The sequence below is a fragment of the Nuphar pumila genome, chromosome 2 (genome assembly GCF_984573655.1).
Source record: "Nuphar pumila chromosome 2, dmNupPumi1.hap1.1, whole genome shotgun sequence".
NCBI lineage: Eukaryota > Viridiplantae > Streptophyta > Magnoliopsida > Nymphaeales > Nymphaeaceae > Nuphar > Nuphar pumila.
This window is the reverse complement of record NC_143250.1, coordinates 107,263,609-107,335,697: the sequence shown is the minus strand read 5'-3', so window position 1 is coordinate 107,335,697 and position 72,089 is coordinate 107,263,609. Positions and strand designations below refer to the sequence as shown.

Below are 72,089 nucleotides of genomic sequence, written 5' to 3'. Positions count from 1 at the left end.
CCAATATATTGGTGAAGAAGAACCTTAAATCTCTTTCCATAAAAAGAAAATGATTTCAATTTACTGTCTTCCCAAATACATGGTGATATAAAATTTTCATTCAATTTATAAAAAAATAACCATCATTGGCAGCAGCATTTAGCAGCAATGGTGACCACATTACTGGATATTGACAGCAGAATTTAGCAGCAATGTAACCACATATTTGGACATAAGTTAAAATGGCTATAATGGTTATGATAGTGAAAGAGAGCAATACTTTGCTAGAGATCCATATAGAGATGAGTGCAAAAAGCTGCAAATTGCCCTCATCCAGGGGCCGCAGAAGCCAGCTTGCTGTCTCATTCTCTTGAATTAACCTGAGATTCCCATAGCACAAAAGAACTAAAAATAAAGCCAAAACATATAAAGACAAGCAGCAATTCTTTGCAAGTTCAAAAAATTAAGCAACCATAACTTGAAAAGCTATCATGGAACTTGCACAAAAACAGAATGAGAAGACAAGCAGATCAGAATTAAATCTATATTGTATAAGTAATGAATCAAATCCATCACTCAATCCATACAACATCATGCTAAGAAAACCATGACCTATACCCAACAACATTTCTAAGTAACAACACAATAATACAATAATACTACAGATCTCCAATGGTGAGATCGCAGGATAAAGTAAGCACAAGGGAAAATAATACAATTTGCAGTTTTCTTTCACTCTCTACAAGAACAAAACTAAGTAGTAAACTTGAGAAATCATCCAAAGACAAAAACTAAGAAGGCATATAATCTTTTATTTTCTAGAAATAATCTTTATTTTTTGTTGTTAAAAACCAGTAGCACCTCATGATTAAAATACTGCCCATACCTAGGGACATAAGTGGATTGGATTTGGGTAAAATATCCAACTGAAACCAAGCCTTTTAGTTGGAGTCAGTAGAGCACACAACATTCATTTAACAATTGGATTCTGAATCAGTACACAGTGATACATCTGAATCCAAACCTGAATACATATAAAATGTATCCAATTAGCTAGTTGGAACATTTCACCATCAATCTTCACTGATTAGGAAACACACACTTAGGTCTTCAATAATGACTACATCCAAACCAAATCCAATGCCTTTGCATTGCTACTCACCTATGTCACACGGACTCGGCTAGGAGGTCGATGCACCCGTGTTGACATGCCCCGACACGGGTGCGGCTTCGGACACGGGGCAGACTCGGTCAACAAGTGTCGGACTCGGTCAATGCACCAGGGCCGAGTCCGTCCACTTTATAGACACGGTCAACTTTGACCGAGCCTATTGTTGTCCATATTTAAAATTTATAATCTTATTATTAATTTATATATATATATATCCCCGTGTCCAAATTTTTTGAAATTGTGCCACACCCGTACCCGCACCCGCACCCATGTGACATAGCTACTCACGCTCTTTCTCAACCTTTCATAATTAAGGGATTAATCTGAGTTTGTGAGAACATTCTATAGACAGGTAGTTAGCTGGTTCTTTGAGAAGCCTGAAAGTTGGAGAATCACTACAAATCAAAGGATTTTTTTTTTTGATGAAATATCAAAAGAATATTCTTCAATCAATTCATCATGTCTCCTTTTTAAAGTCTTAAGGTCATGAAAAGAAAGCATTGCTAGGCAGAGTTGTCAAGCTATAATACTTTCTCCCATAAAACTACCACAGTATGACATTCAAATATTATCACACTTTTTATTAGAGATAATTCTGTTCTTTGCAAGGTGCTTAATAAATCAAGTCAATAAATTATGCAATACTAAATATGTCTAAATTGGGGTATGCGAGCTGAGTGCAAAAAAGTCTGTTCAAGACCATTGAGCGACTGCTCATTACATCAGCGATTATATCAGCTAATGTACGAAGCAAGCATGATTGTGACATTAATATCCATATTTAATGAATTTTCATAAATTACAGAGCCAAGTTCAATCGGTGCATATGCATATTACTATCAATGACACTGTTGGTGAAATCCATGCTGCAAGATTACTTCATTATACTTTCTTTTTATTCTACTCATATGCAGCATACCTATTTAAACAATCTCTATGCAATACAAAAGAATTTCATTCATATTTCCCTTTTAAGTCTTCTCTGCAATTGAAATCCCACTACTCACATCCTCAAAGGAAAAAGAATTGTAGTTAAGAAAAATCAAGTCAACAGACAACAAAACAAACTAAGATCTAAGTCACCAATGGAACACACCTCATATACACGATTTTAGGGTTTTAAGAGAGTGATTTTGTAGATATCTCCAGCAGAACTCAGACTTTCAGGGTATTCCTTTTCCAGGTTATGCGTAAAAAGTGGAAAAAAGAACCAGAATCAAAAGAAATCAAGGCGATTTGAAATCTAACGCTCATCTCACCAGAGATTTTTGCAATTAAGCAAAGTAGAAAACTGAAAAAGAAAAAAATGCATCATATAAATCGTCAGACACCTGACAACTCCGTACTTGGTTCTCTAACATGGTGAAATCGGGGGTTTCCCCGGAAAAACCTCCGATCCACTGATTCTTTTGCAAGTCCATGGAAAAAAAGCGGGGAAACACATCAAAATCGAAAGAAAACCGAAAGGAGTCGCGGTGATCGTATATCGTGCTTACCTCTGGGATGATCGGAGGAACCGATCGGCAAACAACGACAGGGCGGTGTACTTCACGATCGGAGAGAGGCGGAGTTGCTTCGCCCGTGGAGAGAGGAATCCCGCATACGAGATCGCATCAGAAAGGAGTTCAGAGAGAGAGAGAGAGAGAGAGAGAGAGAGTTTCGCGTTGACGATTACCGTGGACGAGAGGAGGAGGAACTCCACCTTGCGACGTCGCACGTGTGGCGGGAACGCCATGGCGGTGCTCGCAGAAATGGAGGGAAAGACGCCCGTTGAAGGTTTTTTTATATTCGCTTTGGAGATTTTGCAAGCAGATAATTTCTTGAACGCCCTCATCTTCGGGCTTATTTTTTCTTTTCCTTCTTAACTTCTTGATTTCACCAACGGATGCTCCCCCCCTCTTATCCTACGGACAGTTCACCTCACCATGTGATGTGATGGGCCAATTTACGCACAGTAACAACAGTTTAAACCATAGTTACCAAGAAGCGAAATGGATACGGGGAAGCGATGAGTAAAGCTCAAGCGAGGAAGCGAATATTTAAAAAATAATATGAAGCGTGAAGTGGGATTAGTTTTGGAAGCTATTGAGAAAACTTATGATGATCCAAAAAGAAAATGTATAAAGAATGAGGAAAAATCAAGTAGAAAGCACAAGAGAAGTCGAAAAAATAAATAATAACATGAAAAACACAGTTGAAGTAAAGTAGTTCATCTGTCTCACCATGAAGACTAGACAGTCTCAAAGAAATCGCCAGTTGGAAACATCATTGATTTACTCAAGCCCTTGATCCAGCTGGGCCGTAGCATCACCAATTGAGATGCAAATGCTGTTGTGGACCAGATTATAAATGTCCCCTCTTACCTTCTTGCACAGACTCTGTCCAAACCAAGGTTCAGTACAGAAACGGGGCGTTTTGCCCGCTTCCCACCATCCAGTTCACTCAGGGCACGTTTGTAAGAGAGAGAAGCTCTCATAGGAAGAGAAAGCTTTGCATAAGAGAGTTTATGATATGAGAAGTTTTTCAACAAAAAGTTTTTAGCTTGTTTGTGTAGCATGAGAAAAAGAGAGTAGAAAAATATGAAAAAACGCGGAAGAGGATTATGTGGGTGGTGGGTGATGGTTGTTAAGAATATCAACTTTATCAGAGTCCTAATTAATTATCGGAGTCCTATATTCATGGTATATCAGGTTCGGTTGAGAGTTCTAATATTATCAGTATTGGTTTGTTATTTAGAGTTACCGAGTTTGTTATTCCAAAGGAGACCTCTATTTTATCAAGACATCAAAGTTCTTATCGTGCAGAGTTCATAAAGACATCAAAGTCTCAAAGTCCTTATAGTGAGAGTCATCAAAGGCATCCTTATCATAAAGAGTTATTAGATGCATAGGACTCAAGATTGGCGTGGAGTACTCTATATTTTTTTATTATAAATACTTGTATTCAGAAACCGATTGTATCAAGTTTTTTTAGTTCAATAGCATATACGTTTTCTCTATTCTCTTTTCTTTTGTGAGTCAATCTTCACATGGTATCATAGCGACATCACTAAGGCTGAGATTTTGTCATCGCATCAATAGCGCAAGAAGAAGGAAGTTTGAAGGATATGTCTTTCAAGACAAAATCAGGTCTGAATATTTCTACTACTTTCTTCATTCATCACTTTGATAATCCCGACAACGTATTGGTTTCACAACAGTTGACCGGAGATAACTATGACACTTGGAGTAAAGCCATGATGATGGTCCTTAGTGCGAAAAATAAAATTGATTTTATTGATTATTCTATCACCGAACCTGAAGTAGGAACGATCGATCGATCACCCGTCTTGGTTTCGTTGCAATAACATGATATTATCCTAGATTTTGAATTCGGTAAGTAAGGACATTGCCAACAGTGTTATTTATTCCTCCACCACCCACGAGGTGTGGAGGGATCTACAGGAAAAATATACTCAAAGCCTGGCACCACAAATCTATCAGATCCAAAGTTCTATTTGCCGCTTGCAACAAGAAACAATACCAGTTGCCACTTATTTTACCAAAATAAAATCTATATGGGATGAACTTAGTTTGTATTCTCAAGTACCAACGTTCAAATGAGGCTCAATGAAAATGATTTCTGATCAAATACAAAGGAAATGAGTTATTCAATTTCTGATCAAATACAAAGGAAATGAGTTATTCAATTCCTGATGGGGTTAAACGATTTCTATAATGCTATTAGAGGATAAATCCTCCTACTTGAACCCCTGCCCAATGTGACTAAAGTATATGCATTGGTGCTCCAAGAGGAAAAACAGTGTGAAGCAAGGATCTCAATGTTGATTAATAGTCAGTCGAGTTCGGCTTTAGCTATGCCACATGACAATACCACCAGCCGTGAACCATCAAATGGAGTCAGACGAGACTCGACAACTCGATTCCAGAAATTCAGAAATAACTGTCAAAACTGACCCATGTGTAGCTATTGCAATGGAGTTAGTCACTTCAAAGAAACATGCTTCAAACTGATAGGCTATCCTCTAGGTCACCGGCTCTATGACCCAAATTTACGACATCCTTTTGCAATGATCTTCAGGCCACGTCAACGGATACACAACGGTACTAGTAAGGGTGATGGGTTAAGTAATATTGCTCCTGCATTTACTATAAACGAGTATCATAAACTCCTGTCACTTATAAAAAATTAGCCCACATCGGCCAACTTTGCAGGTATGACTTCTTCATTCATGACTTCTTCTAACCAGGTTTGGGTTATTGACTCTGGTGCCAGTCAACATATGGGAACCAAGTCTCTTGAGTTTCATAATCTCGCTCCATATAATATGCATATTTTGTTACCTAATGGTAAACATATTCTTGTGTCACGTCAAGGTTCAGTTTTCCTTTCTTAGTTTAGCATGGATTATGTTCTTTGTGTTTCTTCATTTAAATTGAACTTACTATCAATAAGTCAATTGACTAAATCTTTGAATTGTTCAATAACCTTCTATCCTAATTCTTATGTTATTCAGAACATGAAGTTGAAGATGATGATTGGACAAGGTGAAGAAAGAAACGGGTTGTACTTCCTACAACCAAACAATAATATTCAAGTCTATCTTACTACTAAAATCAATCATGAACTATGACATAGACGATTCAGACATCCTTCGAAATTAGTAAAGTCACATTTAGATTTAGCTTTTGACTTTGATGATTCACTTTTTTGTGATACTTGTTATAAAGCTAAATAAACCAGATTAAAATTTCCCTTAAGTGAGATTAATACAGAAAATGCTTTTGATATGATTCATTGTGATATATGGGGACCTTACTCGAAGTCCACCTTGTCTGGTGCACACTATTTTTTAAGTATAGTGGATGATTTCACTAGAACAACCTGGGTTTTTCTTATGAGGTACAAGTATGAAACATTTGCTCTTATAAAAGATTTCTTTAGCCATGTCAAGACCCAATTTTGCAAACAAATCAAGGTCCTTCGTTTCAAAAATGGGTCTGAATTTTTTTGAATGAGATTCAACTTTTTTTAAAAAATAATGGTGTAATACACCAACATAGTTGTGTTTACACTCTCCAACAGAATAGGGTAGTTGAACATAAACATCGACACCTTCTTGAAGTGGCCCAAGCTCTCCAATTTCAATCAAACTTGCCTATACAATTTTGGGATGAGTGTGTTCTAGATGCAACCTATCTAATCAATCGAACACTGACACCTAAACTTGAGGAAAAATGTCTTTTAAAAAACTATTTCATAAATGACCAAATTATAAATATCTTTATGTTTTTGGTTCATTATGTTATGCAACTGACACTGGCCAAAATAAAAGTAAAATTGACTCAAGAGCCCGGCGTTGTATATTTCTAGGATATTCAGAAGTGCAAAAGGCATATAAAGTGTATGGTTTAGAAAACCATCAAAGTTTTACAAGTAGAGATATGATTTTTCATGAGAACATATTTTCTTATAAATCTATTAAAGAAAAGGAGGATGGAACCATGTTTCCTAAGCCTATAGATCATGCTGAAAGCCAAGAAACTATTTCCATATCACATTCGGATTCAGTACCTGAAGAGCCTACCCATGAAACTTTAGAATCTTCTATAGAGCCTCAACCTGAAACCGTGAATGAAAGTCCTAATATTATTGAACCCGCGTCTTCCATACCTTCTTTCAAGAGTGGCATTAGAAGATCCTCTCGACCAAGAAAACCCAATACATGGCTAAAGAAATTCTACTGCTCGTCGATTTCTTCACCAAGCCCAAACATGTCTTCAACACAATGGCCCAAGTTAAGTACTCATTTTCCATTATCAATGTTTGTCTCCTTAAAAAAAAATCAATAAAATATTCTTCTTTTCTAGCTTCTCTTGCTTCTACTTATGAACCTTACACCTTTGAGGAAGCAGTTTGGTATAAAGTCTGGCAGGATGTTTTGCACTTAGAAATATGTGCTTTGCAAGATAATAATACTTGGACCATCACCACTTTACTAGACAACGTGAAACCCATCAATTGTAATTGGGTCTATAAAGTAAAATATAAATCTGACGAGTCGATCGAACAATATAAGGCGTGGTTGGTCACCAAAGGGTACTCCCAACAAGAGGGTCTTAACTATAATGAGACTTTCGCACCTATTATGAAAATGGTTACAATAAGAACTTTACTAACGGTTACGACTGCTCACAATTGGGTTGTTTGTTAAATGGATGTTTAGAACGTGTTCTTGCATGGAGATTTACATGAGAATGTATATATGGAAATTCCTCCAGGATATGCTCAACAGGGAGAGAATCTTGTGTGTTAATTACAAAAGTCTATGTATGGCTTGAAACAATCACCGCGAAATTGGTATCACAAACTCTCTAATGCTCTTGAAAGCTTCGGGTTTAAACAGTCTCATGCAGACCATTCACTCTTTACTTATGTTAAACATCATATCTTTGTGACAGTTTTAATCTATGTGGATGATCTAGTCATCACAGGTAATAGTTAGAGAGAAATTGATAAGTTGAAACTACATCTCTCTCGACTATTTCAAATGAAAGATTTAGGAGTTTTAAAGTATTTTTTGGGTATTGAGGTTGCCCGCTTAGACAAGGGAATCTACTTGTCTCAACATAAGTATGCCTTAGACATCATAATCGAGATAAGCCTTCTTGGCACCAAACCCGTCTCCTTTCCTATAGAGCAAAAACACGAACCAAGTCCAAAACAGAGGGACCTTATACATGATCCTCTTCACTATCGACGTCTAGTTGGGCGATTGATATATTTAAGCATCACATGACCGAACATACAATTTGCAGTACATGTTCTAAGTCGGTTCGTGCAACAACCGAGACTCTCATATTTTCAAGTTGCCCTTTGAGTGGTTCAGTATTTGAAGTCACAACTCAAACAAGGTATATTACTGCAAAGCAATAATTCTCATCATCTTACTGCGTTCTGTGACTCAGATTGGGCAGCTTGCCCACAAACGCAGCGCTCTGTAACCGGGTACTGCATATTTTTGGGTCCTACCCCTATGTCTTAGAAAACAAAGAAACAAACCACGATTTCTCATTCATTTGTTGAATCAGAGTACCGTGCTATGGCAAGTGTCGTGTGTGAGGTTGTCTGGATTAAATTATTGTTGAATGACCTATGCGTTGTGCACACACAACCCGTTACTGTATTTTATGATAATCAAGCGGCTCTGCATATTGTCGCAAATCTGGTATATTATGAACGCACCCAACATATTGATAATATTTTGGCAAATATACCTTTTTAAACTTAAAGATTGGAATAACTAACTAAAATTAAGTTTGGTATTTATTTTTTGTATGAGTTTTTATTGAACATAACATTTGAAAGTTCTTCATTGATATTTGTTACTCTGACAAGCAAGTTCTTAGATGAATTTTGTAGTGTAACACAAAATACATTAAGGCCTCGTTTGTTTTATTCCCATGTAAAGGAAGCGCATGCATGGAAATGGGTACAGATTTTTAAAAGATCCTGACACCTCAGCCTTCTCATGTGAAAACTTTTAAAACATGTTTGAAAGTGGGAAAGTAACTGGAAAAGTGAAGGCAGAAAAGAAAAATTTGCAAGTTTTTCATATATCACAAACAAGCAAAAAAAATTCTAAAAAATTGATTTTTTATAAGAAAAATTCCTCCACCTAGAGGGGTGGAGAAAATTTTCATATCAAAACTTTTTTAGTTTGGGGCAAAGCTCTCTATAAAGGTAAAATATGAAAACAAAGGAATGAATTCTCATTAGAATACATGAGGTATTTATAGAGTTTTACAATGGACTAGATAAGAGATACAACGCACATTCAAATGTAACAGAATTTCAAAAATCTGCGTCGTTATCTTCCAGCTCTCTTCATCTACAATTTACCATGTAACCTCCAGGGTAGATATACTTTTACATTTTTATATTTACATTCCCCCTCAAGTTGGGGATTCTATGCTTAGCAGACCCAACTTGCTAACAAGGTACCTGAAGCTTTCTTTACTTAATGCCTTGGTCAGTATGTCTATCCGTTGATCCTTGCTTGGAATATATGTGGCACTTATAATCCCTGCCTCTATTTTTTCTTGAATGAAATAACAATCTATCGATATGTTTCGTTCGTTCGTGAAATACTGGATTGGCTGCTATATGCATTGCGGCTTGATTGTAGCAATATAAGATTGCTGGACTCCCTTGATTGCATCCAAGATCTTCAAGAAGATATGTTAACCATACAACTTCACTTGTTCCTTCTGCCATGCTTTTGAATTCCGCTTTTGCCAAAGATCTAGAAACCATCGCCTATTTTTTTGTTTTCCAAGAAATGATATTGTCGCCTAAGAAGGTGAAATATCCTGATGTTGACCTTCTTAATATCGGACAACTTGCCTAATCTGAGTCCATATAACAACTTAATTTGAGATTATTTTATGCTTTCAGCATGATCCCTTGCCTAGGTGTTCTCTTTAGATATCTCAATAGTTTAGTAGCGACTTTCCAATGTTGTTCTCGCGGCTCATGCATGAATTGACTGAGTATATATATTGAATATGTGATATCATGCCTTGTAACGGTTAGATAAATGAGTCGACCAATCGGTCTCCTGAAATTGGCAGCATTCGTGATTAGATTACCACTATGATCAAACTTTCTTTGAGGTTCTATTGGTATTTCTGATGGTTTTGCTCCTAGAGCTTCTGTTTCTTTTAACAAATCAAGCACATATTTTCTTTGATTGAGAAATATCCCTTGTCTTGAACGTGCCACTTCGATGCCTAGGAAATATCTTAATTTTTTCAGGTTTTTTATGTGAAAGGTTTTGTCAAGGAGCCCCTTCAGATTTTCAATAGCCTTATCATCAGTTCCTGTGATAATCATGTCATCTACATAAATTAAAATGAATATTGCATGTCTTCCATTTTTCTTGAAAAATAATGAATAATCTGCCTGTGATTGTATGAAGCCAATTTGGAGAAGAGTTTTTGAAAATTTGGCAAACCATTGTCTAGATGCTTGTTTCAGCCCGTATAATGATTTGTTTAATCGACATACTCAATTTTCCCCTTGTCGACAGTACCTGAGTGGTAACTGCATATAGATTTTTTTATCAAGATCTCCATGCAAGAAGGCATTGTTTACGTTCAATTGATGAAGGGACCATTGATGTTTGGCAGCAAGGGATAATAAGCATCTCATAGTGACTAACTTAGCAACCGGAGCAAAGGTGTCATGGTAATCCAAACCTTCTTGTTGAGTATAGTCTTGTGCGACGAGCCAGGCTTTATAGCGTTCAATAATTTTGTATACCCATCTGGATCCAATGGCATGTTTCCCAGGTGGTAAATCCATAAGAGTCCACATATTATTGTCTCAAAGGGCCTGAATCTCAGTGTCCATGGTAGATTTTCATTTGTCATCCTTCAGAGCAGTGAAATAGTCCTTAGGTTCTTCATGAGCAGAAATAGCAGTGAGGAAAGCATGGTAGGGGCGGGAAAGTTTAGAAAAATCAAGAAAAGAAGATATGGGATGGGAAGTTGAGTGGTTGGAGGTAGACAATGAATGGCCATAAAGAAGTGCTTGATTATATTCATAATCTGATAAATAAGTGGGTCTGGATTTGTGCCTCGCAGAACGCCTAAGTTCCATGGGAGGACATGAAGGATGATAGTCAATAGGGTTTGGGAATGAATTTTGGTCTTGAAGAGCAAGTTCAAAAAAATGGGTTTTGGGAAAACAGTGTCACCATAAAGGTTGGAATTTTTTTTCAAAAAATGTGGTTCATGGAATGAAAAAAATATGTTCTTGAAAGGCAACATCACAGCTGACAAAAATAGTGTTTGTTTCTAAATCGTACACCTTATACCCTTTTTGCCCAAAAAGATATCTGACAAACACGCATTTCTTGGCACGTGGATCAAATTTATTATGGGAGCTATGATGCTCAAAACAATGACAACCAAAAATTTTGAGGTGATCATACTTTGTTTTGGTCTTATACAATACTTCATAAGGTATATGATTGGTGGAGGAAGTAATGGTGAGAACGCGAATAATCAAATATGCGACAGTGAGGATACATTCACCCCAAAATTGGGTTGGCATATGAGCTTGAAATGTAATGGCTCTGGCAACTTCTAATAAGTGACGGTGTTTCCTTTCAACAATGTCGTTTTGTTGGGGAGTTTCAACACAAGAATGTTGGTGTAAATTTCTATTTTCACGCAAAAAACATTGTATTTTGTGTGAAAAAAAATTCTGCTTCATTGTCGAAGCGAATTTTTTTCACATGTTTATTGAATTGGACCTTGATCATTATAATGAAATTATGCAAAATTTCTCGTGTTTGAGATTTGTGTCGCATCAAATAAACCCATGTTGCTTTGCTAAAATCATCAACAATAGTTAGAAAAAATTGGGCTCCCGTGAAAGATACCATATTATAATCTCCCAAATGTCAAAATGAATAAGTTCGAAAATAACTTGAGAACGGCTTTCACTAATGGAAAAAGGCAGCCGTGTGAATTTAGCAAGAGGGCAAATTTCACAATTGACAGGGTTATTTTGAATCAAATCATAATCTTTAAAGAAATGTCTTAAACGTAAATAAGAAACATGCCCCAACCGCATGTGCCATGTGTTCATATGATCTTTATTTACTAATTTGGTGGCTACCAGACTTTCACCATTATCAAGAATATAAAGTCTCAAACATTCTTTACCCGATCTAATCATCTCCTTTGTCTCCAGGTCCTGAATTTTGCAAAAAGAAGAAGAAAAGGTAACATTATAATTGAAAGATTGGCAAAGTTGAGATATGGATATGAGATTTAATCTAAAAGATGGAACATGTAAGACATTATGAAGGATAAGTTTTGGGGACAAAATGACTTGACCAATGTGAGACACAGGAGTGGTTGATCCATTAGAGAGTTTGATAGGTTTAAGCTCAGTGTATTGTTTGACATTGGTCATCAAGAATAAAGAGCAACATATGTGGTTTGTGGCTCCAGTATCTAAAATCCAACTGAAATAAAACAAAGAACCGTTATTACCTGCCATGTTCATCGGTAGACTATCTTTACCTGCTGCAAGAAGAGATAAAAGTTGGTTATACTGGTCCATGGTCAACTGAGGACCAACAGGGCCTTTTGAAACAAAATCAATGTGTGACGCATTTGCGGTGTTGGGACGTGATGAGAAACTATGCAATTTGTAACATCTCTCTTTTACGTGACCCATTTTTTTATAGAAATCACATTTAGCCATTCTTTTTCCTTGAATTGATTCATATTATTCTTCAGAAATCTAACATTTTTTCTAGCGACTGCGGCCACATTTCCTTCCATGATTAAAGAAGTATGCACATCTCTTTGACATTCTTCTTGAAGGAGGAGTTTATATGCTTTATTAACGATCGACAAATGATCCATCACTAGGATATGTTACGACAATGAAGCCATACATGATACTTCAAGTACAAGGTTTTGATGATGAGCAAGTGGAATCAACTGCATTTCAGCTAAGGCTATGAAGAAATTGAAGAATTCAGTGAAGAATCCTTGAAGACTAGTGTGCAAATGTTTAATTCATTAAAAGTCTTAGATTCTTGTAAGAGCCTTACTTAGAGTGCATATTTAGGTTGCATTTCACCTTAAAAGTCTTTAGAAAAACTTTTCTAAAAGAAACTCTTTTGAAAATCTTTTCAGAAAACTCTTTTCTTAAATTTTCATGTTTATTAGTCGACCAATCGGTTTATCAGTCAACTAATCCTTTTGCGCCATATTTTCTAAAAAGTCATTCTTGTCAAATTAGTCGACCGAAGGTTTTATCAGTCGACTGGATAGAATGTCTGTTTTCTGAAAAATTAGCAGCAGTCGACTAATGGTTTTTCAGTCGACTGAATAGAACATGTGTTTTCTGAAAAATTTAGCAGCAGTCGACTAATGCTTTTTATCAGTCGACCGAACAGAATGTTTGTTTTTCAGAAGATTTTAGCAGCAGTCGACTAAAAGGTTTTTCAGTCTACTGATGATATTATCAGTCGACTAACTTTTCTTAAGTCGACTAAGTTTCAAAAGTTCAGATTTTCAAACGGCTTGATTAACAGATCAGTCGACCGACGATAACTGTCAGTCTACTAATAACTAACTATTAGTCGACTAACTGATGTTTCAGTCGACTAATTTTGTCGTTTTCCTGAAACTTCAAAAAGGTGTGTCTTTTCATTTTTCAAACGTCTTGATCGTTCAAAATGGACCGTTTTGACACCCTTTCATACTCTCAACGTATGGAATCTTTTAACTATAAATATGAGTGCATTTTACACTCAAAAATATCAATTCAATCGATTTGAATCTTGCTTTTCACTCTTATTCATTCAAGTATTGATTTTCTCACTCACGTGATATTTTCACTTCAGTTTTTCACTCAAATCACTTTGAGAGATAGTGAATTTGTGAGTAGAGTGTTTCAACAACCTCAAAATCCAATTGCATCTCATTTGCATTCAAAAGAAAGGCTCATAGGTTGTATTGTAAGTTCTTATTTCTTTTCTGTAAAAAAAGGACTCTTTGGTGTAAAGGAGTTGTTTGCTTTCAGTTGGGTTGTTATTGAAAGTGGGACCGGTTATGGTCTGTGTGATCTTGTAGTTTACAAGGTTGATAGTGGAAAATCTCAAGCGGGTTTTGCTTGGGGACTGGATGTAGGTCGGGTTTGACCGAACCAGGATAAAATCTTGTGTTCTTTGTGTGTTTGCTTTGAGATTTGCAAAATCATTCAATATTTCGCAGAAAAGTTTTAAAAGCACTATTCACCCCCCCTCTAGTGCTCGTTGCCTCGATCCTAGTGCACTTTCATTTGGTATCAGAGCACAGGTTTGCTATTACTTTGATTTGACCATCATCTAGCAAGGCAACTACAACATCTCAGCACAAAGAAGGAAGCTCCTCTGTTCGTCCTCCTCTCTTCGACGGAACAAACTATGGATACTGGAAAGTAAGAATGACAATATTCTTGCAATCCATGGATCTCGATATCTGGAGAGTTGTTTCAGAAAAGTACCAAAATCCATAAACTGATTTCAGTCGATGGACCGATGAAGAAAAGAAGATTGCTTCACTGAATGCCAAAGCCATGAATGCATTATATTGTGGCGTTGATAAGGTAGAGTTCAATCGCATCTCTCAATGCTCTACAGCTAATGAAATCTGGCATACTCTTCTCGTAACACACGAAGGTACGTCAAAGGTAAAGGAATCTAAAATTGCTTCTTTAGTTCATAAATTTGAATTGTTCAAAATGAAGCAAAATGAATCTATATCGAACATGGTAACTAGAATGACCGATATAACTAACACTTTGAAATCCCTTGGAAAAGAATATTCACAAGTGGATTTAGTCAGAAAGATTCTAAGGTGTTTAACTCCTGAATGGGAGAGAAAAACCACTGCTATTGAAGAAGCAAATGATCTCAATACTCTCACTCTTGAAGACTTAGTTGGTAACCTAATGGCATATGAGGTCCAACTTCAAGACAGACAAGAAGAAGAGCCTAAAAAAAAGTCTCTTGCTTTTAAGGCTACTTCTGACTCAGAAGATTCTGAAGAAGATGAAGATGAAGATATTGCCCTCATCACAAGGCAATTCAGAAGATTCATCAAAAAGGGAAGATTTCAAAGAAAGGCAAAGAAAGCAGATTCTTCCATTCCCAATGAAGTAAAGTGCTTTAACTACAAAAAGGCAGGACATATCAAGAAAGATTGTCCTCTTCTCAAATTCAAGCCCAAGGATCAATTCAAGAAGAAAAAGGCATTTCAAGCCTATTGGGATGATAGTGACTCATCTTCCGATGAAGACTCAAATGAAGAAGTCGCCAACATATGTTTTGTAGCACAAGAAGAATCGGTAAGTCAATTTGACTATGATGAGTTATTTGAAGCATTTAATGATTTGTATGTTAAATTTAAGAGTCTTAGTTCTAAAAATAAAGAGTTAAAAACTGAAAATTTAACTCTTGACTCTCAAAATAAAGTGTTACTTCAAGAAATAGAAGATCTCAAGAAGGAAAATTCTTGCCAGGCAATTGAGATAAAAGAAATTGGAGTTAGAACCAATCTCTTACAAAAAGAAATATTTAGTCTTAAAGAAAAGTCAAATGATCTTTTTTCTATAGTGACCAAATTTACAAATGGTCAAGAGAATCTAGAAAAACTTCTTGGTTCTCAAAGATGCTCGGTAAATAAAACCGGATTGGGATATAGCTTCTTTGATACTCAAAATAGACCAAACCTTGTGGTGAAAAATCAAAGACATTATTCTCAATCTTTTGTTCATAGAACTAAACTTTCTAGTTCTAATAGAAATGCATCTAGATATGATTGTTCTAGACATGTTTATAGAAAGAATACTTATTATCAAAGGAAACCAAAATCCAAATGGATATGGGTTCCTAAGACTAACTCTCATGGACCCGAAAATAGAAAGGGGTCAAATGCTCTGTTTTCTGATTTTGTTGTAGGTACACAACATAAGGAGCAAATGGATATTGGACAACGGCTGTTCCAAACATATGACTGGAAGGCCGGAGTTATTTTCCACCCTCCAAAATAAGGATGGAGGAACCATCACCTTTGGTGACAATAACAAGGGAAAAGTGATAGGTATTGGTAATATTGGTAATCCAAAATTTCCCTTGATAGAAAATGTTCTTTTAGTGGATGGTTTAATGCATAATTTAATATCTATTAGTCAATTATGTGATAAAGATTTTCATGTTTCTTTTGAAAATGATTTATGCTTAATTTCTGATTTTCAATCTAAAAAGATCATTTTTAAAGGTAAAAGAAGGAACAATGTGTATGAACTATATCTAGATGAATTACCCTCTTTTAATGAAAAATGTCTTATTGTTTCAAATGAAATTCAATGGTTATGGCACAAGAGACTTGGACATGTTAATTTTAAAATTATTTCAAAATTATCCAAGAATGATCTTGTAAGAGGCCTACCTAGAATACCATATAAAAAGGATCACTTATGTGATGCTTGTCAAATGAGTAAACAAATCAAGAGTTCTTTTAAAGCAAAAGATATAGTTTCAACAAAACGTCCTCTTGAACTTTTACATTTAGATCTATTTGGACCATCTAGAATTCAAAGTTTGAATGATAGCAAGTATGCTTTTGTTATAGTAGATGATTATTCTCGATTTACATGGGTGATTTTTCTAAAAAGCAAAAATGATGCTTTTTCAGAATTTTCTAAACTTTGTAGAAGAATTACAAATGAAAAATCTACATCTATTATTAAAATTCGTAGTGATCATGGTGGTGAATTTGAAAATGAATCTTTTCTAAAGTTTTGTGATTTACATGGTATATCTCACAACTTTGCTTTTCCTAGAGCGGCTCCACAAAATGGAGTTGTTGAAAGAAAGAATAGAACTTTGCAAGAATGTGCTAGAACCATGCTTCAAGATAAAAATTTACCAAAATATTTTTGGGCTGAAGCAATTAATACAGCATGTTATGTCTTAAATCGTGTTCTTATTCGACCAATTTTACATAAAACATGTTTTGAATTGTATTATGATCGTGTACCCAAGATCTCATATTTCAAAATTTTTGGTAGTAAATGTTTCTTGTTAAATACCAAAGATAATCTTGATAAGTTTGATTCAAAATCAGATGAATCAATATTTCTTGGATATTCTTCTAGAAGTAAAGCATATCGTATTTTCAATAAAAGAACATCTTGTATTGAAGAATCTTTACATGTTGCATTTGATGAGAATTGTGAGCAGGTTATTCCTCTAAGCGAAGAAGAAGAAGCAACACTTCAAGAAGAACCCTTGATAGATAGTACTTCTCAAGAAGATATTCCTCTTCAACCGGTTTAGAAAGAAGTTCCTAATCATCCACATAAACAAGTTATTGGTGAAATAAAGAGTGGTGTCCAAACTAGAAGGCAGTTAGAAAAATATATTGCAAATGTTGCTTTCATATCTAAATTAGAACCAAAGAATATCAATGAGGCATATGATGATGAATTTTGGCTTTTAGCCATGTCTAAAGAACTTAACCAATTTACTAAGAATGATGTTTGGGATCTAGTTGATAGACCAAAGGATCATCCAGTAATTGGAACAAGATGGGTCTTCCGAAATAAGCTGGATGAAAATGGTGAAGTCATTCGTAACAAAGCAAGGCTTGTGGCACAAGGCTATAATCAAGAAGAAGGCATAGATTTTGATGAAACCTATGCACCAGTGGCTCGATTAGAGTCAATTCGTATGATGCTTGCTTTTGCTAGTTACATGAACTTCAAGTTATATCAAATTGATGTTAAGAGTGCATTTTTAAATGGACACATCAATGAAGAAGTTTATGTAGAGCAACCTCCAGGCTTTGAAAATGAGAAATATCCAGAAAAGGTCTTCAAATTGAAAAGAGCTTTGTATGGACTCAAACAAGCACCAAGAGCGTGGTATGAAAGACTACGAAATTTTTTAGAACAATCTGGTTTTTCCATTGGTCGGGTAGACTCCACTTTATTTATTAAACATTTTAATTCAGATATTCTTATTGTACAAATTTACGTTGATGACATAATATTTGGTTCTACTAATGATTCTCTTTGTAAAGAATTTGCTAAGGCTATGTAGGAAGAGTTTGAAATGAGCTTGATGGGCGAATTAAACTACTTCCTTGGACTTCAAATAAAGCAAACTGAAGAAGGAATCTTCATCAATCAGGGTAAGTATACAAAAGAACTTCTCAAGAGATTTGGGATGGACTCATCGAAATTAAGAAGGAATCCTATGAGTACAACTACTTCTCTTGATAAAGATGAAAATGGTAAAAGTGTAGATACTAAGCTCTACAGATGTATGATCGGATCTCTATTATACTTAACTGCTAGTCGACCTGATATTATGTTTAGTGTTTGTATGTGTGCAAGATTTCAAGCTAATCCAAAGGAATCTCACTTAACTGCAGTAAAACAAATTCTTCGTTATTTGAAAGATACTTCAGATTTCGGTTTGTTTTACCCAAAATCATCTTCCTTTGATTTAGTTTCATATAGTGATGCAGATTTTGCAGGAAGTAAATCTGATCGCAAGAGTACTAGTGGAACTTGTCATTTCTTGGGAAATTTCTTAGTCTCTTGGTTTAGTAAAAAGCAAAATTCAGTATCACTCTCAACAACTGAAGCTGAATATATAGCGGCTAGTTTAGCATGTTCACAAGTACTTTGGATGAAACAGACCTTAAAAGATTTTGGTTTAAACTACTCCACAACAACTATTTATTGTGATAACACTAGTGCTATAAATCTTTCAAAAAATCCTATTCAGCACTCAAGAACTAAGCATATTGAAGTTAGACATCATTTTTTAAGAGATCATGTGTTAAAAGGAGATATTTCGTTAAATTTTATTTCCACTAAAGAACAACATGCCGATATCTTCACTAAACCTCTTAAAAATGAAGATTTTATGAGAATTAGGAGAGAACTAGGTATTTGCTCATTTTTGGATTTATAAAAATGCTGATTTTTGAACAAAATCTCAAAATCGCACTATATTAGTCGACCGATAAAATTCTAGTCGACTGATGTTTTATATTTTGGAATGTATCGCATCATATTAGTCGACCGATATAGTTCTAGTCGACTGATGATATTTTTAGAATAAGTCGCACTTTTTTAGTCGACCGATAAAGTTTTAGTCGACTAAATTTTTTTTTTAAAACTTAAATGAAGGGACCCGACACTCCTTGGATTTGTTTTTAAAAAAAAAAAAACCCGTTTTTTTTTAAAGAAGGCATCGTTTCATTCTCGCACCTTTTCGTTTTTAACGAAACCCTTAAACCGAAAACCCCTCTTTCTCCTTTGTCTCTCTCTCTCTCTTCCGAAAAAACCCTCGGAGTACCGTTCGACTCCATCATCGCCGGGAGTTTCTTACCGTAACAGGGAGACGCCGGAATCTTCTGGCCGTGATCTTGAAACGCCGGAATCCTCTTGCAGTGACTGGCACATCTTCAAAACACGCCGGAACTCTCTTGCCGTGTTTTAAAATAGAGATACGAGTTAAAACTCTATTTTGCTTATGCTATTTTTGCCCTTACTCTTTTTTATTCTGACAAAGGGGGAGAAAAAGATAAAGATAGCATTACATTGAAATTGCAGGAGATCTTGAGAAAAATATGATAGCAATTACATTACAGGAGATCTTGCATGAGAAATGCAAAATTAAGAGAAAAAGAAAGCTTTGAATGAATGTATTTCTAAATACATGAATACATGATGAATGGAAATGCAAACCAATCAATATGTGATATATGTGCTTTAAATGTGCTAACTTTTAATGTTTTGCAGCATATTGATAGGGGGAGTAAAATCTCCATCTATGCATCTAAATGCTTCATCTTTGATTAAGTTTGTCATCATCAAAAAGGGGGAGATTGTTACGACAATGAAGCCATACATGATACTTCAAGTACAAGGTTTTGATGATGAGCAAGTGGAATCAACTGCATTTCAGCTAAGGCCATGAAGAAATTGAAGAATTCAGTGAAGAATCCTTGAAGACTAGTGTGCAAATGTTTAATTCATTAAAAGTCTTAGATTCTTGTAAGAGCCTTACTTAGAGTGCATATTTAGGTTGCATTTCACCTTAAAAGTCTTTAGAAAAACTTTTCTAAAAGAAACTCTTTTGAAAATCTTTTCAGAAAACTCTTTTCTTAAATTTTCATGTTTATTAGTCGACCAATCGATTTATCAGTCGACTAATCCTTTCGCGCCATATTTTCTAAAAAGTCATTCTTGTCAAATTAGTCGATCGAAGGTTTTATCAGTCGACTGGACAGAATGTCTGTTTTTTGGAAAATTAGCAGCAGTCAACTAATGGTTTTTCAGTCGACTGAACAGAACATGTGTTTTCTGAAAAATTTAGCAGCAGTCGACTAATGCTTTTTATCAGTCGACCAAACAGAATGTTTGTTTTTCAGAAGATTTTAGCAGCAGTCGACTAAAAGGTTTTTCAGTCTACTGATGATATTATCAGTCGACTAACTTTTCTTAAGTCGACTAAGTTTCAAAAGTTCAGATTTTCAAACGGCTCGATTAACAGATCAGTCGACCGACGATAACTGTCAGTCTACTAATAACTAACTATTAGTCGACTAACTGATGTTTCAGTCGACTAATTTTGCCGTTTTCCTGAAACTTCAAAAAGGTGTGTCTTTTCATTTTTCAAACGTTTTGATCGTTCAAAATGGACCGTTTTGACACCCTTTCATACTCTTAACGTATGAAATCTTTTAACTATAAATATGAGTGCATTTTACACTCAAAAATATCAATTCAATCGATTTGAATCTTGCTTTTCACTCTTATTCATTCAAGTATTGATTTTCTCACTCACGTGATATTTTCACTTCAGTTTTTCACTCAAATCACTTTGAGAGATAGTGAATTCGTGAGTAGAGTGTTTCAACAACCTCAAAATCCAATTGCATCTCATTTGCATTCAAAAGGAAGGCTCATAGGTTGTATTGTAAGTTCTTATTTCTTTTCTGTAAAAAGGACTCCTTGGTGTAAAGGAGTTGTTTGCTTTCAGTTGGGTTGTTACTGAAAGTGGGACCGGTTATGGTCTGTGTGATCTTGTAGTTTACAAGGTTGATAGTGGAAAATCTCAAGCGGGTTTTGCTTGGGGACTGGATGTAGGTCGGGTTTGACCGAACCAGGATAAAATCTTGTGTTCTTTGTGTGTTTGCTTTGAGATTTGCAAAATCATTCAATATTCCGCAGAAAAGTTTTAAAAGCACTATTCACCCCCCCTCTAGTGCTCATTGCCTCGATCCTAGTGCACTTTCAGGATATTACTTCAAACTCCAACATATGACTCATCTAGCCCCATAAAAAATTGAATCAATTTATCGTTTTGTCTGTAATCAGATAGGGCTTTGGCTGCTCCACATGAACAAGTCGACAAAGTGAATTGGGTGTCGAGCTCATCCCAAAACATTTTTAGCCTTGTATAATAGGCTGAAATGGACAGATTATCCTGATGGAAGATAACAATGACCTTTGTAATTGAAACATACAAGGTTCATTAACCTGGGCAAAACGTTCATGAAGGTCGCACCATACTTTAGCAGTAGTTTTGGCATACAGTATACTTTATGCAACTTCCTTAGTGAGAGAGTTGAAAATCCAAGAGAGAACCTTGTTGTTACATCTAGTCCATGTCAGAGCACCGGGAGAAGATGAATCTGGTTCAAGGAGACTACCATCAACAAAGCACATTTTATTTTTTTGTTGTCAAAGCGACAGTCATGGCTCGAGTCCAAGATGCATGGTTATCGCCTATGAGCAAGCTAGACACCAATACTTGTCTTGGATTATCAGAATGGTGAAGGCAGTAGGGACTACTCGTATTATCGACCGACATTATATTACCAACTATTTGGGAAGAGGCCGCCAAGTTGCTATTCATGATGACAAAAAAATACAAATTTCGCTGCTATTGAAAATAGATCAGCAGTGTCGATGATAAGAGATAATCGACCACTAATTTTGCAACCTGTAATGCAAAACAGAAGTCATGACCCAAGAGACAGACCAAAATTGTCTCTGGTATAACGAGAGAGATCAGTGAACAATTTCTGCGATAACCAAGAATGAATCGTAGATGGAATGCTCAGTGATCAGAAAACAGAATAGAGAATACCAAACAGAGAGGTATAGACCTGCTCTGATACCATGTAAAGGTAAAATATGAGAACAAAGGAATGAATTCTCATTAAAATATGTGAGGTATTTATAGAGTTTTATAATGAGCTAGATAAGAGATATAGCACAAATTCAAATGTAATAGAATTTCAAAAATCTACGTTGTTATCTTTCAGCTCTCTTTCCTGCAATTTATCGTGTAACCTCCAGGGTAGATGTACTATTCAAATTCAAATATCAGATCACAAAATCAAGAGAAAATACCAAAGCTCAAGGAAGAAATATCGATGCATAATCAGATATAAGAATATTCTATTTTTTTATATTTTGTGCATTATCTCTTGTATAGTTATTGTTTATTATCATGTAAAAAGCTTCTGTATATAATCGGCCTATTAATAAGGTCAAATAATAACATAATAACACACTGCGAGCTTAGCAGCACTATATACGCCATTATCTTCTCATCGTTTACATGGTATCAGAGCATACTAGTATCTGAGTATCATCAATGGCATCAAACTCAACTTCTGCCTCCAGCAATTCAACTTTGGCCACTTCTTCGATGAGTGAAAATACGTCCAATCCATTTTATCTTCATCATTCTGATAGTCCTGGAACCAGTCTGGTTTCTTAGACTTTAGTTGGAGACAACTATTCCATGTGGCATCGTGCCATGTGTATGGAACTTAGCGCCAAAAATAAACTCAACTTCGTTGATGGATCAATTCTGAAGCCCAAATCATCCTCACCTGATGCAGCTGCTTGGAAAAGGTGCAACAACATGGTATTGTCATGGATCTTTAATGCACTTTATAAAGATCTTGCGGCAAACATTATATACGCCGAAACTGCAGCGAAAGTCTGGACTGAACTCAGAGACTGTTCTCACAGTCAAACGGCCCTCACATATATCAAATTCAACATGAGATCATCAACCATAAGCAAATGCAAGGTTCGGTGGCCACTTATTTCAACAAACTCAAAGGTATGTGGGACGAATTATCCACATATGTCCTTGTTCCTACATGTTCGTGTGGAGCTATAAAAACCTTAAATGGCATGCAACAACAAGGACATCTCATTCAGTTTCTTATGGGACTCAACGATAGCTTCAATGTCATCCGCAACCAACTTCTCCTCATGGAGCCTATGCCTTCCATTGCCAAGGCATATGCACTTGTTATTCAAGAGGAGCGACAACAGGATGTGAGAAACATATCAATGTCTAAGTCCGTTGGTGCATCGTCTGAAATTGCAGTTGCTATTAAAACATTTTTCAGTCGAGAAATCAACACCAAAGGGCGACCAAATCACGCCTGGCCGAAGTGCGAGCATTGTTGAAAGCTCGGCCATATTAAAGCTAAGTGTTTTTATATTCATGGCTTCCCACCACGACAAGGAGAGTCTTCTTCAACGCATACCAATGCCAATGTTGTCAATGCCAATGTTGCCCATGCAACCACCGTGCCTGAGACAAGTCCAACCTCTAAAACACAATTCACTCTAGAACAATATGAGAAAATCATGGCCCTCATAAGCCAAGGTAACCCAAATCCAGTGGCAAATCTTGCAGGTATACTTCATTCTCAACCTAAGTATGCACTTGTTTCTACAAATCAAAGGTTGGTCATAGATACGGGCGCAACCAGCCATATGACCAACAATGTCCATAACTTAATTTCTCTTGTACCATCTAAATGTCCACTTGTAGGGCTGCCTAATGGATCGACCAGTCAAGTTTCACATTTTGGCGATGTCAAGTTGTCGCCCAATATCACCTTGTCCAAAGTCTTATGCATTCCAAATTTTCAGTTCAACCTAATATATGTTAGCAAACTTATTCGAGATAACAATTGTGAAATCATATTCAAGGGAGATCATTGTATTTTGCAGGACCCTCACTTGAAGACAAAGATTGGAGCAGGTAGAATGTATAATGTGTAAAACCCAAAAAATGTATAAAATTATGCAAATTGGGCCTAGATCCAAATTGCAGATCCAGGACCCATAATGGGGGTTTTCTGCATACATTTACCTCGTAAATTTGATAAGTACGTATAAGTACAATAATTTTTAATTAATTAAATAATTTGAAGAATAATCATTCAATAGGGGTGCGTAGATGGGTATGGGATCCATATACCGGATCCATATACATATGTATATATATTTTTATATATCTATATATATGTATAATCATAAATAAATAATATTAATATTATTAATAAAATAGAAATATACATATATATATATATATGTATATATATTAAGCGGATTCGAGGATCCACAGTTGGATCCACTTGGATCCAACTTGCGGATCCATTTTCATGGGGGTAAAAATTTTACGTATAATGTGAAATTAAAATTTAATAAAATTTTATTTTTAAAACTTATCCGAGGATCCACAGTTGGATCCATTCGGATCCAACTTGTGGATCCATGTTGACTTGGGGCCGGGTTGCGGGTCTCGGGTTCGGACCCGAGCCCCACCCCATAAATTTTTCTGCCCTGTTAAATAAAAAGGGCAACCCGATAAGGGTTGCCCGATAAAACCTTATACAAAACAGAAAGGGAGGCGCAGGGGCAGGGGGGGTTACGCAGAGCGTAACGACCCCGCGCCCATCTCGGCAGAGAAGGGGGAGGCCTGGGGCCGATAAAGGAGGGGAGTGGAGAGGGGCTCTTGCCCTCTTCACTCAGCCTCATCTCTCTCCCTCGTCTCTCTCGTTCTCTCTGTCTGTGTGCGTGCGCCGGAGGAGAGGAGGTCGCCGGTGAGATTCGGCCACCAACAACCACGACAACAGCCGTGAGTGGAGCCTTGGCCACCAGCCACCACCAAAGGCCACGGCAGCCTCCGATTGCCGGAAGGATCGTTGGAAAAGCTCCAAACAGGTACGAGTCTTCTTGGAAATAGGGTGAGGGATCGAATAGGGATTTGATTCCGTGCGTGTGTTTTTGAGAAAAGAAAAAAAAAATCAGGGGTTTTGAGTAGTAACGACAACCGATTTGGGGGTTTAGCTGACAACCCCATTTCGAAACCCTAGCTATGGTTGGGGTTTCTGTGCCTAACCCTAAACCGAAAACATTTTTTTTCAACCCAACTGGATTTGGGTATTTTTCTTGCCTAATCCCACCCTGCAGAATCCCTAAATCACAACGATTTGGGATTCAACTGGGGTATAGGATAACCCCAGTCGTGGGATTCCCGATTTTCCCGAAATGGACAACCCCAGGTTTGGGGGTTTCCTCTTTGGGGACTCGATGAACCTGATTGCGGAAGCCTGGGGTCGATTTGTGATAAAAAGAAGATTATGGTGCATGTAAATGAATTTACAAAAGAGGGAATCTGATTGTTTTCTGGTTGTGGTTCTGGTTTCTATTTAAATAAAATTTTATTTCCCTAATTGATTCTTGATTTAGTGTAATTTCTGAAATTTTAGTACTTAGCATGTATTAATGTGGTGATTTGTTGGATTATCCTGGATTTTTGGCTGTATTAGATAATGTCTTGGAGCCAACTATATGAAAATTTAATGCATCGGTTGTCCTATTAATTAAAGTGTGTCCATAGGGCACTGTGCACTTTACTTGTTCTTTCAGGCATGAACTGCTCTAACAATCATCATGAGGAAAACTGTACATAGCTGTAATCTTGAGTTGGATATTCTTTTTAGTTAATCAATGATTTCAGACTTTAGATGGTTGCTTGTGTACAAAGTACTTTTTGTGATTTCTTATCCACATCAGCTACATTCAGGGTTTACCTTTACATGAAGTTAAACTATCATCTGTTATATTAAGCTTGAATCTCGGGTTAAGAGCATACAAAACTGATAATTATAGTCTGTGTCTCTGCTGGAATGAAGTTCTAGATGAGTGAAGCTTGATTAGGGTGGAACAACAACCCTGATTTTAATAAGAGTGCTTTATACTTCACCTATGTGGAACAGCGTCCTTGCATACATTTCAGAGATTTTGATCCATTATCTTTTAGGTGGGTTTGTTTTCCTGTTAAGGGTTTATCTATATGTAAGGAATCCTGAAGGAGTGGTCTTATAGTTACTGTTTTTGAACTAAAATTTCTGAGCCTAATATTAGCATCCAATACTTCTGTCAACTTAGACAGAATAATCGATATGAATGAGTAGTCTCAAAGCTTTTAAATATCATCCAACTTGACTGATTTTAAAGTTAATAGTAATTGACATTAAGGCTGGGATTGAACTTGTGTATCTTTTTAAAAACAAAACTATTTTTCCTTACTGAATAGCTTTAATAAAAATTTTGCTGGAAATGGACTAGTTAGGGACCCACTTATCTTTGGGCTGTGTTACTGCCATATAGGAATAAAAATTCTGTTGTAAAACAGGGAGTTGTACGAATGTGGCAATGGGGATAGGAACAACTTGAATGGTTGCTGGTATACCTGCATTAGATTAATTATGTTTGAAAGGGGCAGCCCTACGTACCATGCAAATTTTATGTTTGATATGCCTGTTTTACCTGCTCATGCCAGAGGGTTTTTAATTCTGTCTCTACAGCATATATATATATATATACATGTCCTGATTTCTATTGACAGAGCTGATTTCCATATGTTTTCATAGTTAGCCGAATGTTGTTAATCAGACTTTCTATTTTCACAAATGAATATACAAAGTCCTAAACCATTAAAACATGAATGATGTAATATACTGCTGATAGGTTCATGAACTGTTAAAGTCCGATAGGATCTCGCATGCATTACCTAATGTGATGTTGTAGGTTGTCTATTGGCATAAGATGGTGCCTGAGTGTGGTTAAGCTCAAAGTTTGTAAGATGCAGCGTGGGATCATTTCAACATAACCTGGAAATTTCAGTTGTGTATAATATTGCTCATGTTACACTGTTTAGGGAGGATGGACACATAAAACTGAAATTTTATATGTATTGTATCTTGCTTTGTTGTATCTATCTGAACATTTTACTTTTGTCTAAAGTTCATGTGTTATTTAAAAGTTGGGGTATGGGATTGTATGGAAACACTGTCGGGAGGTTTATGCTTTCATTTGACTGTTATGATTATGGTACTCATGGGTGTGAACATGAGTCAGTTATTATTAATTCTTCTTGAACTCGTACGCTTGATTATTGTGTGAATTGGTACATGTACACTCACACACTTAAAGAAACCATGGATTTGGTTAAATATGTGATGTAGGTAACACACACATATTGAAAATGCATATGAATGCATTATGACATGCATATGTTTGGATTTATGATTTTCATAAGTGCACATGCTTTTGGCACTTTGGCTTAGTGTTATAAATGAAACACTACTTTTATTTTGTGATGTGATGCCTCGATGACCATCATTGGCCTGGAGAGCCGTGGGTTTGGTTTTCTTTTATTTATGTTTTTAAAAGCATCACTTAAACCACATAAGATGGTTTGACACTTTACTACATTGTTCTATGTGTTTACACGAGCTGGAGTCCCGAATGGGTCCCCGCAAGGGAGGATGCAGGTTTTCACTTTACTTTTGCATATGGTGTTGCAAACTTAAAGAATGAACTTTAAATAAAAATATAATGAATAAGAACAGTGTAATACACCTTCTGAGATATCTCATCTGGAGTATGAGAATCTTAGTTATCCGGTCTTGGGGAGACTGTGAGGATACAAAAACTCCATGTGCGTTGTTGCCCCTGAACCCGATATTGAGGTTCTTCTCCTGGCCACGGTTTTAGAGAGAGCCCACCACTTTACCCGGGAGTGGTGTGTTAGTCACAGCTGTGAGTTTATGGTACCAAGGAAGTGGCACTTGTGGGCGTGGGGTGTCCCTTGTGTCCCCGACATTAGATGTGGAGGTCTAATGTTCCGATGGATGGTGTTGTTTCCTGATATCAGTCGAGGGCTAAGTTGGAACCCAGTAATAAAATACAAATTGTGTGTTAAGCTACCCTGGGAACCTACTTGACCTCGGGGTTTGTACCCATTTGGTGTATCCGCGGGCCACGGTAATTAAAAAGAGGAACTTAAAGATGTGTGCATTTAATAGGGCATGCATATGGAAAGATGGAATTTAAATGAAAGATAACAGAAGAAATCATGCATTGCACATAATCATGCATTTTTTCTGTTATGCATTAGATCATGCATGTTTGAACCACTTTTGATATCATGACATGATTTGGTATTAGCATATGATTTACTTCTTGAAATCATGCTGCAAGGTTTAATTATTCAGTTCCTGATATATGTACTGTTTTACTATTCCTGACTGGTTGCACATGCAATTGTTGGTAGTTATAGATAATTAAATGTGGCAAAATTTTATATCTGTACTCACTTAAATCACTGCATGAAATCTTATTCATGTTCTTTCCCTCACCTGTTTTCTTTAGAAGTAGTTGTGCTCAGAATTTCGGTTCTGACACCCTACTTTGTTGGTTTTTCACAGGAAATGGTGAACAGTGAAGTTGGACATGCATCTGGGGATGGATGAGTTATACTTGGGCTTGTCAGCTTTAGTAGAGGATATAATGGCTCTTTCTTTTGTCTTTCAGTTCTTTTAAATTCTGCAATTGTTACTTTACTTCAGTTGAAGAAAACCTTGTCTTTGAAATTTTCTTACTCATTAATAAAAGAGTTTTAGTTGGTTGATATGGATGATAATTGCAAATTCGTTTGTGGTGGATGGGCTATCCAATGGGAAGTGGAACTGTGAGAACCCCAGATCTCTAGGAAGGTTTCCGCAACTCTTAGAAAAAAAATAATAATAATTCGCATTTTAAAAGGGTCTGGATTGGGGTCGTTACATAATGGCTTATATATTCTTGAGATGGATGGTAAAGTTGCTTTGAACGTCGATTCGTCTTTTCTTTGGCATTTTAGACTTGGACACTTGTCAAATTCTAGACTTAGCCCTTTGATTAATTCAAATAAAATTTCAGCTAGTTTCATTCATGAACCTTGTTCTATTTGTCAGAAGGCTAAGCAATCTAGATTTCCCTTTCCTTAAAGTTTAATATATACTCACACTCCTTTTCAATTGATTCATTGTGATGTTTGGGGACCATATCACACATCATCCACAGATGGAGCATGATATTTTCTCGCCATTATTGATGACTTTAGTCGCAACACTTGGGTTTGTTTAATGCATTATAAATCTAAAACGTTAAGTTTCATTCAACATTTTCTTTCTTTAGTTTTAATGCAATTTCGAACTCAAGTTTTAAACATTCGATCCAACAATGAAACATAATTTTTTTCAAATGAAATGATTCTATTTTTGGCTGAAAAGGAAATCAATCATCAATACAGTTGCGTTGCAACGCCCCAACAAAATGGGGTAGTTGAACAAAAACATAGAGATTTGCTCAATATTGCCTGTGCATTAAAATTTCAAGGAAATTTACCTATCAAATTTTGGAGAGAATGTATATTGACTGTGGCATACCTTATAAATCATCTTTCATCTCAACCACTTAATGAAAAATCACCATATGAGATTTTATATAAGAAAATTCTAACTTATGATCACCTCAAAGTTTTGAATATCTTTGTTATGCTCACAATATACATGTTTCTCACAAATTTGATGCACGTGTTCGTAAGTGTATTTTTATTGGATATCCTTATAGTAAAAAAGGTTATAAATTATATGATCTTGATAATGAAACTATTTTTACAAGCCATGATGTAAAATTTTATGAAAATGACTTTCCCTTTCGAAATAAACGTGATTCCAATGATGATAGATATGTTCTCCCTAAACTTTCATTAGAATCAATTGAAATGGACACCAATCCGATCACCATTTCCACTTCATATTCACCTTGTTTCGATGATCATCCTGATCCAAATAACCATACCCATCAAAATATCTCATCAATAGTTCCATCCCATCGATCCTCATGTCATCGCAACCCTCCATCATATCTTTCTGATTATATATGCAATTATGCCACCACTCACTTACAATCAACAAACTCAAATGGGGCTCCTAAAGGTACTCGCTATCCCGTTTCTAAATATCTATGTTACCAAAAAAATTCACCATCCCATCAAGCTTTTCTTACAGCCATCACTCAAACTTCAGATCCAAAGAGTTTCACCCGAGCCATGAAATATCAACATTGGCAAGACGCAATTTCAAAGGAAATTCATGCACTAGAAGACAATTACACTTGGTCGTTGGTCACATTGCCTCCAGGCAAACAAGCCATCAGCTTCAAATGGATCTATAAAACGAAATATAGATCCAACGGGTCTATTGAGCGTCACAAGGCTCGACTAGTAGCAAGAGGTTTTACTCAAATTTATGGATTGGACTATCAGGATACATACACTCCCATTGCCAAAATCACCACTGTTAGGTGTCTTCTTGCCGTTGCAGCTGTTCGAAACTGGCACCTCTATCAAATTGATGTGAATAACGCATTCTTACATGGGAATTTACATGAAGAGGTTTATATGCAAGTACCACCAGGATTTTCACGAAAGGGGGAGAATCTTGTCTGTAGACTAGACAAGTCTATATATGGTGTTAAACAATCATCCCGCAATTGGTTCTCAAAATTATCATGTTATTTGACCCAATTGGGATTTGTCCAATCCAAGGCTGATTACTCTTGATTTTCATGCAAAAGAGGTGCTTCACATATTTTGGTCTTAATATATGTGGACGACATTATCTTAGCTAGCAATGATCTCAACTACATCCAAGTTCTCAAGGCTAGTATCAATAGTCATTTTCAACTTAAAGACCTTGGAGTGCTCAAATAGTTCCTTGGCATTGAAGTGGCATGGTCACAAAAGGGGATATTTTTATCTCAGTGCAAATATAGCCTTGATATTATTGATCAAGTTGGATATCTGAGTGCTCGACCCTCTTTTGTTCCCATAGATCCTCACAAACTCACTAATGATGTTGGGGATCAACTTCAAGATGGGAGTGCCTATAGAAGGCTCGTTGGAAAGCTTATTTATCTCACAATAATGAGACCCGATATAATGTATGTGGTACATACTCTCAGCCAATTCATGGGCACACCACGGCAACCACACATGGACACAACCCTTCATCTCGTTAGATATCTCAAGAATACTCCAGGCCAAGGCATTCTTCTGTCTTGCACAAGTTCTTTACAACTCGTTGGTTATTGCGATTCAGATTGGGTCGCCTGCCCGATGACACGTCGGTCCACAATTGGATTTTGTACTATGCTCGGCACAAGCCTCTTGTCTTGGTGAACCAAGAAACAGACCATGATATCCCGATCTTCAGCTGAAGCTGAATATCGGACCATGGCTACCACCAGTTGCGAGCTTACTTGGTTGAAATATCTCCTATCAGATCTTGGTGTCAATCACACTCAACCGATGCGGTTATATTATGATAATCAAGCGGCCCTCCACATTGTTGCTAATCTAGTCTTTCATGAACGAACAAAGCACATTGAGCTTGATTGTCATTTCATTCATGACAAGATCCAAAATGGCTCCATCCAGACTTGTTACATCCCTACTTCCTCTCAGCTAATTGATCTATTCACCAAGGCACTGACCAACCAGTGTTCTCTACACTCAAAACCAAGTTGGGTGTGTTTGATCCACACGCCCAACTTGAGGGGGAGTATTCAAATTCAAATTCAAATATCAGTTCACAAAATCAGCCTACAAATCAGAAGAAAATACCAAAGCTCAAGGAAGAAATATTGACGCACAATCAAATATAAGTTTTTTTTTTTTTGCATTATCTCTTGTATAGTTATTGTTCATTATCGTGTAAAAGGCTTCTGTATATAACCGGCCTATTGATAAGGTCAAATAATAACACAACAGCACACTGCAAACTTAGCAGCACTATATACACCATTATCTTCTCATCATTTACATATACTTTTACATTTTTACATTTACATTCTCTTCTTATGGTGAGATTCAATGTTGCAGCCATCTTCCACCTTCATCCTCCATGCAGTCGTCCTCCACCTTCATTCTCTCTCTTTCTCTTATGGGTCAGATCGATTCAGCTCAGGAATATCTTAACCTGTGTGTGTATTGGTGCATTTTTGGCTGATGGGTGGTGAAGTGCGTTTTCTTCCACTTGGTTGGTGGGGTGAGTTTTTTGGCTGATGGGTGATGGAGTTGTTTGTTAGTCTTTTTGTGAAAATTGTGGATGTTGGTGCTTTTTTCTTGTTTTTCATGGGATTGTTTATGGTTGATAATATATTGTTTTTTGGTCTTTGTTTCATGGTTTTTTGGCGTGAGAGTTTCATCATGTGTGATGAACAGTAGGAACGTTATGTATATCTTTTTGTTTGGGTGGTGTGTTTTCTCAGAGAGAGATTTGGTTGTGTTATTCGGGACTTGACCTATCCAATGTTTTATTGGTATTTTCTTTCTTTGTTGTTCACAATTATCTGTTGTGAAGGTTTAGTCTTGAAAGGATTAATCTTTTTTATTGTTGATAATGTATAGGCGTGTGGATCTATCAGATGTTTTATCGTTTTTTTCCTTCTTACCATTATCTCTTGCATTGCTAATAAAGGTTTGAGCTTGGGAAGTTTTTCTTCCTAGTTGATAATGGATAAGGTCTGGTATTTGTATCCTATAATCCGATGTGCTGGGTTGGATGATAATAGGTTGTCAATTTTCAATCTTGGGGGATCCTTCGTGTGGTTTTATGATCTGATTGGTGTTTGATGATTTTGTTCAAATAGAGTTTTCAACATTTTTTTTTTTACAAATAAGCTAAAAAATTTCTCGCAACCTGTTTTTCTCATGCCACATAAACAAGTGAATTTTTTGTTTTGGAAAACTTATCATATCAAAACTCCTCGTAGGCAAAACAACAGGGGCGCCACTTGTCTAGTAAGAGCAGTTAGTGCACATCACCTTGTGTTGGAGGTTGCAGGTTCAAAACCCAATGGTGTAGTTGTATAACTGGTAAGGGTCTGCCTAACCCCAGCTTGCCTTTAAAAGAAAACTTCTCATAGGTAACATTTTCTTTTCCTATGAATTTTTTCTTGCTTTCAAAAGTGCCCTTATAAGGAGCAATGTAGGAAGGTATAAAAGAATTTATACATAAAAAGTGATAGGTTGCAAGAGAAACTAAGGCCCAATTATGCCAACATGGCACTTTCCCACCATGATGTTTTGATATATGTTTCATTCATGGTCTAAAAAGGATTACATGAGGGTTGTCAGCTCAGCACTTTCCTTGCAGTATAAATTACTATGATATATGTTGGATAGGGATGTAAATGGTTTGGATGTCTCCAATACCATACTTTATTTTGCCTAAACAGATTCATAAGGTGACAAGCTCATATGGGATCCGCTTTTCCACATGCAAATGGATTTGTATATCCGTCAAATTCGGATATTTCTTGGATTTGGTAGCAAAAAGTCAAAACCATAGCTTACCAAATGAAACTAAACTAAATATAGCCGTATACTGTTTTAGCTTACCAAATGAAACTAAACGGAATTGAATTAGGTCAGTGTCGGATAAAATCCAGTTCATTGACATCCCTAAATTGTTAGATATATGTTCAATAAAATATAATAAGAATGAAATATACAAGTCTGTTAAAGAATTAAGTATTTTATTATTCATTCATCTGTTGAAATGTGAAATTCTCATGCTTATCACTTTTAACAAGATCCAACCAATTGGCCCAATTAGGGCTAGGCCGATAAGGAAGGTTGGACCTTCATTCCAAATCCCACAAATTAGTGTTTGATATGGTTCAAAACAGAACCCAAGTGTGTAACCTAGATCAGTTTCAGTTTTACCTGATCGGACATTTTTCCAATTTAGAAGTCCGTGGGTCTTTAATCCTTGGGGTTTTCAACTCAGATCCCTCGCACGGACTCACATGTGTGATCTACTAACCAGATAGGAACAAAAATTCAAAATGAACCCAACCCAACACGTTCAGATCCCAGGCCTTGATTAGATTTTTCAGCATTTTTCTTAAAACGTACAATCCAACTGTTTAAGTTGTTCGTAGAGAAGTCTACAAAGAAAAGCGATCAGCAAGAGCCCATGTCAAACAGTCTAACCACCCACGAAAGGATGTGTTGATTTCAGCAAAAGATAAATGTCGCACAAGGCTTCCATGTTCTGGCCAATTTATGAAGCTTTATTTCACAAGAGTTGTCTTTTGACGCTGTCTATGATATATATTTCATGGCTACATACAGAAATGAATGAACTCAATCAAACTCTCGCTTTCTCAGCTAATGCAAAGCAAAAGCGGAAAACCAATGTGTGTGTCAGCATTGATCAAAACTTTGGAGTAAAATTTTTTGGGACAGTCGAAGCAAGTCTCTGCTGATAAACGTACAACTCAACTGAAAATTGCTGAGCCCCATACCAGAGCTCCCTTCCACCATCCAAATGCTCGGAGGTCTTGTCATGAGCTCAGGTGGCTTTTACAGCAAGAGCTGCAGCTTTGTACCATGAAGCGGCTGCCATAGCACCTGGGTCTGGAACTGTTGAAAGAATCTCCCCGGAAACATATGTTGAGCGGCCAGCCTACAGGTTATTGAAACATTGATCACAACAGAATTGCATTGAATTCACGAAGCTGAAAAAAAAATCTTAATATATACTAGTGAAAAGCCCGCAGAAATAAAAGAATAGATTAAACATCCGTAATCTAAACACACTCAAACAGATCTGCCAAAAATTTCCTGCAATATATGCTAGCTCTTGTGAATGTATTTAAGAAATTTAGTCCGGTTGGTGAAACAAAAAACAGTACCTGTGCTTGCATATTTTTGGTAGACTCAGCACCAACCATGGCCGCTTCAGACGAAAGAAGAAATGCTGTTACAGGCTCATCTCCTGCACTTAGCCTCTGATAAATGAAGGAAAATATCAGTTTTCATAACATGCAGGAAGGGTTGGACTAAATTTATCAGTTACCTCTTGTAAAACAGCAGATGCTGGAATAAGAGCATCCAATAATGTCCGGTAGCCTGCTTTAGCACCTCCATACTTGCTAACTGCAGCAATGGCTGCTTCAAGAGCATCGGCCCCTGCATTAAGAAATCTATTGTTTAATACAAGGTAACAAAAAAATCTGCAATTAACATTCGGATGCACATCTTACATTGCTTAGACATGGTGGAGGTGGACACAGGTGAGCTTTCTTTCAACTTTGCATATGCTGCCTTGAAGAATATATCATAGCTAGAGATAAAAACATATTAAAAATACTGAATATATCATAGCAATATGCTAATAATAGCTGCAAGAGATGACATGGTCTCCAAGAGTTTAGGATAGCCAAAGAAATTTGGTTTACAGGAACGAGCTTTCTATCTCTATATCTAGAAAGCTGAAACTTCATTTCACATCACATGAATTGAAATTATTACAGCGCATACTTGTTCACCCAACACAGGACCTTCATGGAAATTGGTCAAAAGACTAAGCAGCTAAGAGCAGAAGCATGAAATAAGACTCAAATGGCATACATGATCCCACTGGTTCCTCCCATGACCCTTCTGATAGAAGCTCCAATTTCATTGACTGTTTCTGCTGCATCATTCAATGGATAGCTGCAATACAAAATCAATCCAGTCATTACAACAGCCATAAGAGAACTCAAACAGTACACGTTACTCTCACATTCAAAAAATTAAGGATAGCATCTATATGCATCTGCTAACTGATTATTTCGAATTGAAGTTCTTAACCTGTATAGCCCATTTCCAATAAGGAAATGGTTTTAAAGCTCATTGGTATCATTAAATAGTCTGTTATGCTAAAACAATTGTGAAGAACACAAAATCAACCATCCATAAATGAAGTCACATTTAACATCTTACATGACACAAATAGACAACCTAACCATGCAAACAGATGCATGTGGTATAACAGGACAAAGTACAACTCAAGCTATACACTGTAAGGTGATGTGGTGGGCCACAATAATCAATCCCACAACACACACATGCATGTGTGCACATGTACACACACATACCTCCAGGAAATGACTAATAATAACACAACTGCCTAAAAAGACAACAAAAAAGGATTAAATATAGAAACACATGCAAGTGCAGAAACACACATACAGGAAACTGCAACATATCCAACTTGAAAATGAAAAAAAAAGTCTTATATTAAAGCATGATTTGCTGCCTGAAAAAATTGGACAACGAGAACAGGTTATAAAACTCCAATGATATGAAAAGTTGTAGACTGTATATAGGAAAATCAGCAAGAAAGATACAAATTAGAAGAAAGACACCGTTGATCCATTAGAAGCATCGTAAAACCGACAAGACCCACGAATTAATGTAAACTCTATTACTCCTTATCAGTTGCAATGAACTCACCTTGCTCAAAATAAACCAGACAGAATTACTTAAACACTCTTGCCAGGGGGTCAGTTTGGAATCGCTTCCAAGTAGTGTTTCAAACGCGCTAAATATCCCTTCAGTTTTTTACACAACACTAAAAGTTAGGTTCACTTATAGTGCTGAGCTATGTGGAAGGAGACACGAGTGGTTGAGTTACAAACTAAAACACAAGATGTGCCAAGCCACGCACCATGCAATGTACCTGAGCTAGACAAACCTAAATGCACCACAAAAGAGCTCTTGTGAGGCTGGAAAGTTGTACAATTGACTAAGATCAATGGCCAACATACCTCGAAAATGAAGGAACATGAGACAACTTGATGACTTGAAGTTGTGCAAGTCACACATTCAAGTGGTAGAAGAAAACATTATGGCAGCAAATACACCATAGAACTGCTTAAGAAGCTGTGTATGTAAAATCTAACACTAGTAACAAGTAGGAGTATATGATCAGAAAGCACTGGAAGATGGTCACAAGTTATAGACATGTAGAATAAACAGGAGTGGAGTGAACATCAGAATCTGTTTAAGGTGTATGTCATCAAACATCATCTAGGATAAAATATCACGCAAATTAAGAAGCTCGATCTACTTGAGCATGGTAGCCCAAATGTGCTAAAACGCTGAATGATGGCACATAAGAAGCTGAAAAATTAGAACAATGTTCCTCACAAGGATCGTGTTCTTGGATGTGATGGTCAAAAGGCAAGAACCCTTTCCAAGCAGTTATGGATTCTTTCAAAAAATAAGCCCAAGACACAAGGAATAGTGCAAACTAATAGAAAACTATTTGCTTTCATGCACTTTTGTACTCAATGAGCTTCAAGAAAAGATCAGTTTCTGCTCCATTCATCACTGTCAAAAGCTTGCTTCTGATCTGCAAGATAATTTACTAATCCATATTGCTCCTGGTTTGTGGAACATATTTTTTCTTGAATGCCTTATCTTAACATTGATTACTACCTAGACCAATCAGTAGTATTCATTCAAAATATTGCTGTTTTATTGATTTTATATCATTTGAGATGGCTGAAAATGCTCGCAAAATTCAAATGGTAAAGCTTTACCATTTTTTCTTATGCATCCATGATTAGATATCATATAAAATTGGCCCAAATGCTAGATTTGGTTTTATGTAGGCTGGAAAGCTGAAAACAGGACAAGAAATTCAGTTGTGCATCAAACTTCATACAAGTAGTAGGGTTTCATGATGGCGTCTTAGATCACATAGTAGTGCTGCATAAATAAGTTAACCTTGGACTAGAAAAAATCATATTCTGACAGTTTCTCAGTATTTATTTGTTGTCCTTTAGAAGAAGGGGAACTCTTCAAAGTACAATATTTATAACTATGCACCAAATAAAATACTTGATGACATATACATTTATATATTGTCATTTCATAGCAAGTGTAGCCCGAGGCCGAAGCCTCAATCACCCTCAGCCAATTGATCATGCTAATGTGTAAAAATTTGATTGCATAAAAAAAATAGAAAGATCAAAACCTAAAGATTTAAACAGAAAAAAAATGGTTGAGAATCAAGTTCAAGAGAACAGTTAATAAATAATCTATCATCTAAACAAATTTAGAATAACTATGTGTTATATAGAACAAGTGTCATGAAATGGCATGGAATGCAAGATACAAAATAAAATAAAGAAAAATAATAATTTCATTAAAATGAATTATCATAATGCATTTTGCTAAATACAATAAACCATACATAGTCATGAAGAAGAACAAGAAATTAAAAAATACAGTTCTTTATTAATGAAAAATAATCACAAAATTTACAAAGCAACCTCACTACAACACACACACACACACACACAATTTACATCCATCCTCTCTCAATCTCTATATAGGGAATAGGCCTCATATATATATAAGGCCCAAATATACTAACCGTTAGGAAGGTCTAACAGCTAGTTAAAGCCCAATGCTAGTCCAACGAGTAATTGGACTAGTTACAAGAAAATAATAATAATAATAATAAATGCAAAAATACAACAATAAAAATAGTCCTAATCTAGCCTATAAGTATACTTACCTAATATAATAGGTATACCTAGATTAGGTAACCTCACTACAACACACACACACACACACACACACACACACAATTTACATCCATCCTCTCTCAATCTCTAAATAAGACATATGCCTCATATATATATATATATATATATATATATATATATATATATATATATATATATATATATATATATATATATATATATATATATAAAGCCCCAAATACACTAGCCATTAGGAAGGTCTAACAGCTAGTTAAAGCCCAATGCTAGTCCAATGACCAGTTGAACTAGTTACAAGAAAATAATAATAATAATAATAAATGCAAAAATACAAGACCAAAAATAGTCCTAATCTAGCCTAAAAGTATACTTTAAGTATACTTACCTAATTAGTAGGTATACCTAGAGTATAGCTATCCTAAAATACATAAAAGGTATACCTAGTATACCTTGAATACAACTCAAATGAAATATATAAGAATACACATAAAAAAGGAGGGAAAACCTAAAGTACACTCAGGTGTACTTTGGCATATACAAGACAAACACAACTACACAGGAAAATGCTATATTTATCTTAACAACAAGAACACCACAGAATCAAAATTTGCCATCAGCAAACACCAGTACGGACATAGACATCCATCATAAAGAGATGGAAGCACTAGAACAGAACTTACTGCTTTCTCATGTCCTCAAGAATAGCAGTTGCACCTCTGTACATCTACAGAAAGGAAACATACCAAGTTACCCAAATAGCGCATGCAAAAGGAAAGCCAAGCTCACAGAACTCACTGTTGTTCCACAGTCTCCATCTCCAACTTTGCTATCCCAATCATTCAGATTGTCCCTGAGATTGATCATTTCATTTGCAGCTGCTTTAATAGCAGCTTCAAGAAGAAAACCTTGCTTGCTTAGTTCCTGAGGCCGACCCAGTGCCTGTTGCATGATAGAAATACTTAGAGAAATATATCTGTATAGTTCCTTGATTCATTGCTTATAGAAGATATTTGCACAAGATTAAGACATCATGGAAGCGAAACAAGCATGGTATCAACTCCGACATATACATCAGTGCCATTTGTCTCTCTACCTGCTTTGCATTGTGTTAAATTCATAACATTGACCAGTGATGACATACAAAGGTATCAATTATGCCATCGGTCCTGGCAGCACCTTATGCATACACAAGCTTGCAAGCTACTTAACAAGAACATTTTTTTCATGCAGTATCAAGTCATTCTTAGACTTGTACAAGCCTTCGATGCTTCTTCATGCCTAATGGTTCTTTTACGTTTCTGTTTGAGCTTTCTTTATCTAAAATAATGAAAGGTGACTGCTTTGTTATGTCAATTGTATAACAAAAAGATTCGGTAACATTAATCTGTACCTACTTTAATAGCTTACACAAAAGCTAGACCTGTACCTACTTTACATATTATTTCTTTAATAATAAATTTATCTAGAGTTCTAATCGAAATGGCTCAAGCCGGAAATTTAGTGAAACTTATTTTTATATGACATTGTTCCCTGAAAATTAAAAGCAGTCTTTTCACCAACAGACTAAACGGAGTGAAGAAGAAATCTGTTGTATCCCATTATTAATCACAAATGTACGATACAGCAGTTATGCATTCTATGAGGCTGACATTAAGCCGCATAGCTCATAACCCTTCTATATCTTAGCAAACCCAACATAAATTTGGCGTTGAAGCAAATAAGGACATTATTTCTGGCATTTTCCCTCTAAAAGGAGCAAAAACACATTACTTACGTTTCTGAATGAAAAAGCAGCAGGCAAAAGGAGCAAACAAGAGAAAAGATTTCCCTGAGGCTCGAACATAGATATTCATATGAAAAAATATGACACATTTTGGTGGCTGTATAGCTTAATCAACCAGATCATCAACCTAATGGACAGTTACGAATATCAATATGCCAAACTGTAAGCATCTCTTTCACAATGCAGAAAAGCAAAGACAGATATTAGGAAGGCAGCAGAAAACTTTCCAGGAACAAAAGGATAAACTTTTCTTTTATAACACAGAATGAGATAGAAAACAAGATTTGATCTGTTTGTCACAAAGATGAACAATCACCTCGTCTATTCTTGCACGAAATTGGGGAACAGGAACAGGAATCTTAGTAGGTGGGTGATTTCCTGCAGGTTTAGGTATTCAACAATGAGCTTTAAAATGAAACCTTTATATCTACCACAAACAAAATTCAGGCTGCATTTTAAGCATCTAAGACAAGAATTCACTTTTTTAGTCCAAAATCATTTTACAAATGAGAATACAAGATTTGCATGCCTACCATCAACACCAACAGGCCAATATGGAGCTTTGGTTGGGGCATCCAGACCTTCCAAAATGGCTTGGTCTGCCATCATAACTGAAATGGAGAACCCTGCAAAAGATACTTCAAAAAATTAACTCTGGCCCATTTCTATGAAAAAATGTTTCATTTGACAAACAAACCTGTCATATCAAGAGAGGTCATAAAAGATCCTGTATAAACTCTGTCAACAGCAAGTCCATGTTCTAACTGCAACTGAGGAACAGCCTTTCTTGCCACAATCATAAGCTCCATCACTGGTGTGGAACCTAATCTTCAAAAGTTTTAAGGGGGGAAAAAGGAAAAAAACTGTCAAAAGAAGACACAAAGAACACAATCCACACAAATGTAAGATCATAATGGAGTACACATGCAAAAAATACACAAATCTTGGCATCCATATCACTTGAAATAGACACAGAACAGAGCAACCAGATACAAACATGACAATCACGTCAACATTTAATATCATTTCTGTTACTAAACAAAATCAACACTAACCATGAAAAAAGATGAACAAGTCCATGAAGTTATGCACCATATCTAATTTAAATTGTTGAATATTGACAACATTAGTATATCAAAATATGAAATTGTACTACTACAAACAGCACAGACATAAACTACCAAATCAAGATTCAAGGCCATTAGAGCATGTAGCAATGACATTATATAACAAAAAGGAAAAAAAGACAAACATTGTCAACATCATATTTAGCAAACTGAGAATTGAGAGTGTTTAAAAAAGCACACACAAAAACATAATTTTTGGCACAACCTTAGCAATGCACACTGTACATACACACATCCAAGCATACATACATACATATATATGTATGTATGTATGTATGTATACATGTATGTTATGCGCGCGTACATACATATGTCCCTATGACTCAGCTGAGTTGAGTCAAGACTTGGTTAAATTTTGGCAAAAACTTGTTTATCTTACTGAATTAAGCAGGTTTTCTGCTGATCCAGGTCTGGTGAGTCACAGGGTTTCAGGGACTCTCGATCAACTTCATGATGATTGCTTGAAAAATCCCCAGTTTGGAAGGCATAAAGGCATGTACATAAATTTATTTCCATAAATATGACCAGTCTGCAGATTTTGTTACTTTTGTACATCGAGGATATTTTCAACCTTGCACTCTGAACTTTTATAGATCCGAAACTGGGTGATCTTTCCATTACCCATCTCAAAACTGTATTTCAACACTAGTACTGCTTGCACTCAAGGATGGAACCATGGCATCTTTGAATTTGTTAACAAGGTTTTGCACATTTCTTCATATATCATTTGTTCAATTATGTTGATAAATTAGAAGAGATAAAAGCATTCCCATTCCAATATCTTTACAGAAGCAAAATGTTCAAGAGAATTTCTTATTAAAACCCTTTCCAAATCAAATAAGAAACAAAAGCCCAAGTTTTCTAATAAATGAATGAATATAGATTAATTATCCAATGTTCATTAAATTATAATCGAGAAGGCACAAAATCAGCCTGACTATTGTACGTGTTAATGAAAGTGTACCAAACTCTACTGAACCCTAAAATAGTAAACCAAAACAAAACAAAAGAATGGAAAAAAAATGGCCAAACAAATGGTCTCACCCATTTATCATGAGAACAACTCTGCTCCCTCGTGTGATTGGCACATAATGTGTTTCCTGTGATGGTGGTGCCAAGAGAAAATATACCAGCGATATCAGAGAGAGCACTATAGCATTCAGAAGGATAAAAATGGGTTGAAATCATCCCATAACAGATGTCTAGATCTACATCCAGTTAGCATGGTATGAAAATTTTGGGCTTCCATCCTGAAGAACAGAAAAGGAAAGAAAGGGAAAAGAGAAAAAATAAATCAAGCAATGGAACAAACCGTTGATAGAATTTGATTTAGAACATGAGATACCACCACATCCACTGGCTGAATGTCAGTTACAGCAGCTCCAGGTTCTCCATGCTAGAAAAATCAGGAAATAAAAATAATAAAGCAAGAATTCATTTGAGGAAGCTAAAGCCTTTCTGCTCTCTATCCAATCAAGCATAACATAAAGGAATCATAACTCGGTTCACTAACGGTATCAATCCAATAAGTCTAGGAAACAAGTTGGATGTGAAGAGCTTCTCTTGTTCAAACTTGGTTTTTCTCCTTTGAGCTCGAGCACAGGCCAGAGTTTGCAAATCAGGTTTCAGTTTCCCTTGTGACAGACCCAAAGAAGGGGAACATGCCAAATATCCTCCTGGGATCATGTCTTCCTAGGTCTATTCTGGATGTAGAACTCGATGTCAACATCCCTTATTCAAGCTTGACTCATTAAACATGATGAGCTCATCTCAAGCTTAAACGAGCCTATTTTACAAGACAGAATGAGCTCCTTCTCAAGCTGAGTTACAAGCAGCTTGGTTTGTTACCAACTCTAAATGCAAATTGATGAATCTCGACTCATATAAACAAATTTGTAACAAAATAGACTGCACAGTCAATGCAAAATGGAAAAAAAGAATGAAACCACAAAGGAATAAGATGAGAAATTATATAACTTACAATCCCAAGACCAAGCTCCATCTTTCCAGGACCAAGACGATCAGATGTGACCTGACCTGGCAGGGTGCAAACAGACAGAGCAACTCCCATTGTGCCCACCAGTTTAGAAGCATGTTTTGCCTCTGCAGCAACATTAGCAAGAGAAAGACCAGCAGCTGCTGCTGCCCCAGCAACCTGTTATAAAAATAAAATGTATTTATTCTTTCAAGATGCCAAAGACAAACAAAGAAAAAAAGGAAGGGCAAGTATGAGGCAACTGTTGCCATATATCAGCTATATCTCTTATCATAGAACACTTATAGCTAAGTACATATTATTAAATATACTGAGCACTGAACAGATGGAGTGCTTCAAAGAAACAAGAGGCAAGTTAATGGAACGACTGATGAAGGAATTCAGCAATTTGGTATAGATCATGTTCGACAATCACAGAACTACTATAGATGAGGCTGTAGGAGGGAAGTACCAACTGCAAAACAACACTTCCACTAGCAGTTGAACGTCATATGACTTGGCCGTTTACAAGAGCCAGAACCAGAAACAAAAGTAAAAGCACACTTAAAGGAGGAGGTTTAGCAATAGGATGAACCAATTGTACCTGGATCTTTAGAAGCAAATAGCAATTTCACAACACTTTGAGCCAATTTACAACAATAATATGCTGTCCTACCTATCATTGGCTTGGCCATATCCAGATACAAATATTGAAACGAAAGGCCGAAAGAGGAGCTATAGCAGCAAGTTAAGAACAAATAGAGTGATATGAGTATGAATTAAAGGTCCAGAGGCTGCATGACCCTCTCACATACCTTCAGATAGGTACCCTCAAGACAAAGTTCAGTGATTGACAATGCAAAGTTTTAGAATGGCTATCCAAATATGCTCAATCTAACAATGAGCAGCAACAGGATATTAATGAAAAAAAAACTATTTTTGTTCCAACTGTCGCTTACACCTCTGCAGATACTTCTAGATCAACTGGCTCAAGAAAAGATGATCCACCCACACAGTAGATGTGGAACAATACACTGGTTCTTTCCTACATGCTTGCTCATGGTATCAAGCACCTTCAGAGATAGAGCAAGCTGAACAAGCATACAGACAAAATCTTGAGACTCTTTAACCTTATTAACTTGACTAGATTGCTAAAAGTTATCTCACATAGTTTCTCCATTTCTTTTGTCATTCCTTATCCCCTTATATACTGCCAACAATTGACTTCACAAAAATGGCCATATCACTGTTCCTACAGCTGCATCCCATGTGACATGGCCAGAAGTTAAGGTTCTGTATAAAACTCACAATTCATTGTTCACTGATTTGCAACTTCCCCAGATCTACTTTCTTTTCATGGTCCACATCTATGTAGTCAAAAGCGCCGACTAGGCACCGACTAGTCCACCTAGTAGAAAAATGCCTAAGCTTTGCAATTTCTAAGTGGGTACCTTAAAAGGTATCAATTTTGCCAACTAGGGCGCTTAGTCAGCGACCAAGCTGCCCTTGCCTAGGCACGAAGGCAGTTTAGTCATTTATTATTATTATTATTATTATTACAAGTATTCTGTTGATTTTTTGTATATATAATTATATATGTGAAACTCCGCCTGTGTAGTTATACACTGCCGGTCCCAAGCCCGGATAAAGGAGGAGGGTTGCGGTAGGCCTGTGACAGCCAGCATAAAAACTTTGTTATATCCTATGAAAATGAACCAATATGAGAATTTCGTTGGGGCGTTCCCTACTGAGCGACGCGCTGTACTCTCTAGGCCCGAAGGCAGTGATAAATGTGCAAGGGTTGCTAGGTCGTCGCCCAGAAGCGACGCGTCACACCGGCGCCCGGGTGTGGTGTCAAATAGGCAAGGGTTCCCTCACTTTGTTGGATGGGTGGGGGTAAAGAAGTTAGTCCAAGACCATAAAATTAGGTTAGCCACTTGGAACATAGGGTCTTTAACTGGTAAGTTGGTAGAGTTAGTAGATGTTATGTGTAGGAGAAAGATTGATATTTTATGTCTTCAAGAGACCAAATGGGTAGGTGAGAAAGCTAAAGTGATAGAACCTTGGGGATATAAGATTTGGTATACAGGAATAAATAGGAATAGGAATGGAGTAGGGATTGTTATGAGTCGTCAGTTTATAGATAATGTAGTTGAGGTCCGTAGGAAGGGTGATAGAATTTTACTTATTAAATTAGTATTAGGTACGGATATTATTAATATTATTAGTGTTTATGCACCTCAAGTAGGTTTAGATGATTCCATTAAGCATCAATTTTGGGAAGATTTAGATGGAGTAGTACAAGAGACATCTTATGGAGAAAAGCTTTTCATCGGCGGTGACCTTAATGGACATGTAGGCATTAGTAGGGATGGATTTGAGAATATCCATGGAGGCTATGGTATAGGAGAAAGAAATGAAAGTGGAGAAAGGATTTTAGATTTTTGTTTGTCCTATGATATGATCTTAGCAAACACTTGGTTTAGGAAGAGGGAGTCTCACCTAGTAACATTTAAAAGTGGGGTTAATACGAGTCAGATAGATTTTTTCCTACTTAGAAAGAGAGATAGGGGTTGTTGCATCGATTGTAAGGTTATACCGGGAGAAAGTGTAGCTACACAACATAGAGTCTTAATTTTAGATCTTAGAATTAGACAATGCCGCAAAAGGGATAGACATAGGATAGATCCTAGAATTAAGTGGTGGGCACTGAAAGGAGCTAAACAAGGAATGTTTGTAGAGCAGGTAGTTAAGGAAGTTGATTGGTGTCTCGAGGAGGATTCAGAATCAATGTGGAATAAGATAGCGGGTGGTATGAGAAAAGTAGCTAAGGAGGTATTGGGTGAGTCTAAAGGCGGTGCACCACTAGGTAAGGATACATCATGGTGGAACGAGGATGTCAAATTAGCTATTAAGGTTAAAAGAGAGTGTTATAGAAATCTAAGTAAGAGTCGTGATAATGAGAATTTGGAGAAGTATATGATAGCAAAGAAGGAAGCTAAAAAAATTGTTCGAAACGCGAGGGCTAAGGTATATAAGGAGGTTTATGACAAGTTGGATACCAAAGAAGGCGAGAAGGATATTTATAGGCTTGCAAAGATGAGAGATAGGAAATCGAAGGATTTGGGTATGGTTAGATGTATCAAAGATGAAACGCAAAGGGTTTTAGTCAAAGATGAGGAGATTAAGGAGAGATGGAAAGATTATTTTGATAAGCTATTTAATGATAGTCATGCTCAAGATCTTGGAGACTTCTCCATTCCTTTTCATGAGATAAATCGTGACTTCATGCGCAAGATTCAAAAGAAAGAAATTGCAGAGGCTTTGAAGAAAATGAAATCAAGAAGGGCAGTTGGCCCAGATGGTATACCTATCGAGGCTTGGAAATGCTTGGGAGAGAAAGGTTTAGAATGGTTGACAAATCTTTTTAACTTGATTTGGCGAACAAATAAGATGCCTAATGAGTGGAGGAAGAGTACTTTGGTGCCTTTATATAAGAATAAGGGTGATATACAAGATTGCACAAACTATCGTGGTATAAAACTCATGAGTCATACTATGAAACTTTGGGAGAGGGTGATTGAGTCTAGGTTGAGGAAGGTTGTCATGATATCGGGGAATCAATTTGGTTTTATGCCTGGAAGATCAACTATGGAAGCTATACATCTTCTTAGACAACTTATTGAAAGATATAGAGAGAGGAACAAAGATTTGCATATGGTTTTTATTGATTTAGAGAAGGCATACGATAGAGTACCTAGGGACGTTCTCTGGTGGACAATGATGAAGAAAGGTGTTTCTCTCAAGTACATTAGTATAATTAAAGATATGTATGAAGGAGTAGTAACCAATGTCCGCACTTGTGGAGGGGTGACAACCAATTTTCCGATAACGGTTGGGTTACATCAAGGATCTGCTTTAAGCCCTTTCCTATTTGCGATAGTGATGGATGAGCTTACGAGATCAATTCAAGATAATGTACCGTGGTGTATGTTGTTTGCTGATGATATTGTTTTGATTGATGAGTCTAGAGCTGGGGTTAATGCTAAGTTAGAATTATGGAGACAGACATTGGAAGCTAGAGATTTTAAGTTGAGTAAGAGTAAGACTGAATATATGGAATGTCGGTTTAGTAAGCAACGAAGTAGTGATGGGAGTGTAGTGAAGCTTGGTGAGCAAGATATACTGGTGAATGATTATTTCAAATATTTGGGATCCATCATTCAAAAGTATGGAGAAATTGATGGAGATGTAAATCATAGGATAAAGGTTGGGTGGATGAAATGGAAAAGTGCTACTGGAGTGTTGTGCGATCGTAGAATGCCATTGCGGTTGAAGGGAAAGTTTTATAGGACGACTATTAGACCCGCTTTACTATATGGTACGGAATGTTGGGCTGCCAAGAGACATCATATTCAAAAAATGAGTGTAGCTGAGATGCGGATGCTTAGATGGATGTGTGGAAATACAATAAAAGATAAGATTCGGAACGAAGAGATACGTAAGAAGGTAGGTGTTGCACCCATTGAAAATAAGATGCGAGAGAATCGTTTACGGTGGTTTGGACATATTCGGCGAAGGCCTAATGATGCTCCAGTTAGAAGGTTGGAGAAATGGGAAAATATATTAGTTAAAAGAGGTCGGGGTAGGCCTAGGAAGACTTGGATGGAGATGATAGGAAAGGATATGAATGCTTTGAACCTCACCGAGGACATGGCGTTGGATAGAAATGATTGGAGGAAAAGGATTCATGTGGAAGACCCAAAATGAATTTCTTTTTTGGTTCATATCGCTGACCCCAATTGTTTTGGGATGAAGGCGTAGTTGTTGTTGTTGTTGTTGTTTGTATAATTATATATGTGCATGTGTTTTTGTGATTTGTTTTGTGACATGACGAAAACATGCTTAGTCAATTATATATGTATGTTTGCTTTTGGGATTTTTTTTTCTGTGAAATGTTGAAACCATGCACAATTAGTTTTAACTGATTATGTTTTTATATGTGTGTGTGTGTGTTACTTTCTTTTTGATAAATTTTTCTGATAAAGGCTGAAAATGAGATATATATATATATGTGTGTGATTTTTGTTTGTATATATGTGTGAATTTCTGGGAACTTTTCTATAAAAGACCGAAAGCATATTTAGCATTACGAATTATGTAATTTGTTGTTCTTTTCTGTGAAAGGCTGAAAGTATGATATTTTTGTGTGTGTGTGTATATATATATATATATTTCTGATTATGCTATGAATATAATGTATATGTGTGTATGTGTATCTTCTTAAAAAAAATAAACAAATTTTTATGTACATTTTGTGTACTTTTTATTTTTTTATTGAGGTACCGGATAGTCCGACTAGGCACCGCCTAGAGCTTTTGACTACATAGGTCTACATATTCTTTAGGTGACTATACCATCAATGTAAGAGAATCAGTTCACACCTTTATGTTTTTTCTGGTTACAAAACACCAAAGCACATAAACTGTAGAGCTCAATTTCACCAGTAATAAAGTGAGTCTACCTTTTTGCACGAAGCATACTGAAACACAAAAGAAGGCAGAGAAATAGCATGAATGATCACTATGAAGGGCAAGAAAAGGCACCCACACACAAGAAGATACCCATCAGCAGCAGCAATAAAACAAACGAGTTAACCCAAATCTCCTTATACACAACTAGGTGGAAGCCTCCAAACCCAGAAAACAAAAAATGCAAAAAAAAAAAATCTCACTTGCACAAGATAGATTCTCCTGCAACTTCAGAAATCACTAAGAAAATTAGGAAAAAGATGAAAGAACAAACTTTCCCAATAAAAATAAACACAAAGTGCATTTTTATTAAAATTCTAGAAACACCTGACTTCCAGCTAGGAGTGTTGTGATTTGATGATCTCCCAGGCCTCATGAGAAACTTCAAAGAGGAAAACAAATAAAACAAACAAAAAATAGGCATCAACTGGAAAGTTTTAAGATTTTTTACGACTTTTCAGATATTCAAGTAGATGATGACATCTGTTGATGCAAACAAAGAGTTAAAAAACTAAAAACTAAAAACATGCAACCACAGATGTCAGGCAGTCAATACAACCCAGATCTGCCTAGAGCTACAATTTAGACAAAGAATGTAATGAAATAAAAAAAAGATAGAGCACAATCACAAGGCCATTAATGGGATGAGCACAAGAGCCACTATGGGCAAACCCAAGAGCTAAATAGAGTTCACAAGCACAAGCCACTAAGGGCTAAACACAATATAAAAAATATAATTTTATTAACACAAAAAATGCTTAAGAAAATCATATTCAAATGTGGGTATATATATAACTAAAATATGTTCACTGGTATGAACCAAGATTTTCGTAGTTTTTTTTTTCTTTTTTTTTTAAGTTTCACCGTATGGATGTGATCTAGATGCTTGGTTTTATAGAAATAGACTTTTGGATCATCCAATTACGATGTATAAGAAGGATCTTTTAAGGGTTGAAAATCAATGGTCTAGAATTTTCATAAATATTCAAGCATAAAAAATTGCTAATCACAGCCTTAAAGGGTGAACCGGCTGTTTCCACCACCACCAGATGAGCAACATGAATAGGGTTCAAGTCCCAAATGTTCAGAAGGGAAACAAATTATAGAGAAACCAGAAGCAATGTTTAGATAAAATAGCATTAATAAAGAAAAGCACAAGCAATGTTTAGATGAAATAGCATTAACAAACTCATAGTAAGATCTAGAAAAGAAAAAAAAGGCAGGTCATTGTTATCCAAGTATCAAAGCACAGACAACAGAATACATGACACAGACCTTATGAACAAGGATAGTCCCTGCCAAGCCTCTTCGCCCAGCTATACCTCGTGGTGGTGGGAGAGCACAATCATCTCCAACAATTACAGTCTGGGAGCATCAAAATTAACAGAAGTTCAGAAACCATGAGTACAATCAAGAGAAATAGGTAGGAGGTAAAATATACCTCAATCTTATATCCTTCAGACTTTGCTTGCTCTGCTGCCAAACCAAAATTTAAGCGATCACCTGTATAATTCTGTTAAATCCAATTCTTAATTATCAGCAACGTCCAATCTTTAAAAATGTAGAGACAGAATGCAGCATTTGGTTTTCCATTCACACTTCAAATGATCAGCAGTCTAAAAGGTGTCACAAGAACCAAGCTGCAGAAAGTAGCTATATGATGCAAGGTATACAGCATATATAACAAGAATATGGACCAAGCTGCAGAATGCAGCTATATGATGCAAGGTTTGCAGCATATATAACAAGAATATGAAAACAAGAATGGTCCCAGATAGAAGCAGCCTGAGGCCAAAGTTCCAACACATCAACATGGTTCTTGTTTATCCACCTTCACTAAAAATTTGAAGATAAATTCTCCAACAACATTATGAGGTTGGATATTGTTTTACCTTAACAAATTTGAAGATAAATTCTCCAAAAAATACAGCTGGTTGTTTTTTTACCTTAACTATCAGAAGGCATCCCTTGGGACCAGTCACAGCTCTAATTCCCTGAAATGTGTAACAACATTATGAGGTTGACACTTGAGAGATCATTAAAAAGAAAAGAAAACTATGCACCACTATGCATCAGGAGTCCTACAGCTAAGATAGAATCAACAGGAGGAGAGGCAAAAATATCTCCACATATAGCAGCTGTTAGCATCCCAGGTCCCACGAATCCAGCATGAGCAGGCTCATGGCCACTTCCACCCCCTGTACAGAAGGAATAGTAACAGATTTTTAGCTATCAGTATGGACATTTTTCTGATGAAGGCAGCAAATTGTACTATTAAAAAGATTTAGAACTTCTTGACTTAAAATGCTATGAACCGTTGCATACAAGATTCTCTGTGTAAACAATAATTGCAAACTTTTTCTTATGTCTGTTGATGATCAGTTGAAGAGAACAATTGACTTGATGAAAATTGAGAGTGTCGCCTCCTTTTGAAATTATTCTATAAAGCAAATACAGTCTCATATATTTTGCATATTCTTTTGAAATAAGATAATGGAATTTTGCGTGTACATAAAGAGTTTATGTTGTACCAAGCTAATAAGGACCAGAGCATCAAACATGTCCCTATACACCAAAGAAAACAGAGAAATTGAGAGGAACAAATATGCATTTCAAAGCAGCCAAGCCAAAAATATCCCACAAGAGAATACATCAAGAACCTCCCTTAGGAAGATTGTTTTTCTAGGAAATCAGTTTAGAAACAGAGAAAAGGTTGAAAAGAGACATAAGGGAACAAAAGAAGCTGACCTTTTCCAGAACTTTTAGAACAATGTTGGGACAATTTAGCTTAACTAATATGTACTGACCACAATTCTAGAGACATTAGGAAATATTGAGGTGTTCTCATGAAGCTACACTTTGGAGCAAAAAATATCATGATGTTTCAAAAAATTCGTGGCATCTGTTCGATATCAATTTATGAAAAACTTATACACCATAATAGCTGGAACGGTAAGAAAGCATGGGATTGGATGGCAAAATAAGTAATGACACTATAAAAGCCACGTGTACATACTTGCGCATACGCATGCAAGCCAAGATTGATTTCTCTTTTCCAAACTTACACTCTCATTACTTGATATTTGCAATAATATCTATGTATGTGTGTGCACATGTGAGAGAGAAAGACTTGAATTCTTCTAATTTTAGCTTTTTAATATGCTCATCATAATTAATTTATTGCTCTAATGAATGACTAGCAGGCCCAAGCTGCATGATGCAGCGCCGCTGACAGCCACCCACCTTGGCATTTCTCGAGATGGGCGTGGTCTCCATCTTGGGAAATGTTGAGATGGGTGGCTGTCAGTGGCAGCAGCACCGCTGCATAATAAATGCCCTCAAACAATATATATTAGAAGCAAATAGAGAAGAGTGAGTATGTTGTGGAAAAGTGAAATTAGACGCTTTAATAAACTTAAAGTAGAAGATTCCAGGAATTGATCAATACCATTGTAGGTGTCAACCTATGGAAACTTCACTTGGCATGTATTTGCAAATGACACAAAATTCGGACTCACCAAGAAATTCATGTATATAGTCAAACCAATGCTAGACACAGTCAACATTGTATCGTTAACTTTGCATATTTCAACATTGTTTCATTAACTTTATCTATTTCAACATTGCATCATTAACTTTGTCTATTTCAACATTGTATCATTAACTTTGTCTATTTCAACATTGTATCATTAACTTTGTCTATTTCCTTTTATAGTCTTGATTATTTATTTTATATTCACTTGTGTTTTTTTCTCTTAAAATTTGTTATCAATTACATGACATTTTAATTTCAACTTAGTTTTATTGTTTGATGTTTTCAACTATAGTGATCTAGAATTGTCATTCAAGAGTTTGCACTTGAGATAATATTCATGTTTTATTGCTTGATGTTAATAAAAATATATATACAGATGGCCGTATTTTCGTGTGAGAACTATCATGTCACGCAAATGTTTCATCCTGCATCAGTATCCATGTGATATAGGTGTCGATAATTACCCATCACAGGTACAGTACTCAGAGAAAATTAGCAAAGCTATAGCTATCATGCACTATTAATTACATAACACAAGCGTAACAAAAGTATAAACTATCAAGGACCCCACTCCAAATTCTACAGTTTCTATATGATTATGTCACATGGGTGCAGGTACCGGTGTAGCTGGTATAACACAGCAATTCTAAAAAACATAGATGTGAATGTGTAGCGCACACACACACACACACACACACACACACATATATATATATATATATGCTTTTCAAAGCATCTTTTTAACTTGGACAATTGTACATGATCAGAGTTGACCAAGTCCAAATTTGAACCAAAAAGGTGGGGTGTGAGTTGAACACACACCACCAGACACCTGTTGATCCACACCCAGCTGTGTCGGTTGCTGTTCCACACTTGTGTGGCATTGGCACTATGTTGACTAGGGTGCTTCTACCCTTTTGAAGAGTCCGTGTGACATAGCTATGAGACTATTACAGGAAAAAACATCCCAAAGAGAAAGCACAGGATTTAGCACCTGAGATGACAGCAACCTTGTCATAAGTTGGTCCTGATACGTCACGCAAGACAACCTTGATCTGGAAAGTATCACAAGTGAATAATTCAACAATAGACAACTCAAATGACAGATTCGGGAGCACAAAAACCTCCTAAACCACATTCCTACATCAGAATTCGATCATTACCTCAGGGAAGCCATCCAAGTACTGCAATCCAGGATAAGTTTCAACCAAACCCTCAATGAACTCCGTCACAACATCTGCAAGAGCAACGATAAGTAAATCAATTATATATATATATATATATATATATATATATATATATATATATATATATATATATATATATATATATATATATATATATACTGGTTTCCTAAGTTACACTAATCTGAAACAAGAACGTTTAATGTTCTGAGTGACATCAAAATATCGCAGAAACAGAATTTCTGCCAACCACATTACATCGGGACAAGCATTACAATCACACAACAGGCAGTCCCGAAGGTTTCAGCAAGGGAATTTTCTTGGCACTAATCTTCAAAAAAGGAAAGCCATATAGCTCCACCAATTTGTTTCTCCGAATTTTCGATCACATAAAACTCAGATAAAGATCATTCTCCAGGGTTAAACAAACAAATTAACGAACGAAACTAACTTGTCATCCATAAATTCTGTCTCCGTGCAATAGCCTTGCCATGAATCAACACCACTCCATACAAAAACACGATAATCCACACATCAAATCGTATCTTTCAGAAAACAACAAACCAAAAGAAATAAAGAAAGAAAAGAAAAGAAATTTCCGTCAAAGATCTCAGTAAAAGTTAAAGAAAACGAGGCCGAGACGATGCATAAAGCAACAAAGAAGATAAATACGAAAATTTTCTAGACATCAAGAAAACTCTCACTACAAGCGGAAAAAATCTAGACATCAAGAAAACTTTCACTACAAAGAATTAAGAGACCGTCAATATGTCAAAAGAGAAAGAACAAAAAAGAAAGAAAGAGAAATTGGGAAGAAAAATACAGACCGTTAGGGTCGTTTATGAGCTTCTTCGCTTGGAACGACATGCCGGAGACCCCGATTCTTCCCCCGTGAAGCATCCACACACGCGCGAAGACGCACACAGAGAGCGAGCAAGCGAGCGAGATCGGAGGGGAAGGGAAGTTAGGAGACCCTAGATTTTCGGTAGCGGCAGAGAGAGAGAGAACCAGAGAAGGGAAAATGGGAAGGAGCGGAGACTCTGGCGCTGCCGTGTCGCCGCGATCACGGCGGGTTGGAGACTTCGCGGGGGTGGAGAAATATTTATAGCCTCCGCCTTCCAACCACCGAGAGCCTCTGCTCTGTCCGAGCGGAACAGCGCGGATCGATCATTTCCCCTACCCTTATCTTTTCTCGAAATGACCGACGTGCCTCTTCAGCGCTTCTTCAATCACGACCGTTCCGTTCAACGCGTGAAGAACAGCGTCCGATCTTTTTTTCTGGTTCCTTCTCTTCTTCTTTTCTTTCTTGATAACGACGAAACTGCCAACTGGGTTCGAGGGCTCCTGTCTGCCATTACTAGGCTCGGTTGCGCTCGGCAGTTGACTTCGTTGACCGAGCGCCTGTTGGTCCAGTCGATATGTTGTTTGTCCATTGAGCTTGGTTTTGTAGCGGGTCAGTGGCCCACTGCAGGCTTTGGGTGAAAGATTATGGGTAGGGTCAGCCCAATTACAGGTCTGACAGGTCCGAACCGAACCCAGGCCGACAAAAGCCCAGCCCAGACCATTGAACTAATCATGCCCTGTTGGGCCCTGCACCTCTGCACATTGGACCCAGGTCAGGTCGGGCCCAACTTTAAGTGTCAAAGGGTTGAGTTTATCTGTACCCAACCTGGACCAAACCCTATAGGGTCTGGGCGTGGTGATAAATAAGAAGGCCTGATTAAGACCTGGGTCCTAACTTGAAGGTTTGATTAATACATGGATATGGTTAGAGTTTGTGAAATTTTATACCAGACACGGGCCCTACGGAGTTCCGATTAAGACCCATAATTTTTCAACGTAAAATTAATTAAAAAAATATTATCTTATCAAGTATGTTTCGGGTCTAATTCATGTAGTTTTTATCAAGTCTGGATATGGTTTCTCTTACAGTGGACTTGATTAGACTCGGGTCTAGACCTAATACCATACCCAAAAATTGGGTCCAGCTCTGATTCCACTTGGGTCTGAACCAAACCCGACTGGTTGACACCCCTAGATGTGATGCAGCCTTACACCCACATCCAAGACCAGCAAAGATCAGGTGCAATGTGATTGTACACATTTGGTGTGCTGCTGCACTGGCAAGCAAAAATGGCATGGAGTTATTTATAAAGTCATCCAAACATAGACAAGATCGAGGCAATACGATTGCACAAAAATTGTGCATCAAGCAGGCTATCAGCATCCATCAGGTCTTGGGCCTCACACTTGTCAGACCCGGTCCCCAAGATGGAGGGTGATCAAGTGCTTAATGCACAAATATTTATGCAATCATATTGCACTTGATCTTTTGGCATCCATACAAGAGATAAGAAAAATTCTTAGTTCTTTGTCCGAGTTCGTGTTAAGGATTTAAATTCCAGTCACTCAGATTTGAGAATTGAGAATCTCAATCACTTCTTAGCAGTGTGGTGAACCTTGCTCACGCTAGGATTCTGGGAATGGGTCTGGTTTACTTGGACCCGACCTGAATCAAATCCTATAAGGTCTGGATATGGTGATAAATAATAAGACTTGGGTCCGAACCCAAAGGTTCAATTAATTAATACATGGACCCGGGTATAGTTTGTGAAATTTTATACCAGACTGGAGTTTCCATTAAGACCCACAATTTTTCAATGTAAAAATTATAAAAAAATATATGGTTTTATCAGGTATGGTTCGGGTTTGGTTCATGTAGTTCTTATCAGGTTTGGGCATGGTTTTTCTTATAGTGAACCCGATTAGACTCGGGTCTAGACCCAATACCATACCTGCAAATCTGGTCCAAGTTTGGTTTCACCTGGGTCCAAACCAAACTCGACCCGTTGACACCCCTAATCAAGAAATGTAAAATTCAGGCAGTTATGTGGCCCACAAGAGCACCATACACCTAGCTAGGTGGGTTAGTTTAAAGCGTTCAAGTTGAAAGACATCACAAGTCTGACACTCTGATTTAGATCTGGTGGGAGTCGTTGCAGAATTTTACACTACAAATATCGAAACAGGGAAACAGTCAGTGCAGCACCTCTTGACCCATAATGGGGTGTCTGAACCATAACAGTGGTTTAACCTCAAGAGGTTGTTCTTTCAGTACTTAGTTGCACGACTGAAGAAAAGTAGTTGAACAAATATATGGACCTCGGATCAAACCCCACTGGTGCACGGGTGTGTCCATAGCTTTCAGGGTGGTCGTGGGGCCCTACCTAGGGTTTTTTATCTCGGTGAAGGTTTCTTGAAATAGAAAAAAAAACAAGGTAAACAAGTAAAAAATGTTTACACAAGTTCACGCATGCTTCATGTGATGGCAAGCATATCCTAAACGAATTTGATCCGTTGGGAGAAGCGTAGAAAGTCAAAAAAGTAAAGGAAAAAGAAAAGCACACTGAAGATCATGAGAGTTCAATTTTAACCTTCTGTTTGTAAACCGCCAGCTGGATGAGAATTTTAGGTATTTAGTAGATACTCTTTTTTTTTGTTTTTTGAGTTTTACTCAGAGAAACTACCCCAGGAGCAGGGACCTAACTGTGCTGGCTCAGCCTGCCATACTACGGTCTCTGTCCATGTTGGAGTAAAACTCCGAGGGCTTACCCCTTGACCCTAGGAAGTCGCCAAGCTTTGGCTTATGTATGAGGGTGACGCCCATGGGCTTTGAAACTAGATTGCATGTCTAACACTCTAGGCTCCATCCCACTATGATGAACTCCTTGAATCTATTTAGTAGATACATGTTAAACTACCTTAGTGGCGGGTGTTTGGAAACTGGCAGTTGGGATAGGGGCTAAGCATTTGGTAGAGGAAGTGAAACTGACTTCCCTTTACACTTGCACTAAATAGTGGATTGGTTAGCTACCACTTCTTAGAGGCGGTAACTATAAATGCAAGATTTGGCAGGGACCACTTTTTCAAATGCATAAACTCCCTCAAACTACCAGTTTCTAAACGGAGCTTTGGTCTCTTCAGCTCTTTATCATATTTTATATTTACACTGAGAAACAGCCCCTAGGATTAAAGACTTGGCAACATTTGCTTTGCAAGTCATGTTTAGGATTACTGTCCTGGCAGCGTAAAACTTTGTGGGCTTGCCCTTTGCCCCAGAGAGTCACCACACTTTGGCTTGCGCAAGGGATGAAACCCATGTGATTTAAACCTAGAGCACATGAGCTCTTTACTGCATTTAGATAGTGTAAATTGTTATCTCATGGGAAACTGCTTCCTCCATTTGGTACAATGACAAGGGAACTTAGTAAGAAAGCTTATGCGAACATGGATCATTTTCATACAAAACTCTCTCTCTCTCTCCAATTACTTTCGTGGCAGTCATCTTATCTCTCCATCATTGGCTGTCAGACATGTTCTTTTCACTATTTCAGAATTTTTCATGTCTATGTTTATGATGTCTGTGGGAGTAGGGAAGCAACTGATGCGTTTGCTGGTAGGTTTTTTTTGGTCTGAGTGTCAACTCAAGGGTAAGCGTCACTTGATTGATTAGCATTCAGTGGTCTTACCTTGGCGTATGGCTGGTTTAGGCATTTCTGCGCCCAGACTGCAGAGCATTGTTCTTGTCGCCAAGCAATGTTGGTTGGCCCACCAACCTGATAACCCTTGTACTTGTTTGCTTCTTGCTAAATATGGAGCTTCTGTTCTTATCTCGGTTCGTCTGGAAACCCGAGGTTTGGCGTTCTCTCACTTGCGTAAATCGTAGTTGAGAGATTTAACCTTCTTCAGAGACCATTTTAAGGACACCAAAAATTTTGGTCAATGGTTGCAGTGGGCGATGACGCCAAGCGGAGAGTTCTTCACCTCAAAAGTCTATAGATCGTTGTTCTCTCAGGGGGCTGATTGGTTGCCCGAGAATATGCTTTGGACGAATGGACCTTCTCCCCGTTCTCGTGTCCTGGATTGGTTAATTTTGCACGATAGGATCCAAACCCACACTAATTTAAAGAAGTGGGGCATTCAACTCCCGAGTTGGTGTGTGCTTTGTCAAGCTGCAGAAGAATCTATGTTTCACTTGTTTTGGTCTTGCCCAATATTTGTGGAACTCTTCAGCAGGACCTGGAAGCATTCGGAAGTGTTTGTTAAGGAGGAGTCTTTTGTGCTAGATCCGATCTTGGGCCCAGTTTGTATTAGGCGTAGCACGAGGTGGAGGTTGATCTGGGGGTTATGGTTGCTTACCTCTAGGTGGTTTGTTTGGATGGCGCAAAACGATGTTCATTTTCGTCAAATTTCGGTTAACATTCATAACCTGATGCATAAAATCTTGGTAGATGTTTAAGTGATCCTGCGTATGCATCTTAGTGATCTTCCACTTCCTCCTACTAATGCTCCCTCTCTTTTACTGTCCTTTGGGCCAGCAGCTCCTGCATGAGCCCGTTTTGTCTGTTGTTCTTTTTCTCTTCTGCTTTCTTTATTTGTTTTGGCTTTTGCTCTTGTTCAGTTCATGGGTTGAACATTTTGTTGATCTTCATGAGTGGTGGTAATGTTGAATTTCTTTAGGCTCTCTCTCTCTCTCTTAGTATAATATATATATATATATATATATATATATATATATATATATATATATATATATATATATATTGCAGTGGGCAGATAAATTGAAGGTCCTCTAGTTTGTTTTTTCATGTTTGTTTTTTATAGCCCACCACTTGGGGAGAGCCCTAGGTGGGACTTCATTTTAAGATTTGGGAAACATAAGCATCAAAGATAAGTCTTCCCCACTTTGATTGTAAAATGTATTTTTTGCTGACAAAAACAAGTGCCCCTATAGATGCATCCAAGATGAGAAAGACGAAAGCAAATGTGAGAACCACTTTATATTCCTCAAGTACTTCGGTGCATTCTTTCTGGCATGATAAGGATGGGATGAGGGACTTTTGTATCCTGACATGAAAGTAGAAATTCATCAATCTCATGACCATTCATTCCTACCAATCAATGATATATATAAGAACCATAAGAAAAGTCCAACTGGAGGAATTGTGCTTGCTAGTGAAGCTGAATTGGAATTTTCAATTACAAGACCTCTTTTTGAAGTTGGCAAAAAGGGTCACTGATCTCTTGTTAGTCTAGTCATTGGGTTTACATAGGAAGAAGAAAGCATAATAACTATTCTGGTACCATGTCAACTTTCAGAAAGCCACTCATTTATCAATAAGGATAATGATACAAGCATGTCATTTTCAAAATAAAGTTTTTGGTTTTAATTTTTATATCATTTGACAATGACACACCCAATCCACATGAGAACTAGGGATGGCAGTGGACTGGGGATAAACGGGGTCGCGTCGCCCTGTTTGGACCGGGGATGGAGGACATGAAACGAGGATAGAGGCAGGGGGTGGAGGTTAAAATCAAAACCCGTGTGGAGATGGACTTTCGCTTTCCTCCACCCTGCCCCATCCCCATCCCGATCTCTGCCTTTACCCACCCCGCCCCATCTTCAATCCTTCTTTAGGGATAGCAATGGACCGAGGGAAAACGGAGCTCGCCCTGCCTCGCCTTATTTGGACTGGGGATGGAGGACATGAAACGGGAATGTAGGTGGTGATAGAGGTTAAAATCAAAACAGTTGCAGGGATGGAGGGCAGAATTTTTAGACAGGTGCACTGCCATCTCTACTGGAAACTGCAGTGGTAGAAAGCTTGCAGACAGCTGCTATAAATATTTAAAAATTTGGTGGAATGTCCTTGTCGGTTGTGACTTTTATTCTTCATGTGGATGAAGATAACTGGCCACTTGTTTATCATTTCAACATAATGAGGAAATTGGAGAATTTTAAACATCACAAAAGAATATAAAAGAATTCCCTAAAAATGTAAAAGAATATGGAACAGGCCCTCCATTAAAACAAGAAATAAAAAAGAAAATATTGAACTACTTTATTTTAATCTTCAGTCCAATGTATAGATGTCAATTCATGAGTTTTTTTTTTAAGGGAATCAATTCGTGAGTTAATTTTTGCACACTGAAGTAAAAAGGCACTCAACAGTGTCAAAGGAAAAGAAAATTGCCAATAAACCACAAGCAATACTGGTAATGAAGGGCCCTTTACCACTCTATCCATAAAAGGTTATTAAAAATGCAAAATCACACATACACGCCCCATTTTTTGTGGCACCCAAACGTGCACTCAAGGAAAACATGTAAAAAAAACCTTCAAAAGCTAGTAGGCTGGCGGTAGGCTAAAAAAGTGCTAGGCAGCTACCAACTAACATATATATATATATATATATATATATATATATATATATATATAATATGCTACGCTGCCCCGGAGTAACTACTTTCACAAATTAGAAATCATGGCTGTAGGTTGTATGTTCTCAATTATACCTTATGATGTACTCAACATAGTTTATTTGATAGGAATCATGATTTGGATCATGCTTTTTGGACATAAAAATATGATTTTTTAAGTCATAAAATTTAGATATATTATAAGCCATTGATTTTTAAAGGTATAATCACATGATCCAAAAGTTATTTTTTACTAAATAATGCTTATAGATTATATTTATAGGGTCTGATCAACAAAAGAAGGTTAAGAAATTTGAAAATCTAAAACTTCTATTAGGTGAGAGTAGGTACACCGGGGCACTTTATCATATATATATATATATATATATATATATATATATATATATATATATATATAGAGAGAGAGAGAGAGAGAGAGAGAGAGAGAGAGAGTCGCTATAATATGAGAACTGAAATATGAGTGGCAGAATATATATGAGAACTATAAATATGGGCATTTCCAACACTTTTTTTGCAAATCCATTCACTTGGATATGCTTGATGAATTTGCTAGGAATCAAGATTGTGTATTTTCTATGAAAAATGAGATTTTTGAATGCTTGAATATGTATACAGATTATGAGCCATTGATTTGAAAGCCTTAACAAATCTGGTTTATGCATCAAAATAGGATGATTCAAAAGTGGGTTCTTATAAAACCAATCATGCAAATCACAGCCTTATGGTTAGATTCAAGAGAAAAAAAAAAATATATATATATATATATATATATATAGAGAGAGAGAGAGAGAGAGAGAGAGAGAGAGATCCTAGATGTGATTTGACAAAATGAATGTGGATAGTGGAGAAAAATGCTTGGTCTATCAATTTATTATGGCTGGGTTCAGCTTCTTCTGGTTTGGTTGTTTGTGCAGGCGGTTTTTTTTCCCATCATTTTTTCTTCTTTGGCTTGTTTGTTGGACAATTGGGTGTAGGGGCCATGATGGAAACGTCCAACCGTTTGAAAAGGTGGAGGTGGACCACCTCATCTATTTACATGGCTTGATGCAGCCTCCCACGCCTACGCGTCTTAATTTTCAAATGCTAGTGACGCATTTCTTGGCATCATTCTGGGGCAAGAAAAAAAGAGGATAGAGCCAAGCAACGCGTTATCATCTCATGTGGGCTCCACTGGGTGGACCCCAACGCGCTTTTGTGATTCCACCTTTCATTGAACTCTCTACCCATGTTCAGTAATTGCCCCACTATCTAAGAGATCACAGGGCGCCCATCTAAAAGATTGTGGATCATGCCACGGGTACGTACCCCTTCGCAGGGAGGCCATTCCATTAGGTGACCGAGTTGTCATTGAGTGTGTTTTTTATGTAAATCCAAGGTAGTTCAATTTATCAGAAAATTTATGCTATGCTAAAAAAAATGAGAAAAAAATACCAGAAACTCAAGAAAATTGCAGGAAATAAACAGAAAATTGAAACTAAGTTGGATATCTCTTAAACTTCTTTCAATTTCAATTTCATTCCACCTTGTGGGTTATGAGCCCACAATACAAAACTAGATCTTCTTGGGCCAGTGGCTCATCTGCCCCGTGGATACACCCCTATGGCAGTGGATCCTCCATCTGACGGTGAATGATGATTGGTGAGCAAAGGTGAGGCGTTTTTAGTGGTCATCCTCATCATCTCCTCCTTGTGGGCGATATCTTCCTACAATTCTCATTTGATCATCACATGATATTTTTCTCAAACAAAGCAAATCTTTTCAATCTTTGAGTCATTCTTTAGATTGTCTTCGTGATAATCATATTACAAATATCTTATTTACAAATATCATATTTCATCTTGTACAAAGAAGTTATGATAGAAGTTTTTTGGGCAAGTCACCTAGTGAACCTGGCAGCATCATTGCATTGCATGATTGAGGGCTTGCTCTAATACTACGTTTAGGACTTCCACTTTGATACTAAATTGATATAAATCGAAGGTAGCTTGATTTATGAGAGAATATATGCTATGCTACTCTTATACACAAAATCGATAAAAAATAGAGAAATGCAATAAAAGTCAAGAAAATTGCTAAAAATTTACAGAAAATAAATAAAAAATTAAAATAACTGAAAACTAAAAAGAAATACTAGAATTTATCTCATCTATAAACTCGGATTCTATACAGGGTTCTCATCATTTTATAGATGAGGTCTCCCAGATCTCAATCCAAGTAAACTCAATAAATTGATAAACTCCTAAAAAGATAAAATTTATTTTAATTAAGATATAGATCAAGCTTGAAGATTCAACATCCATTACAAAATGACTTAAATACAAAAAATGATATAAATACTAAAAATATTAAAAAACATTAAAAAATGGATTCAAACATATTCTTATAAACCCAGGTCTTTTGCTCTGCCCCTACATCAATTTTTCTTCGCCATAAAAAAATAAGACAGATCACGGATCAGATCAGGGGTTTCTCTCATGGTAGTCTGATAGGGGTCCATTTAATGTCATTCATCCATGCGATGAACTACATCCCAAACACCATGGTTGGATTGCTTACTTCCTATGGGTCAGACTATTTTTTTATTATTCATTGATACTCTAGATTAATGGGATCTAGGGCATAAAAAAATGAACAGTTGTAGACAATGTGTGATGTGGTGAATCACATGAATGAATGGCGCCAAAGGGACCTTAACCTGATCCACACATTTATATTGACATGTATCAAAGAAGGGTGTAGGTAAGGGTATGAGTATTTGGTACTCGTATATTTAGGGTTTTATAAAAAACTTGATATATGATGTTATACAAATACTTTTTAATATATAGGGTGTGTCACTTAAGGCAGGGTGGCCATGGGGCACTACCCGGGGGTTTTTTCTCACTTCAAAAAGGGTTCTTCATCACACACACACACACACACACACACACACATATATATATATATATATATATATATATATATATATATAGTAAAATGCATAGCTGCTTAATTAATATATGACTGCCGCTAAAGGTAAAAGGGACACACATGGTATAACAAATTTGTAATGCCATGTGCATCCTTTTGACGTTTAGTGGCACTTAAAAAACATGGCTAAAGAGTATTTTACCCAATTTTGGGGTCAAAACACAATTGTTTTTGTTTTTTGTGCATTGACCGTCCATCAAAACGCTGATGGATGGTCAGCGCGATTATAAGCATGGGTTCAGCACCTATTTTATTAATAAAATCGGCAGAAAATCGTTAACCCCTGAATCGGCTATTTTTTAATAAATATAAAAATACTTTAAAAAATTTTAATATTATTTTAATGGCTTTAACATGTGTAACTAGGGGCGTTAAGGGATCTGGTTTGGTTCGAACTCAGGTGAAACCAGACTTGGACCCAATTTTTGGGTATGATATCGGGTTCAAACAAGAGTCTAATTGAGTCAGAAACCATACCCGGACCTATATGAACCAGACCCGGTAAAATAAAAGTTTTTTTTATCATTTTTACATTGAAAGTTTGTGGGTCTTAATCGGAACTCGGGTTGGGCCCAGGTTTGGTATAAAACTTCACAAACTATACTTGGATCCATGCATGTATTCATCGGACCTTTGAGTCTGGACTCGAGTTTTGATCAGGTCTTCTTATTTATCACCATGCATGGACCCTATAGGGTTTTTGCACCGATAAACCCGACCCATTGACACCACTGCATGTAACAAAATGATTGACATGCAGTAGTTTTTAATTATTTTTTTACCAATTCAGAACATTCACTTGAGTATTGTTATCGGCCCCGATTCACATGAATTGAAACTGACAACTAGGGCTGGTAAACAAACAGAGAAGCTCATGACTCAGCTCGGTTCAGTTCGTCACGAACTTGTTGGTGATCAGTTCGTATAATTTGCGAGCCAAGCCATGAGCAGCTCATTTAGCTTAAACGAGTCAAGCTCCAACACAAGGTGTTCGGTTCAGCTTGGCTCGATAGTGCTCGTATAGATAATATACATATTTTTATGGATAATATATATCTTGTGTATATAAAAGAATGTGTAATATATATATATATATATACATATATATATATATAAGAAGGATTAATGAAAACATATATATATATAATGTAGTATAAAAAGTTATATATATTTTCAAGTATAATATATAAAAATGCCAATACTATGTATAAATAACATAAAATGTTTGTACACTAGCCAGCTTATGTTTGACTGGTCTCATTCAGGTGACAAGCCAAGCTCAGCTCAGCTCGGCCAAACATGAACATGAGCCAAACCACGAGCTCAATTCACTAGTAAACGAGCCGAGCCCGAACATGCCCTATTTGCTTCGTTTACCGGCCTGACAACATTGGAGCCAACTCAACCAATGAAGCGTTGGTTTCGTGGTGAAGGGTACGTTTGGCAAAATGTCACCAAGAGCTCCAATATCATGAACTTGACCACGTCCTTTCCTTGGTGATAAGGAAAATTCTTTTACGATTTCCATCCACTTCTCTTGTCCTTTTCTTGTGTACAACGTTTGCTCCCTTTTTTTGCAGATAGTCGTTGTACTGCAACTTGGCCTTCAATTCTCTCTTTATATCTATCTGAACTAAACACTTTATTTGTGAATAACCCTTTTCTTTTCTACTTCTCGAAAAGAAACAAAAAAAACTTTTTCCTTTTCTAAAATTACATCCAAACCATAATGATTGATTAATCTACCTGCAACCGCAAGTAAACACTTAACCAAGGAGTTAATCTTTTTTATAGAAACTTGCTATTCTGTGCACTTGATAAAGTTGGAGGCTTAAGGCCCACCAGAGGTTACCCTTCCTGGCTAGCGGCAAGTTACCTTAGTTTGACACTTGACACGGGCGGTCCATGGTTCGAAGCCCATGGGAGGCATCCCTTACTGCAAGGTTGAAGTTGGGTGTACCCTCCAGTGGGCAGGGGCGGCTAGCTGGTGATGAGGACTTTGGCTTGGCCTAACTAAACGAAGTAAAAAAAACATCAGAACTACTTGTATAGTGGTCATGGCAAAACCTAAGATGACACTCTTGTTCTTTTAGGGGGTGTTTGATTGTGAGGATGACATTGTTCGCCGTCCCTGCAAAGTGTGGGCCTATCATCTATGCAAACATTGGATGTGCAGGACACTACGTCTTACACATCCAACATTGGCATGTGGGAGCATTCTTCGTTGTTCTGCCTCCCCCCAATGGAGCATGAGTGTCGGAACGGTGTATGATACCCTTAAAAAAAAACAAAAATGGGGGAGGGGGGCTGATACCTCCCATTCCCTCCTCCCAATCACCAACACACACACACACACACAACCGACTTCACTCCTCTCCCCCTATTATCTCCTCTTCGGCACGGCATCTTGACTAAAGGCGCTTTATGCGTGTGTTGTTGAGTGAAGTCTAACCTAATTTTAGGGTTAGGGTTTGTTAAAACTATTTTTTTTTATATTTTAGATTTTAAAGGTTTTATATTTTAATTTTAATTTTAATTTTTACAATTTATTAAGTGAATGATGTTAAAACTATTTTTTGAGATATGCTTTAGATGAGTTTTGTATTTTAATCTTTATTTTTATAATTTATTGAGTGAATAATGTTAAATTCAAAATTTTTATATGTTTTATATTTTAGGAGTTCTGCATTTTAATGTCTATTTTTGTAATTTATTGAGTGAATGGTTAATTTGATTTTTTTAATATTATTTAAATTTTAGTGTTTTGTATTTTAATCCCTATTGAGTGAATGCATGCAAAAGCTCTTTTTGTAATGCTTAAAATATGATTTTTAATCAAAAAATATAAATTTTAAACATTTGTGTCCAAGTTATCTATGATAATAAATCAAACGTGGGACACATGTACAATAGTATTCTAACGTAGTCAATGCAAACACTAGACAAAGACACCATGGAAACAAAACTGGATAGAACATAGTGTTCTTGTCCAGTAGTGTTCAAGAATCAAATCCCAGAATTTGGGCATCGCTTTGGATTTTTTTTTGGTTTCTTGATGAGGAAGCTGGCCAGGTAACAACACTTCATGCGAGGTCTAGTGTGACAAATATCGGTAATATTTTGAAAAAGTCATGAAAAAAATTTGTGAGAAATTGCCAAGCTATTTTAAACGGTAATTTATTGTGATATTTTCAAAATATCATGTTTTTATTAAAATGTAAATATTGTATCTTAAACAGGATATTTACATCTAATTTTAACAACCATTTATCTTGAAAAAACTGTGTTTTTATTGTTTAAATATTTTATTTGTATTTTCTCATTAAGTTTCTTTTTAATTTTAAATTTGTCTATTGTTGATATGATTTTTCAAAAAAAAACACAACTTTTTAAAAAAAAAATCAATTTCACACGAACTTCTGGCTGCTGTATTTTTTATGTGTTAAAGATTTGTCACTATGGAAGCTGCCACATTTGGTCACGTTGCCATGACCTATAAACGTCTCTCTCTTTATATATATATATATATATATATATATATATATATATATATATATATATATATATATATATATATATATATTTGTTTGTTTTTATATAAAACCAACCTTCCACTATTCAAATTGCTTCACCTAGTGGGAATCGGCTTTTGAATAATCCCATTATGATACATAAGTAGGATTTTATTAGCTTCAATAATTGATGACCTACAATGTGCGATACTTTCCTGGGTCATAAAAAACATGATTAAAAATCAGGTTCACACTATTTTGAACATATTAAATCCATCCATGAGATCGGTTTGGATCAAAACAACTTGAACATAGAAGATAATGTAATGGCACAATTACCAATCTATAACCCGCTATTTTATTACTATATTACTATATTACTATAATAAGGCAACGAGTCTTTCATGATCACACCAAAATAGGCTACATACGATTCTCTAAATGCTGAAGGAGAGTCTGGATGGAAAGGGGTCCAATGAAATAGCTGGATAGTAAGTCGCACTCTCATGACTGAGGGGTCTGACTCTCTTGAGCACATCCACTCATGGGGCCCAAGCCATGGCGAATCCAGGATGTTGCTTAAAGGGGACAAAAAATTTTATAATAAATTAAAATACAAAAGAGACAATATAAACACTACACAAAAAGTGCTAATTAGCAACGAAAATTTGTGATGAAAAAATTTCATCGCAAATTTACGATGAATTAGGGAGATAAAGATATTCGTTGCTAAAATTTTGCTTATTTGCGAAATTCGTGACAAAAAACATTTTGTCGGTAATATGTCGCTAATTAGCGATGAAATTTATTTCGTCGCAACTTAGCGACGGATCAATGACAAAACTTTTTTGTCGCTACGCCATCGCCAAGTAATGACGACCTAGCGACGAAATTCATCTGACGCTAATTTCTCCATAAATCCCTAATTTGAACCTCTTTCTTTCTCTTTTCTGTTTCGTCTCTGCCGCCCGTCGCCCACCGCGTTTCGTCTCTGCTACCCTCTGCCTCCCAGGCCCATCGCCCCCTGACCCGATGCCCTTCGCGTGATGCCAGTCTCCTGATGGCAGTCGCCCGACGCCTGCCAAATGAAAGTGCACTAGGATCGAGGCAACGAGCACTAGGGGGGTGAATAGTGCTTTTAAAACTTTCTGCGGAATATTGAAGGATTTTGCAAATCTCAAAGCAAACACACAAAGAACACAAGATTTTATCCTGGTTCGGTCTATCCCAACCTACATCCAGTCCCCAAGCAAAACCCGCTTGAGATTTTCCACTATCAACCTTGTAAACTACAAGATCACACAGACCATAACCGGTCCCACTTTCAGTAACAATCCTACTGAAAGCAAACAACTCCTTTACACCAAGGAGTCCTTCTTTTTACAGAAAAGAAATAACAACTTACAATACAACCTATGAGTCTTCCTTTTGAGTGCAAATGAGATGCAATTGGCTTTTGAGGTTGTTGAAACACTCTACTCACGAATTCGCTATCTCTCAAAGTGATTTGAGTGAAAAACTGAAGTGAAAATATCACATGAGTGAGAAAACAAATACTTGAATGGATAGGAGTGAAAATCAAGAAGTAATTCAATATAATTCTATTGAATTTCATGTTTTTGAGTGTAGAATGCACTCATATTTATAGTTAAAAGATTTCATACGTTGAGAGTATGAAAGGGTGTCAAAACGGTCCATTTCGAACGATCAAAACGTTTGAAAAATGAAAAGACACGCCTTTTTGAAGTTTCAGGAAAACGGCAAAATTAGTCGACTGAAACATCAGTTAGTCGACTAATAGTTAGTTATTAGTAGACTGACAGTTATCGTCGGTCGACTGATCTGTTAATCGAGCCGTTTGAAAATCTGAACTTTTGAAACTTAGTCGACTGGAGAAAAGTTAGTCGACTGATAATATCATCAGTAGACTGAAAAAACTTTTTGTCGACTGCTGCTAAAAACTTCTGAAAAACAAACATTCTGTTCGGTCGACTGATAAAAAGCATTAGTCGACTGCTGCTAAATTTTTTCAGAAAACACATGTTCTGTTCAGTCAACTGATAAAACCATTAGTCGACTGCTGCTAATTTTCCAGAAAACAGACATTCTGTCCAGTCGACTGATAAAACCTTCGGTCGACTAATTTGACAAGAATGACTTTTTAGAAAATATGGCGCGAAAGGATTAGTCGACTGATAAGTCTATTGGTCGACTAATAAACATGAAAATTTAAGAAAAGAGTTTTCTAAAAAGATTTTCAAAACAGTTTCTTTTAGAAAAGTTTTTCTAAAGACTTTTAAGGTGAAATGCAACCTAAATATGCACTCTAAGTAAGGCTCTTACAAGAATCTAAGACTTTTAATGAATTAAACATTTGCACACTAGTCTTCAAGGATTCTTCACTGAATTCTTCAATTTCTTCATAGCCTTAGCTGAAATGCAGTTGATTCCACTTGCTCATCATCAAAACCTTGTACTTGAAGTATCATGTATGGCTTCATTGTCGTAACAATCTCCCCCTTTTTGATGATGACAAATTTAATCAAAGATGAAGCATTTAGATGCATAGATGGAGATTTTACTCCCCCTATCAATATGTTGCAAAACATTAAAAGTTAGCACATTTAAAGCACATATATCACATATTGATTGGTTTGCATTTCCATTCATCATTTCTTCATGCATTTAGAAATACATTCATTCAAAGTTTTCTTTTTCTCTTAATTTTGCATTTCTCATGCAAGATCTCCTGTAATGTAATTGCTATCATCTTTTTCTCAAGATCTCCCTGCAATTTCAAAGTAATGCTATCTTTATCTTTTTCTCCCCCTTTGTCAGAATAAAAAAGAGTAAGGGCAAAAATAGCATAAGCAGAAATAGACTTTTAACTCGTATCTCTATTTTAAAACACGGCAAGAGAGTTCCGGCGTGTTTTGAAGATGCGCCTAGTCACTGCAAGAGGAGTCTGGCGTTTGAAAATTACAGCCACAAGATTCTGGCGTCTCCCTGTTACGGTAAGAAAATCCCGGCGATGATGGAGTCGAACGACACTCCGAGGGTTTTTCGGAAGAGAGAGAGAGAGGCAAAAGAGAAAGAGGGGTTTTTGGTTTAAGGGTTTCGTTTTTAAGAAAAATGAAAAGGTACGAATTGAAACGATGCCTCTTTTTTAAAAAAAAAAAAATGGGTTTTAAAACAAATCCAAGGGGTGTCGGGTCCCTTCACTTAAATTTTTTTTAAAAAAATTTAGTCGACTAAAACTTTATCGGTCGACTAAAAAAGTGCGACTTATTCTAAAAATATCATCAGTCGACTAGAACTATATCGGTCGACTAATATGATGCGATACATTCCAAAATATAAAACATCAGTCGACTAGAATTTTATCGGTCTACTAATATAGTGCGATTTTGAGATTTTGTTCAAAAATCAGCATTTTTATAAATCCAAAAATGAGCAAATACCTAGTTCTCTCCTAATTCTCATAAAATCTTCATTTTTAAGAGGTTTAGTGAAGATATCGGCATGTTGTTCTTTAGTGGAAATAAAATTTAACGAAATATCTCCTTTTAACACATGATCTCTTAAAAAATGATGTCTAACTTCAATATGCTTAGTTCTTGAGTGCTGAATAAGATTTTTTGAAAGATTTATAGCACTAGTGTTATCACAATAAATAGTTGTTGTGGAGTAGTTTAAACCAAAATCTTTTAAGGTCTGTTTCATCCAAAGTACTTGTGAACATGCTAAACTAGCCGCTATATATTCAACTTCAGTTGTTGAGAGTGATACTGAATTTTGCTTTTTACTAAACCAAGAGACTAAGAAATTTCCCAAGAAATGACAAGTTCCACTAGTACTCTTGCGATCAGATTTACTTCCTGCAAAATCTGCATCACTATATGAAACTAAATCAAAGGAAGATGATTTTGGGTAAAACAAACCAAAATCTGAAGTATCTTTCAAATAACGAAGAATTTGTTTTACTGCAGTTAAATGCGATTCCTTTGGATAAGCTTGAAATCTTGCACACATACAAACACTAAACATAATATCAGGTCGACTAGCAGTTAAGTATAATAGAAGATCCGACCATACCTCTGTAGAGCTTAGTATCTACACTTTTACCATTTTCATCTTTATCAAGAGAAGTTGTTGTACTCATAGGATTCCTTCTTGATTTCAATGAGTCCATCCCAAATCTCTTGAGAAGTTCTTTTGTATACTTAGCTTGATTGATGAAGATTCCTTTTTCAGTTTGCTTTATTTGAAGTCCAAGGAAGTAGTTTAATTCACCCATCAAGCTCATTTCAAACTCTTCCTGCATAGCCTTAGCAAATTCTTTACAAAGAGAATCATTAGTAGAACCAAATATTATGTCATCAACATAAATTTGCACAATAAGAATATCTGAATTAAAATGTTTAATAAATAAAGTGGAGTCTACCCGACCAATGGAAAAACCAGATTGTTCTAGAAAATTTCATAGTCTTTCATACCACGCTCTTGGTGCTTGTTTGAGTCCATACAAAGCTCTTTTCAATTTGTAGACCTTTTCTGGATATTTCTCATTTTTCAAAGCCTGGAGGTTGCTCTACATAAACTTCTTCATTGATGTGTCCATTTATGAATGCACTCTTAACATCAATTTGATATAACTTGAAGTTCATGTAACTAGCAAAAGGAAGCATCATACGAATTGACTCTAATCGAGCCACTGGTGCATAGGTTTCATCAAAATCTATGCCTTCTTCTTGATTATAGCCTTGTGCCACTAGCCTTGCTTTGTTACGAATGACTTCACCATTTTCATCCAGCTTATTTCGGAAGACCCATCTTGTTCCAATTACTGGATGATCCTTTGGTCTATCAAC

At 36.6% G+C, this 72,089-nt stretch overlaps 2 protein-coding genes across 2 annotated transcripts in view; both read right to left on the bottom strand.

Moving 5' to 3' along the window:
• CYCJ18 (cyclin J18) overlaps positions 1-2,885 on the bottom strand; it is a 4,813-nt gene extending 1,928 nt beyond the window's left edge. The window contains exons 1-3 of the mRNA XM_089991810.1: positions 2,826-2,885; positions 2,647-2,723; positions 260-359 (exon numbers count right to left, since the gene is read on the bottom strand). Of these exons, the coding sequence (XP_089847936.1) occupies positions 260-359; positions 2,647-2,723; positions 2,826-2,885 (237 nt within the window). The remainder of the gene's footprint in view (positions 1-259; positions 360-2,646; positions 2,724-2,825) is intronic.
• Positions 2,886-34,024: 31,139 nt separating this feature from the next.
• Positions 34,025-54,521, bottom strand: LOC149846603 (putative 3,4-dihydroxy-2-butanone kinase). The gene is made up of 20 exons (XM_089996444.1): positions 54,280-54,521; positions 53,432-53,505; positions 53,263-53,323; positions 50,819-50,931; positions 50,680-50,727; positions 50,175-50,246; positions 50,009-50,098; positions 43,209-43,382; positions 42,540-42,623; positions 42,272-42,327; positions 40,798-40,928; positions 40,634-40,726; positions 40,417-40,478; positions 39,113-39,256; positions 38,998-39,041; positions 35,388-35,471; positions 35,021-35,100; positions 34,834-34,946; positions 34,670-34,765; positions 34,025-34,440 (listed from the first exon to the last, which is right to left on the bottom strand). The coding sequence occupies exons 1-20, from the start codon at positions 54,350-54,352 to the stop codon at positions 34,327-34,329; spliced, it is 1,806 nt and encodes a 601-aa protein (XP_089852570.1). The 5' UTR covers positions 54,353-54,521; the 3' UTR covers positions 34,025-34,326.
• Between the last annotated feature and the right edge of the window lie 17,568 nt (positions 54,522-72,089).

Coding starts and splice junctions, on each gene's coding strand:
- LOC149846603 (XM_089996444.1), bottom strand. CDS start 54,352: ATGCTTCACGGGGGAAGAATCGGGGTCTCCGGCATGTCGTTCCAAGCG. Junction 53,506..54,279: donor GCTCATAAACGACCCTAACG/GTCTGTATTTTT, acceptor TTGCTCTTGCAG/ATGTTGTGACGGAGTTCATT. Junction 34,441..34,669: donor CCAAAAATATGCAAGCACAG/GTACTGTTTTTT, acceptor AATAACCTGTAG/GCTGGCCGCTCAACATATGT.